Source organism: Coffea eugenioides, chromosome 4 (genome assembly GCF_003713205.1).
Source record: "Coffea eugenioides isolate CCC68of chromosome 4, Ceug_1.0, whole genome shotgun sequence".
Lineage (NCBI taxonomy): Eukaryota > Viridiplantae > Streptophyta > Magnoliopsida > Gentianales > Rubiaceae > Coffea > Coffea eugenioides.
In genome coordinates, this window is record NC_040038.1 from 37066656 (window position 1) to 37127603 (window position 60948).

The following is a 60948-nucleotide window of genomic DNA, read 5'->3' on the forward strand; positions in this document are numbered from 1 at the left end:
AAAAGTAAATCCCAAGGTTTTCTCCGAGTTTCGCTCCATGTCCATTCTTGTTAAGGAAAACAAATCTACGGGGTGAGCAATTGCTCGTGAGGCCAAGAAATACACATGCAAGTACATTGTCCAAATAACAATCCCAATTTACAAGAAAAAAGACAATAATCGAGTAACTAACAATTCAAGTGAAATATAAATAGAAATAATTCAAGGATATGGTAGCTCTCATGAGCTAAGTTCCACTCACTTTGCCAGATCTCAATCGTATACCTTCCCGTGGTGACTCTCCGTTAACCGGGTTGGTATTTCCAATCCGTAGACTCCACTTTACTTCACAAGTCCTTCCACCTTACAACCCCCCCACCGGGCCCGAACGTCGATAAAGGCTAGGGGTGTGCATCGAATTCGAATTCGGTAATTCGGAAGTTTGAATTCGGAATTTTTCGAAATTTTGGCTTCAATTTCACCGACCGAATTCGAATTCGAAATGGCTAATTCCGAATTCGAATTTGATACCGAATTGAATTCGGAATTCGGTGAATTCTGAATTCAAATCCCCTTTACCCAAGTTAGACTTTTCATCAAGGTCACTGATGTTCTCATGTAATGTTGTGGCTTCTTGCTGACATGGTTTTACCCCATAAGGAGCATGGCCGGTTGACTTCAACTCAATTGGATAGCAGAGATTTGTGTTGTTCCATGCCCCAAAACGCCTCCCCATTTTCCCATAAAACAGCTCAAAGAATTTAAGCTCTCCTGTCAGATAATTTCCGTTCAGGTAGATAGCACTAATGTTGGGTAATGCTCCGATTCTTGGTGGGATATCCCCAGAGACTACTGCAGGAATAATGCCTTAACTTCGGTGGGCTACTGTGTTTAGATTGATAGCAGCTGCTGTAAATGCCCTGTCAAGAAGAACATGCCTTTAGCTCCGCTGCAGCGCCGGCTCACTTTTATTCGACACCTTAAACAACACCTACCCGGTCACCTCCGTTTCCCCTCAACTCCAGCGTCTCACCATTCAACCCTCCCCCTTCCTCCGTTTCCCTTTATTTCACTTCCCCTATCCAGAACCTAATTCAGAAATGCTTGGAAGCTGTTTGATGAAATGCCTAAGAAAAATAAACTAGAAACATGGATGAAAGCTAAGTAAAATTACCGGCGTACCTCAATGAAGGCTGATGATGTCTGTCTCTGTTGGGCTTGAAGGTGAAACCGAGAGAGTGAGACAGTAAGCTGAGTCGGAGGCAGAGGAAGGAAGGTGACGAATAGGCGATGAGGAAGGAAGGAAGGCAGTGACGACTGACGAAGAGGAAGAGGGCGGCGGAAGAGTAAGGAGTAAGGTGTAAGGACCACGGTGAGTGAGTGAACAGATTAGGTTTTTGGCTTTTTGCAATATCACTTATTATTTCAATTTTAATTTCAATTATTAACTTATTATATTATATAATATATATTATATATGTATTGTTAAAACTATTATAGTATATTATTATATATAAATGTTAATATTCGAATTCGATATAGAATTTCCGAATTCGAATTCCTATTTCGAATTATCAATTCGAATTCGGTAATTCCGATTTCAAAAACTATATTTTCGAATTCGACTCGATTTCGATCAATTCGAAATCGGATTACCGAATTCAACTACCGAATTACCGAAATTCCGAATTCGAAATTCCGAATTCAATTCGAAATCGATTCCGAAATCGAAATTTTTCGACTTTGCACACCCCTAATAAAGGCGCTACTGCACGAGTAGGCCAAGCAAGATCTCTCCAATAGATCAAGCTTATCATTTTATTCTCATGGCTCACCGAGCTTCTCGACCAAGCCCATGCCGACTCGAATCCCAGGATCGGCCTGTGAGTTTGGACGTCCCCCATGTAACATTTGTGAGTCGAGGAGATTCACTCCAACGACGTACTTAGCCATAGCATACCATTTCATGTTATTCAAGCATTCGATACATTCAATCATTCATTTCATTTCAATCAATTCAATCATGAGTTATTCATTTCAAATGAGAACGAGTGCGGTAAAGTACACACTCGACTCCATTTTCAAAATCTCCAATCATTAATAACAGTTAAGCATGTATCAAGTTCGCATACACTTGACACTCACCAAGTAATTCAAGAAGTAAAGCACACTTGAGGGTTTAGGCGTCCACCGTGGAATCCTCTCGAAGGTCCTCTTGAGTACCTGAGCAATTAATAATAACTATTACACACTATTGCTTAAAACTCCTAATTATCGAAGAAAATTATACTAGTGTACAATCTAAGAAGATATCACAAAAAAGAGCCTTAATTACTCGTAAATCGAGACTCAAAAGTGGAGTTTTAAAACACAAGAGAAATCTGATTTTCATCTTTGAAATCAAGTGTAAAACGGTCAAGTGGTATCAAAGGAATATGAAGAATTCTAAAAGCACAATTTCCTTTAAGTTCGGAAATTTCAGATTTGACAAGCAATCTTTGAAAAATCACTCTCTGAAGGTCCAAAATTGGAAAACTTGGTACCGTTGGAAACTACTTCCAAAGCACTAAAAATTTCTAGAAGACACTTTTCCATGATTCAAAATGGATGACATTCAAAATCCGGCTCAAAGTTACTGTTTTGGAATATCAAGACAGTTTCGAGGTTGGTTTTTGGGCAAATTTGAAAATTTGGCAAAATTCATAGAATGCGAACTAGCCTCTGAAATTTGGAACTCAAATAGAGTTACAATCAAAGTTTAAAACACAATAAGCGGAACAAGAGTCGGAGTTTTGAGCGCCAAGATATAGCAGCTCAAAGTTGCTGAAAATTTCTCACTGTACAAGGGTTTTCCAGATTTAAAACATGAACTTTGAGACTTTGATTGGGCATCAAAATGGACTTGGAATGGCACTAAATTTGGTAGTGTTACCCTAACATATAAGGGCTATTCCTCTGTCAAATTTCATATAAAAATTTGCACGAAAAGTTAGTTAACAAAGCCACTAAAGTTCCAAGAATTTCCAAGGCAAATCTGCCTTGTACTTCGTTATCCCTTTTCTAACTTTTGGGTCAATGAAACCACCTCAAACATGGTTCATTTACGAATACAAGGTCTAATAAGCATCCAAGATACTTTTGATAGGTGGTTCACACCAAGAATTTCAAAATAACAAGTCTCAATCCAAATTAAGGCATTCAACTAGCCAAAAGAGGGTTTTCCATCACTGAGACAGTTTCGAAATTCAGCCACAACTCACTCAATTAAACTTGGAATTGAGCGTGGTTGGTGGAGTTAGAAACTACATTCATAAGGCTACAATTTCACAGAAGGAATCATTTTAAAATTCTGTCCATTACTAGCTCATTTTCAGGCAAAACATTGCAGCTCATAACAGGTTTTCTAGCACAGCCGAGAAATAGGGCAGGTAAATTTGAAAGGCTGGTACGGTTCACTCAAGTGGAATCAGGGGATACATTTTATACCATTGGAAAACTGGTAATATCTAGTTTCTAATGCCGCAAACGGCACTCGATTTCGACGTCGGAGCAAAGAGTTATGGTCGATTCAAAATCGCTGCCAGAGCAATTCTGGCAGTTTTCCAGCCATGAACTTAATTCGAAATTTCAACTTTTGGACAACCAAATCAAGTGATTTTTGGTGGAAAATTTCCACACAACCTATACAACATATCTACATCAAAATCAAGTCAATTGGACCACAAAAATTGGCACCAAGAGGCGCGGCAATGGACAGGGCACATCTGGCCCCTTCCTCCATTTTATTTCCTTTGAGTTTTCTTTCCACTTTTCAACTTATAATCACTAGTTTAACCACTAAATCAACATAAACAACACCAAACATCATCACATCAGTTCATCAAGTCCATTGCGGGATTTCATAGAGCCCACTCACAAGATTTCCAAAAATATAGAGGTACCCACATGAACCTACAAGCTTCTAAGTGCAATTTAACCTACAAAAGCTAAGATTTGAAGAGTGGATGATCATATACCTCCTTGGATGGTGAGACCAGAAATTTGCCACAAGAAGCTCAAGAAAACTGTGAGAATGAAGCTCTTCTCCTAGCCCAAGATGATCTCCAAGTTATTTGCAAGTTGTGGTATGATTTTGAAGTGATTTGGTGCAAGTTTGAGAGGTAAAATGATGAAGGTTTTTCTTCTTCTTCTCCTATGGAGTTTCGGCTGGTTGAGAGAGAAAGGAGAGAGTGTTTTGCTGATGGTAAAGCTTCCTTGAGAAGCTTATGAATTTGTGGCCAAAATTTCTCCAAAAAGTCAACTAAAAATAGTGCGCGTAAGCGCGCGTTTCGTGCTCGTTTCCTCTCGGGTTTGTTTCCCTTGTGCACTAAACCTCTAATGCACTTCCATTGATAATATTATTATTTACTCTTAATAGTCTAAAAATAAAGGTCTAAAGTTTGTCGATTAATCGCGCGCGCTAAAACGCGTACTTCCGATTTGTGCGCGATAGAACGAAATTTCTAAGGAATTCTTGTAACGGTAGTATTACTAACTAATACTTGAGTACTTAAACATAAAAATAACTATTGTAAAACTAATATATGAGTCCTCAATCTCCAAGCTCACTGTACCCTCAAATCGATTATTGCCTCCAAACGCGTATTCACTATTCTCACTAAATGGGTTTCCAAAATTAAATTTTAAAACAAGTCATTTTAAAAAAATATATGTAAGTCATAGTTCCATGTAATTGGGTCTGAAAAGATTGGAATAAAATATTCGGAGCAAACGGGCAATTAAATATTTAAATAAGCTAGTAGTAGGAATTTAAAATAAGAAATTTTTGCGAGTCCTCACATCCTCTCCCCCTTAAGAAAATTTCGTCCTCGAAATTATACCTTGATCTGTGAACAGGTCTGGATATTTCTCTTGAATTGCTTCTTCAACTTCCCAAGTTGCTTCCTCTAACTCATGGTTCCTCCAGAGAACTTTCACCAATAGAATCCGCTTGTTCCTCAATTCTTTCATTTTACGATATAGAAGCTTTACCAGTTTCTCCTCATAAGTTAGTGTCTCATCAATTTCTATACTTTTCGGTTGCAAGATATGAGAAGGGTCTGGATGAAACTTCTTAAGTATGGACACATGGAAAATATTATGAATCCGAAACAGACTCGGTGGCAGTTCCAACTTATACGCTACATTTCCCACGCGTTGGATAACTTTATAAGGTCCTACAAACCTCAGTTGTAATTTCTTTCATTTTCCAGATATTAAACTTGCTTTCAGAGGTGTAATCTTAAGAAATACTTGATCTCCAACCGCAAATTCTAAGTCCTTCCTTCGGTTATCTACATAACTCTTCTGACGACTTTGTGCGGTCTGAATCCTTTGGCGTACCAACTTTACTTTTTCATTAGCCTCCTCAATCCAAGGCATTGTAATCGGGTCTAAAATTTTGCGTTCACCTACTTCCTCCCAATAAATCGGAGATCTACACTTCCGACCATAAAGTGCTTCATATGGGACCATTTGAATAGAAGAGTGGAAACTATTGTTATAAACAAATTCCACCAATGTCAAATACTTACTCCATCTCTCCCCGAAATCCAAAACACAAGTTCTTAACATGTTCTCAAGAGTTTGAATTATCCTCTCAGACTGTCCATCGGTCTGGGGATGGTATGTAGTACTGAAATTCAATTTAGTCCCCAACACTTCTTGCATCTTTTGCCAAAATCTTGAAACAAATCTAGGGTCTCTATCAGACATAATGCTTACAGTTATCTCGTGTAACCTGATAATCTCATTCAAATACAACTTAGCCAATTTCTCCAATGGGTACTTCATATTAATTGGCAGAAAATGAGCTGATTTGGTCAACCTATCCACTATTATCCAAATGACATCATAACCTCTTTGTGTTCTCAGTAACCCTGATATGAAATCCATGGTAATATTTTCCCATTTCCGCTCGGGTATCTCTAAAGGTTGTAAAAGTCCTAATGGTTTCTGATGTTCAGCTTTAACCTGTTGACAAACTAAACAGGTCTGGACAAATTGGGCAATCTCCTTTTTCATACTCTCCCACCAATACAAACATTTCACGTCTTGGTACATTTTATTCCCTCCAGAGTGTACCGTAAATTTTGATCGGTGTGGCTCTTCCAAAATTTTCTTCTTAGGCCCTTCATCCTTTGGCACTACTATCCGATTCCGAAATCTCTGTATGCCATTCAATCTCAAGTTAAAATCCGACTTTTCTTCCTTTTTGACTTTCTCCACCCACTTTTACACTTCAGGGTCCTTTTCCTAAGCTTCTTTAATACGTTCCAATAAAGTGGAATTCACTACAATATTCCCAAGAATTACTTTCCTCGGGTCAAGTTTAGGATTCTAATAACTAAATTCTTTTAACAAGTATAATTCCTTAATCATCAATCCGGCCACTTGCACTCGATGACTTAAATCATCAGCCACTACATTGGCTTTCCCCGAATGGTACTTTATTATGCAATCATAATCTTCCAAAAATTCCATCCATCTACGTTGTCTCAAATTCAACTCCTTTTGAGAGAACAAATACTTAAAACTTTTGTGGTCAATAAAAATCTCAAATGTTACCCCATACAGGTAATGCTTCCATTTTTTTAAAGCGAACACTACAGCCACTAATTCCAAATCATGAGTCGGGTAATTTCTTTCATGCGGTTTCAACTTCCTTGATGCATATGCTATCACTTTGTCATTTTGCATTAAAACACATCTCAAGCCTTCCTTGGAAGCATCTGTGTAGACCACAAAACTATCCTTTCCATTTGGTAGAGCTAATACAGGCGCTCTTGTCAAACGTCTCTTTAATTCTTGGAAACTCTCTTCACACTTAGGACTTCATATAAACTTTTCACTTTTCTTGGTCAACTCAGTCATGGGTCCAGCAATTCTAAAAAAATTCTTAATGAATCTTCGGTAATACCCTGCTAATCCTATAAAATTTCGAACTTTGGTAGGATTTTCCGGTCGTTTCCACTTTTATCCCATCCTTAGAAATTATGTGACCCAAGAATTTCATTTCTTTCAACCAAAATTCACACTTGCTAAATTTAGCATACAATTGGTGTTCCCTCAGGGTTTGAAAAATAATTCCCAAATGCTTCTCGTGATTCTCCACATTCTTAGAGTACACCAAAATATTATCAATAAAGACCACCACAAATTGGTCCAAATAAGGCTTAAAAATCCTATGCATCAAATCCATAAAAGCAGCAGGTGCATTAGTCAGTCCAAATGGCATCACTGCAAAGTCAAAGTGTCCATATCTCGAGTTAAAAGCAGTTTTGGGTATATCTTTCTCCAAAATCCTCAATTGATAATAACCCTGTCTCAAATCTAACTTCGAGAATACTACCGCCCCTTGTAATTGGTCAAATAATTTATCAATGTGGAGCAATGGGTACTTATTCTTAATACTGACATCATTCAAGCCTCGGTAATCTATGCACAATCTTAAACTCTCATCTTTCTTCTTAACAAATAAGACCGGGGCTCCCCACGGTGAGTCACTTTCTTTTATAAAATTTCGTTCCAACAAGTCCTGCAATTGCAATTTAAATTCTTTTAGCTCAGCTGGAGCCATTCTATATGGCGTCTTAGAGATAGGTGCTAATCCCGGAATCACATCAATCTTAAAAGCTATTTCTCTTTTCGGGGGTAATAACTCCAACTCTTTAAGAAAAACATTTGAGTACTCTTTTACCACAGGTATGTCCTCCAATCTCATTTTATCACCTGGAGTATTAATAAGAAAAGCCAAATATTCCTAAACTCCCTTACTTAACATTTTTCTAGCTCGGATCCCTGAGATAAGTGCAGATAAAGCTAACCTATCCCTTACATTCAATTTCAAAGTCGCCTCTTTCGGAATGCATAATTCTACCATTTTCGTCTTACAATTCAGTTGGGCATTGTAACGGGCTAACCAGTCCATTTCTAGGATCACATCGTATCCCTTAATCGCTAAGCCTATCAAATCGGCCAGTAGTTTCCGTTCTCCAACCCAAACCTCACAATCTCTGTATACCAAGTTAGCGATTAGACTTTGATCTCCAGTAGGCGTCCTAACCTCCAAGTCATAAGGTAATTTAATTGGTTTCAAGTCTATTCCACTCATGAAATTAGGGTTTACAAAAGAATGCGTTGCACCCGGATCAATTAAAATCTTAGCTAAACGGTAAAAAACAGGAATCGTACTTTCAACCACCTCAGTCGCATCAGGTATCTGTTGATGATCCAGTGCATAAACCCTAACCGGTACCTTAGGTCGACTTCCCCCAGCAGTGGTCTGTTTAGAGGTTGACTTTTCGAGTTTTTGGGTGCTACCTCCCACCTTCAGCTTATTTGGACAAGTCGCGAGCTGGTGCTCGGTACTACCACAAACCAAACACTTCCCAGACTTTCTCCAATAGTCGTTCTCAAAGTGGTTGGGTTTACCACAGTACCCACAAGTAACTTGAGGGGTCACTGCCGAACCACTATAAGGCGCTCTCCTAACTTGAACCGATCCACTACGACCTCCCTTGGATAAAACTCCCCTTGAAGCCCCAACAGTCCTTATTCTCCTCATTCCTCTTCCCATTTTGGAAGGCTGTGTATTCTTACTAGCCTGTCCAGGAGTATGACTAGAGAAGTTCCTTTTTCTATTATGGAAGTCTCTAACTTGCACTCTCAACCCTTTGTGCCTTTTCTAGAGTCTTAGTAAATGTAGAGATTTGGGTTGCGGCCAAACCCTCCTGGATTTTCACATTAAGCCCTTGTACAAACCGTCTTATCTTTTTTCGTTCGTTAGTCACCAGTTCAGGAGCGTACTTAGAAAATTTAGTAAATTTTCCTTCATACTCCGTTACACTAAGGGTCCCTTGTTTTAATTTGATGAATTCATTCTTCCTCTTCTCTTGGATTAAGGGTGGAAGAAACTTTTCATGAAACTCCCTCGTGAAATTCTCCCAAGTCCAAGGGGTTTTGGCTCTCTCCCACTTTTCCCTTGTCATGTCCCACCAAGCACGAGCCACTCCCTCAAATTGGAAAACAGCAAAGTTCACTCGCCTATTTTCGGCATAATCTAAGGCGGCGAATATGTTATTCATCCTGTCTAACCAATTCTCCGCTACCTCAGGGTTAGGTTCACCAGTGAACTTAGACGGGTTAAATTTCAAGAACCTCTCCAAGGCTCTATCTTCCCTTCTATCCTGTCCCCCAATTTGATTAAGTGGTCCAGGACCCTGCCTTTCAACTAAACGTTCAAGGATATCAGTCATCCTATTAATGGCAGTAGCCACTTGATTTTTCTCTACATTTTCTTGTCCATGGTCGGTCCAGTTGCCGATCCCTGGTCATCCCCATGAGGTTGGGCTTGTCTAGTCCCTCGCCCACGGTTTCGACCACTCTTTCGTCCTTCCATTATCCTAGTTGTGCCTAGTGCAGAAAATAAATCAATTACACGGGAAAAAGTTAAAAGCAAGAACCAATCACCAAAAATATTAGAAATAAAATAATTTACATTCATTATCATGTCAAGATCCATACAATTAGCAAGTCATGGAGGAGTACAAAAATATAGCACACAGGTGCTACAAAAGTACTTTTAGTCACATACGACTAAAGTAAAATCAAGTGCCTCAAAAGTAGGCCACACAGTCATACAAAATACAATGGTCTCAACACTAGCATCACCCCAACCAATTCTAACTATACCAGTCAAAAGAGTCAAAAGGGTCAAAAGGGTCAATCACTCTGGGCCTAGTCCACAGTAGTGCTACCAGGTGGAATCTCCTCCTCAGGATCCTCCTCCTGATCTGGACTCTGTATAATGTCCATTACCTCATCGACCTACCTACCAGTGTCTGCTAGGATCCTAGAAATCCAATCTCGGACCTCCTCACCTAACCTAATAAGTCGAGCCCTAACCCTCTGGAGCTCCTCGGGAGTGATCTCAGCAGTAGCCACCTCACTAGCTAGTAGCTCCTCAAGTTCAGCGATCCTCTCATCCTGAGCACTAACCATCTGTCTCAACTCGTCCACCTCCTCCTGTAAATCTCGATTGAGATTCACCAACTGACGACGCTCGTCATCCAGAGCTAGTACAAGATGGTTCAGGTAGGCAAACGTCAACCTATACAAACATCGAGGATACCTATGAGGGCGAGTAGCGCACACGTGCTCCCCCACCTAGAGTTCGGTAGTAAATAGACCTAAGAGACTCTACATGCCCATTAGCATGGCCATTGTCATCAGCTGCAGGGGTCCCATCCTCATTCTCCATCCCTGCAAAACAATCACACTTTTCGGATTAGAAACTTAGTCACTAGCTCGCTCAGATATCACTTAAAGTATGACTAAGTCATCCTAACTCAAATCCTAAGGGTAAGGTTTCTAATAGATCTCTAACCTAGCGCTCTGATACCAACTGTGGCGCCCCCACTTCTCCCTAAGGCGAACCAAAGGGTATGTACGGGACACCTGCCCAACTCTCACCAGGATTCGGTACAAATCTCGTTCAAACTTAATACAATAATGGCTATCACGACAAGATAAAGTAAGAAAGATAAGTAGGATTCCATAAATAACATTCAAACTTACACCACGAGTTCCAAAATACATCAATTTTTCAAAATATACAACTGCCAAAAGTCTAGTCGATTACATTTAAACCCTAATACAAAAGTACATCTCAAGGTTTTCTCCGAGTTTCGCTCCATGTCCATTCCTGTTAAGGAAAACAAATCTACGGGGTGAGCAATTGCTCGTGAGGCCAAGAAACACACATGCAAGCACATTGTCCAAATAATAATCTCAATTTACAAGAAAAACGATAATAACAGAGTAACTAACAATTCAAGTGAAATATAAACAAAAATAATTCAAGGATATGCTAGCGCTCAGGAGCTAAGTTCCACTCACTTTGCTAGATCTCAATCGTATACTTTCTCGTAGTGACTCTCCATCAATCGGGTCGGTATTTCTAATCCATAGAATCCACTTTATTTTACAAGTCCTTCCACCTTACAACTCCCCACCGGGCTCGAACGTCGATAAGGGCGCTACTGCGCGAGTAGGCCAAGCAAGATCTCTCCAATAGATCAAGCTTATCATGTTATTCTCATGGCTCACTGAAGTTTCCGACCAACCCCATGCCAGCTCGAGTCCCAGAGTAGGCCTGTGAGTTTGGGCGTCCCCCATGTAACATTTGTGAGTCGAAGAGATTCACTCCAACAACATACTCAGTCATAGCATACCATTTCATGTCATTCAATCATTCATTTCATTTCAATCAATTCAATCATGAGTTATTCATTTCAAATGAGAACGAGTGCGGTAAAGTACACACTCGACTCCATTTTCAAAATCTCCAATCATTAATAATAGTTAAGCATGTATCAAGTTCGCATACACTTGACACTCACCAAGTAATTCAAGAAGTAAAGCACACTTGAGCGTTCAGGAGTCCACCGTGGGATCCTCTCAAAGGTCCTTTTGAGTGCCTGAACAATTAATAATAACTATTACACACTATCGCTTAAAATCCCTAATTATCGAAGAAGATTGTGCTAGTATACAATTTAAGAAGATATCACGAAAATGAACCTTAATTACTCGCAAATCGAGGGTCAAAAGTGAGGTTTTAAAACACAAGAGAAATCTGATTTTCATCTTTGAAATTAAGTGTAAAACGGTCAAGTGGTATCGAAGGAATATGAAGAGTTCTAAAAGCACAATTTCCTTTAAGTTTGAAAATTTTAGATTTGACAAGCAATCTTTGAAAAATCACATCTCACTCTTTGAAGTTCCAAAATTGGAAAACTTGGTACCGTTGGAAACTACTTCCAAAGCACTAAAAGTTCCTAGAAGACACTTTTCCATGATTCAAAATGGATGACATTTAAAATCTGGCTCAAAGTTGCTGTTTTGGAATATCAAGACAGTTTCGAGGTTGGTTTTTGGCCAACTTTGAAAATTCGGAAAAATTCATAGAATGCGAACTAGTCTCTGAAATTTGAAACTCAATTAGAGTTACAATCAAAGTTTAAAACACAACAAGCGGAATAAGAATCGGAGTTTTGAGCGCCAAGATATAGCAGCTCAAAGTTGCTGAAAATTTCTCACTGCACAAGGGTTTTCCAGATTTAAAACATGAACTTTGGTTGAGCCCCAAAATGGACTTGGAATGACACCAAATTTTGTAGTATTACCCTTCCATATAAGGGCTATTCCTATGTCAAATTTCATATAAAAATTCGTACGGAAAGTCAGTTAACAAAGCCACTAAAGTTCCAAGAATTTCCAAAGCAAATCTGCCTTGAACTGTGTTTTCCCTTTTCTAACTTTTGGGTCAATGAAACCACCTCAAATATGGTTCATTTATGAAGACAAGGTCTAATAAACATCCAAGATACTTTTGGTAGGTGGTTCACATCAAGAATTTCAAAATAACAAGTCCCAATCCAAATTAAGGCATTCAACTAGCCAAAAGAGGGTTTTCCATCACTGAAACAGTTTCGAAATTCGGCCACAATTCACTCAATTCAACTTGGAATTGAGCGTGGTTAGTGGAGTTGGAAACTACATTCATAAGGCTACAATTTCACAGAAGGAATAGTTTTAAAATTCTGTCCATAACTAGCTCATTTTCAGGCAAAACGTTGCAGCTCATAACAGGTTTTCTAACACAGCCGAGAAACAGGGCAGGTGACTTTGAAAGGCTGGTACGGTTCACTCAAACAGAATCAGGGGATGCATTTTATACCATTGGAAAACTGGTAGTGTCTAGTTTCTAATGCCACAAACAGCACTCGATTTTGACGTCGGAGCAAAGAGTTATGGTCGATTCAAAATCGCTGCCAGAGCAACTCTGGACAGTTTTCCAGCCATGAACTTAATTCGAAATTTCAACTTTTGGACAACCAAATGAAGTGATTTTTAGTGGAAACTTTCCACACAACCTATACAACATATATACATCAAAATCAAGTCAATTGGACCACAAAAGTTTGCACCAAGAGGCGCGGCAATGGACAGGGCAGATCTGGCCCCTTCCTCCATTTTGTTTCCTTTGAGTTTTCTTTCCACTTTTCAACTTATAATCACTAGTTTAACCACTAAATCAACATAAACAACACCAAACATCATCACATCAATTCATCAAGTCCATTGTGGGATTTCATAGAGTCCACTCACAAGATTTCCAATAATATAGAGGTACCCACATGAACCTACAAGCTTCTAAGTGCAATTTAACCTACAAAAGCTAAGATTTGAAGAGTGGATGATCATATACCTCCTTGGATGGTGAGACCAGAAATTTGCCACAAGAAGCTCAAGAAAACTGTGAGAATGAAGCTCTTCTCCTAGCCCAAGATGATCTCCAAGTTATTTGCAAGTTGTGGTATGATTTTGAAGTGATTTGGTGCAAGTTTGAGAGGTAAAATGATGAAGGTTTTTCTTCTTCTTCTCCTATGGAGTTTCGGCTGGTTGAGAGAGAAAGGAGAGAGTGTTTTGCTGATGGTAAAGCTTCCTTGAGAAGCTTATGAATTTGTGGCCAAAATTTCTCCAAAAAGTCAAGTAAGAATAGTGCGCGTACGCGCGCGTTTTGTGCTCGCTTTCTTTCGGGTTTGTTTCCCTTGTGCACTTAACCTCTAATGCACTTCCATTGATACTATTATTATTTACTCTTAATAGTCTAAAAATAAATGTCTAAAGTCCCTCGATTAATCGCGCGCGCGAAAATGCGTACTTCCAATTTGTGCGCGATACAGCGAAATTTCTAAGGAATTCTTGTAACGATAGTATTACTAACTAATACTTGAGTACTTAAACATAAAAATAACTATTTTAAGACTAATAGATGAGTCCTCAATCTCCAAGCTCACTGTACCCTCAAATCGATTATTGCCTCCAAACGCGTATTCACTATTCTCACTAAACAGGCTTCCAAAAATTAAAGTTTGAAACAAGTCATTTTAAAAAAATATATGTAAGTCATAGTTCCATGTAGTTGGGTCTAAAAAGGTTGGAATAAAATATTCGGAACAAACGGGCAATTAAATATTTAAATAAGCTAGTAATAGGATTTGAAAATAAGAAATTTTTGGGAGTCCTCACAGATTCAAGCTCAAACTCGTGCTCAAGTCGTTTGTCACAAATGAGCCGAGCATGCATGAGCTTGGGCTCGAGCTCGAGCTCGAAATTTCTATCAAACAATTTGAATGTCGATTTTAGGAAACAGACGCCACACCCTGTCCAAAAGTCAACAAAACTTGCTAAGAATCACAAACTCCAGCCATTCACAATCACAAAATAAAATGTCAAGAATACACAAACTCTAGCCAAATTCCATCTAAGACAACATATAAGACCATAACATCGATTAAACACAAACTCCAAGAATAAAAGTCAACAAATACACAAACTCCAGGAATAAAAGTCAACAAATATACAGACTCCAGCCAAATTCCATTCGACTATCCAAGACAACTATAAGAGTCATAAGAGCATAATAGGATTTGATTCAACTAAACAAATATACAAATTGCAGCCAAATAACTATATAAAACAATGCTAGATAATTAAAAATTTGTCCAGCTTCACAAGTTCAGCTTCACAAATCACAAGAAAGGTCCAGCTTTACTTCAGCAAACAAATTCAACAAGAAACAGCATGACATATTCCAGAAAATAGCCTTTAGATGTCTAGAAGATCAATTTCTTCAATTGTAAATGATTTGGGAACATCGAGTGGTTCCTACAAAATGAAAACAAGAAAGTTATAACTCCTAACAAGGTAAAATGAGGTACCAAAATAAACTAGTAGTAGAAGATATATTTTACTTACATGAGGCTTGTTTTTTAACCCATGAAGATTGCGGATCCAATCATTGGCACAAAGTTGCATTTGCACCATTTCAACCAACATATAAGCACATCGATCATCAATTATTCTACCACTAGCACTGAAAGTAGATTCGGAGGCCATGGTTGTAACTAGAATAGTGAGTATATCACTTTCCCCATGAGTGGCCTCGGTGATGAGTTAAGAACCTCAGTGATGAGTTAATAGCCTCGGTCAAGTCCCATACTCCCAAGTCCCACCACCTTGCTGGATGCTTTTGAGAAGGCTAGGTGTAAAGAGAATATGATTGAAGCATTAATCAATAAACTGAAAATTAGCTTCAAAAGGAGCCCTTAATTTCCCTCTATAGCACCTGCATTGCAACATTTTGCAGAGACAAGTAAGAAAACTTTTGCCACTACACAGAGCTCTATCAAGAACATTTCACCTGCTAAAATTTGATTAAGAAAAGCTAATAAACTATCTTTTAAATGTAGGGATAAGTATGGGGTTGGTAATGTTTGTAAGGAGAAAGAAGCACATCTATTAGTAGTAGATGATGAAGCTCAATTATGTAAGAAGAAGTGATTGAATATCAAGGTAAAAAAATGCAAAAAAGAGGTCGAGTTTTCACTGCATTCTATGATACGGGAAGTTATGCAATGCATTATAAGGTTATCTTGTGATGTTGCAGGGAAGGAGATTAGAATTTTAATAGGGGGATAATATCAAAAACCTCCCTTGAGATTTCTTCTAATATCACTTAACATTCCTGAGCTTTTAAAAATATTACTTACTTTCCCTAATAATTATAAAAAAACTATATTGACCCTCACTTGATACATAATTCACATATCAAATAAAAGAGCTCAATTTTTTTTTTAAAAAACAAAGGAAACAAAAGTCACTTTCTTCTCTTTTTCTTTTCTTCAACATTTTCTCTTACTTATTTTTTGGATGACTATGCAATATTTCATTTGTAAATTATAATAAATTGAATATTGTTTATCTTTTACTTTTTGTGATTATGATAGAATGGTGTATGATTTATTTACTTATTTTGAATTGATTTTCATAGTGATCAATATAATTTAAAGGTTTGGACAGGGGGTAAGAAGAAGTTGGAAGAAAATATAAAGTTCATAAGAAATTGGTTTTGAGCATATGGAGTTATATTGGTGCAAGTGTATTTCTTTGCAAATATCTTTTTATTTTTCAAATTTATATTTTTATAGGTTATAGTATTATGATGTGATAGTACTACTAGAGATTTTTTTAGGTAATGGTTTTCTTGAAATAAACAAAGTAGTTTAGGAATATTTTTATTTAGCAAGTAAAGGTAGTTTAGGATTTTTAAAACTTTTGTTTTACAAATAACAGAAAGAAGGGAGATAAGTAATATTTTCAAAACTTTAAAAGTGCTAGGTTATATTAAGAGAAACTTGAGAGGAGATTTTTGATATTATCTCTTTTAATAGATGGAGATAGCTCCCACAATTTCATCACAGTAGCCCAATTTGATCCCTTTAGTTGGACCAACTGGATCCTTTATTAGCTGTCAGAAGTTGACGAGTGAAATCTAGTTTGTCCCAAACTTCCCCAAAAACTAATGCTCACATGATCAAGTGAAATAAATCACTGAGTTTGGCTACCAAAAAAGGACTAAATCCCTCTTTAGGCTGTAGGTTAGGGGTTCAAACGCTACTTACAGTGAAAAAAATTTAAAGAATGTGCCAAAACACGCCTTTGATCTAGACAGATTCTTATACCTACTAACCCCCTCTTTAGACTCTCCTCCCTGTAGATTAGGATAGATTATATTATATAAATCTTATCATTGCTGTAAAAAATATCAAGTGAAATAACTTTTTATTAATATATTAGTTTTTCTAACATTTTCACCCCCTCCCAGCATACTTCCCACCTCCAATGTCTAGATCTGGAATTCGATCTCTGAATTTAGCATATTGAGAATTCTAAGAACCCTCACTTGAACACTGAGCCAATCTCAATAGGTACATGATTAAGTGACTTAAATATGCAAAACCTAAATATTAAGAGAATAGATTGAATAAAAATGTTAAATAAAAAGGATTAATGGCCAAACTGGAGTTATGTAGCATGCAAGGTATAAAAAAGGTGATTTAGTTATTTGAAAAGTCAAAATATTGGGGGAGAGGCCAGACTCATAACTATTCATCAATTGAGAGCCGTTTGTTTTAGCACAAAGAATAACAAATTATGCTTTTATCGCAACTGGCAAATATTGAAGTTTTGCCATGTTTTCTCTATTAATTAGGGTTGTCTTCAACTTGTTCTTTTCTTTTCTTTCTTTTTGGGTAAAGATAACGAAGGCCGTCCACAATTTCATCTGTAAAGCTCTACATGCAGTATTAAAACAAATTCAAACTCAATGACTATTACAAGCAATGCAATTTGCCTCAGTTAATATCGCATGCACATCACCATCCTAGAGGTATTCTCATCATTTCTAAAAAAAAAGTCCGAATACACTTATAAAAGTACAATCAGCGATTCAACAAAGAAAAATAAAAATTAAACAATTTACTAACTGATTTGGTTAATCAAACTTAGAACACATTCTCAACCATCAAGCAGCTTAATGGATATTCAATCAGCTATGAAACATCATTCTTTGAGGGCTACTTGATATATGCAATGCGACCCCAAAAAAAAAAAAAAAAAAAAAAAAAAAAAAAAAAAAAAAAAAAACCTCTCCAGTTGGGTTGTAGTTTGATTCATATTTAATCATCTACTTGTACTATTAATTTTTCTGTAATGTATATTTTTTTTATTAGGCTGCTTTAATGTATGGCATCATCAGTAAACAAAGAACTATTAACGGATATCAATAAAATGTAATAACCTTTCCCCTTTAAATTTGGATTCTTCTCAAATCCTACGGAAATTTTTACTTCTGTTGCTTTTGAACATGGTAAATATTGAAATCTCATATCTATATGTGTATGCGTGTGTGTCCGTTGAAACCACAAGTTTGAATTAGTGAATTAGTGGATTAGATTTCGTATTTCAGTAATGTCCTCAACATGTTAATTTAATATGTAATTTAATTTATGATAATTGAGGCTATTTATGTAAATTCAATATTAATGTTGTTTCCTTGATTTTCTTCAAGAATAAGTTTGTATAAGAAAGCAATTACTAGGGAGGGAGTTTAGACTTTCAATGGCTAAACTTTTGGTACCACAATAAGAATCATAGCAATAGTGTGGAAAGAATAAAAGAAATTGTTTGGAAAAGAAGTTTTAGAAATTAATGTGGTAACATGTTTGGAAACTAAAAAAGAATATCATATGAATTTATTATTCAACATGATTGCATAGAAAACTTCAGAAAGAGTTTAAAGTTAAACATTACATGAAAACTAACCTTGAGATTATATTTATTATCGAATATCGTTGAGATAAATTTCCTTATTGGAGAAATATGTCGGTTTTTGGAGAACTTTTAGGAGTTATTATAAAAATAGCATTTCATTGAATTAATTTTCCTTGAGGAAGAGCTCAAACTGGAAATTTCTTAAGGCCAATTATCTAAAATTATGCTAGAGCTTATATATACTATATTAAAAGCACAAGTTTGAATTAATGGAATAGTGCATTAGATTTTGTTGTCCAATAATGCTCTCAATATGTAATTTAATATGTAAATTCAGTTTATGATAAGCGAGGCTATATATGAAATGTCAATGTTAAAGTTGTTACCTTAATTTTCTTGAAGAATAAAACTTCGTATTCGAAAGCATTTCCTAGGGAGGGAATTCAAAGTTTTCATGGCTATACTTTTGGTGTCACAATAAGAACCAGAGCAATTGTGTGGAAAGAATAAAAAAAAAATTAGAGATCCCAGGTATTAGAAGTCATATGTTCCAATCCCCCTACCTCTATTCCGATCCTCTTACCTCCTCCCTATTCTCCTGCTAGGGACAAAAAGTGGAAAGAATAAAAGAAATTGTTTGGAAAAGAAGTTTAGAAATTTACGTGGCAGTATGTTTGGAAAACTAAAAGGAATACCATTTCAATTTCTTATTCAACATGATTGTAGGAATCTTGGGAAAGAGTTTAAAGTTAAACATCACATTTAGATATGTCGTACCTATTGATTTTAGATCTATATGTATCTGTCTCGTGTCTATTTGATAAATTTTTTTGTTATTAGTGTTGATTTACTAAATAAGATAATCTTTTGGAAAAATTGCCAATTTGGTCCCTTAACTTTTTCACTTAAACCAATTTCATCCTTCATGATTTTTTTTTTCGCCAATTTAGTTCTCAAACAATTTTATCGGGTTTACTGTATGACTTAATGGGCAGCGCCACCATATTTTATGTATTTCGCTCGATAGGCTAGGGGTATAATTGGAATGACAAGCTCCATTGTCTAATTATAGGGATTATAAGAGAGACTTTTAGACGGTTAAGGACAAAAACCTCTGAAAATTGAAAGGGGTCAGCAGTAGATAGCACTTTTGCAATGTCCTCTTATTCTGTTCGCAATTCTTTGAATTGCTGTTCCTCTTATTCTGCACGCACCTTGCCCGATTGATCTTCGTCATGGTCCGCAAATTGCATCCTATAACAGCGCTTGCCCATTATTCCGTCCTAATATCCTCCTCAGTCCTCACTGCCTTATTTGAAGGAAATGCATCCACTAAAACTTAGAACCATGCTCTCCACTACATTAAAATGCACATTTTGGTCAAACACTTTCCCAACACACAACCCTTTTAATCCAAGAAAGCCTTTTTCTTCTTCTGCTGTAAAATATCCCAAACAAGAAGAAACCCCTGCACAAAAGCCAGCACAAATAGTACACTGGTCCGGCCTTGACAACTGGAGAAGTAGCCTCTTAATCACAACCGTTTCTGGGGACCCAATAGCCCATAAACACCCCGATACAACAATCATTCTCAAATTCTAGAGAAACCGGCGAGAATGGTTCAATTTCATGTTCAATTATTGATTGGGGCAGTTGCTCTTCTTTAGCAGAGATGGGGGCTGTGGTGCTATTTATTGCTGACCCTCTTCAAAAATCAAAGGTTTTTGTCCTCTTCAATTTTCAGAGTATTTTTCCTTAATCGTTTAAAAGTCTCTGTTGTAATCCCTATAATTAGACAATCGAACTTGTCATTCCAATTATACCCCTGGCCTGCCATGCGAAATACATAAAATGTGGTGGCGCCACCCAATAAGTCCTACATTGAACTCGATAAAATTGTTTGAGAACTAAATTGATGAAAAAAAACTATAAAGGGCGAAATTGGTTTAAGTGAAAAAGTTAAGGGACCAAATTGACAATTTTCCCTAATCTTTTCTATAAACAAAAAAAGTATGTCCATGTCATGATAACTAATTTCATATAGAATTTAAGGATTACAAGATTTTTATTCAATTGTCTGAATTTGACTTTTTCTCTTAATCTAATCTATTATTCTGTCAACTTGTTGAGCTTCTTAAAGTAGTCTGAAATAGACTATTAATCTTTGAAAATATTTCCTTCCTCATTATTATAGATTTTTAGCAATATCTTTACTATACTAAAAAGTGAGAGTTCGGATTGCTACAGTGAAAATGGGCCAGTTGTACCGTGATTTGTGTGAGCTTGAAGGGCGTTTTGGTCTTTTGATGATGGGTGGCGGTGGCTTTTCTGGAATTTTCATGAACTCTATGGGGTGTTTGTTGGTTGTTTGATATTTGGGCAGCTTGGGGACACGTTGATGCAGACAAGGCTCGGTGAATCGGTGGACACTCCTTGCATTGCCTTCTCTCTCTCTCTCTCTCTTCCTTGCTCTCATTTTCAATCATTGCTCTCTTCTAATTATCCCTCTCTCCCCTTCTCTTCCAAATACCGGACCAACTTCTCCCTTTCACTTGCTTACACCTTGCGGCACAAATCAGGAATCAAGGTAAATCTCTCTCATCCCCTAGACACCATCCCTCCTTCCTCCAGGCTCCAGCCCACCGCCCTTGCAGCCCCTTACTATGTGTATTACCAGCTTTTGTTTCGTGAGATTGGGTTGGACTTGGTTTTTGGAGCTTAATCCCCTCCCATTCCTCTTCCTCTTCTTTGCTTACATAAAATTGTGTCTTTTTTTTTTACAATCAAATTGTTTATGTTTTTTTGTGGATTTTATTTCAGTAGGTTTCCGTTAATCAATTTGTACCTTTTTTTTTTTTTGCAAACAGTAAATTCTCGACAAGTTGAAACATGCTAACGAAAGGAAAATGGAAGGAAGGGACTCACTTTGGTATCTCTGAACAGGTTTATATCAATCAGTTTGCGTTACAATTGTCAAAGGTTAAAGGAATTTAGCTTCTTAGATTCCAGTTAAGAAGAAAGACTTTGGGTAGTGGACGTCGATGTTAGTGCTGAACCACTATAAATTTTCTTTTTAATTTTACTGCATCTTATTTATAGTTTGTTTCTATTAACTTATCTACTTTTAGCTTTATAATTGTTTGGTTGAGTTGGGACAGGTTAATCTGTCCAAAGAATTACTAATTTACTATCATTGGCATATCAATCTATTTCCCTTTAGGTTGGCCTATGTGGGAGAACAATACACACACAAACAATTTATTTCTTTTTTTTTTTGGGTGTCACTCAAACCCCTGAGGGACAAAAGTATCCTGTAATATGCTAACAATTTATATACTCTTTTGGGCAAAAATATTCCATACCAATGAACCACTGAAATGGTGTCACTCAAGCAATGAAAGTGGGAAGAAAGGAAAGATGAACTGGAATTGTTCGTTCTGCAACTTCGGTTCAAATAATCCAATATGTGGCGACTGCAGAGAGAGTGCAAGAAGAATGATTGTCTTAACCAATAAACTTCAGAATGAGAAAAGATTGGACTTTGCCGAGAAGTAACGTGACTAATAAGCAAGGCTACACATTACATGTATGTATAGCCATATGGCTTTTAGTTGTACCTAATTTTAGGCATTACTTACTAATTAATGCTACATTAAGAATATTAGATAATCATGCCTTTTAGTTCTGCCTAATTTTAGGCATTACTTACCGATTAATGTTATATTAAGAATGTTAGATGACTTGATTTCAAGATCATGTTTATCTGTGCAATTAGGAAAAAAACACACACTCACCCACGTGCCTACTATATCTAACAAAGAAAAAAAAACACGCAAATATAACAGAAGAATAACGAGTCTCAGCTACCTGACGCATGGCGTCAGGGCTGAAAAACTAGTAATTATCAAATTTGTCTAGTATGCTTTTGGATAGTGTTTCAAGTTGTTGGGCATGATCATTTAGGCTAGTTTGACTAACAAGGAGTGTAAGTGGTGTGTTAAACATAATTATGGAGTGCCAAATTCATTCCCTAATAAAAATGTAAAAAGATGAATACTGGTGTCTCATGTGAAGATTGATACATTCTCTCAGCAAATTTCTAATCAAAAAATTTTACAAAGTCTAATTGAAATTCAAAGTAATTCCTATCATTTCAATATAATTAACACCTAATTTTATTTTCCTAAAAATAAATAGTAACTTTGAAGAATAGCTAATCAAGGTAATACCTTTTGGAATATTTTTCTCCTTAATAATCTTGAGAGTAAATAATTTCATGCATTTAGCACTAAAGAAACGATATCTGGAGCACAGTATTTACATATTTTTTTACTTAATGGCAAAAGAATCACGGTATTGCAAGTCCAAAACTAACTCTTCGAAGAATAAAGAACTCTATCCCAAATCAAATAAATGAGAAACTAATATTTATTTAAGAAAAGCAAATGGAAGAGAAAAAAATTGAGGACTTTGGTTTAAGTTTGCCATTTTTATGTGTTCTCATTAGCTAATTGATTTAGAAATCTATAATTTGACTACAACATTTGCTACTTATTAGGATCCCCATATAATTTGGCTTATTTTAGGTGAAAATCTAAGGAAGTTTCACCTATAGTAGATGTTGTGCTTTCAATGAATATGAGTTCATAACTAAAAGGTACTAAATTTATTTGGAGAACAATTGTTGCATCATTAACCACTAGCATATACAACACTTGTAAAGGAAATATATCTATTCCATAGCAAATTAGTGAAAACTTCTCACTTCAAGTTAAAGATTTTCCTCACGGTTCGGATGCTATCAGCAGCTCCATCAACTCCTAGCTTGTTCCCCTTGTTGGTCTCTTTCCTTGTTTGATTCTTTCCTTGTTTGATTCTATGCACATAATTCTCGTGATTGAAACCTGAAACTAACATGCAACTCCTTAATCCTCGCTACTTGATATCTTACTACTAATTTCATTCGTTTTGTAGCGACAAAATTGCAGCAGTAGCAGTACGGCAGTACAAAAATAAACCAGCGTAACTCAAGCTATATTTGTCCAAAAACTATAAATTGGTGCCATTATAAACGAGACTCAGAGTACTACAAATCTCCAAAAGACATCATTTTGCGACTCGGACCACAACTTGTCTAAATTCAGTCACAATTCTTGGGGGGGGAGGGGTTGGGTTTGGGTTTATAAGTCCCTGGGAGGACCTCAAAAGTTGCCGGCTTTTGAGGTTTCTTTTGGGATCTAAGTTTATAAAAGCCGAATTTCTAACTTCTGTTAGAAAAGGTCAAGAGGCAAATTCCTGCAAGGGTAGCATACTGGGTGTTGTGGGGGGTCTTTACTTCTTAGCAGCAGCGGGCCTACTGGCTTGCCCTTGTGGGGTTGCCATCCCACATCGGTTCTGGGGAGGGATGGGTTTGGGTTTATAAGTCCCTGGGAGGACCTCAAAAGTTGCCGGCTTTTGAGGTTTCTTCTGGGATCTAGGTTTATAAAAGTCGAATTTCTAACTTCTGTTAGAAAAGGTCAAGAGTCACAATTCAATACAGTTTCCAGACATAACCTGCAGAGAGTTCGATTTTCAGCCAATTTTTCGGATTTTCTGGCATTTATAGAAGACGAATAAGAGCTGGAATTTTATGCACATTGGGAAGGTTGTTGAGTCTAGTCTTAAATGCAATTGACTTTATTTGATTTTGACTTTTCTATAGTAAGCTATCATCAGCTTTCCGTAGCTGCTCAGAGCTGCCTGTTGGTTTGAAATGGCCAAGTTTTCTCGGCTGCGAATTAACTAGAATTCACTTAATTTTCATCCCAAATCCTTGGTTGTAAGTTTAAGAGCAGGAAATACATGAGATCCTTCTAATTAGGCTAGTTTCCACTTTCCAAGCAAGTGTAATCAACTTCACTATGTTCATGAAGAAACACCAAGCACCTCTTTTCTAAACCTCAAAATTAAGATAATAGAAGCTTAAACAATCCTTTCCTTACCTTAATTCAGCTAAGAGTTAATAAATCAAGACTTGAAATTTATATGTGGCAATGATTAGGTCCTGAAAGCACAATATTATCACCCATTAGCCTAACGAGCAACTCTTAATAATTTAGTTGCAATTGAATAACTATACTATATATAGATTATATATGAAATAAAAAATAGTAGAAAAGAGGCGAATTCTACTTTTAACATAACTTTATTCTAATTATTATTACATAAAACTTGTAATACTTGTGGATATAGGTCTCAAATGGTTGTACCAAGAAAGTATGATGATCAGCGAAGGCAAGCTCTGATAGGACATGCTTTTGAGGATTTATGAAAAAATCTCCTCTTGTTTTTCTTTTTTCTATTTTTTATACCCTTTCTATTAAAACCAATGTTTAAATGACAATGTTTTCAAAGTAATTCATTCAATGTTCATTACATTGATAACTTATATAATAATTCAAATAATTTAATAAAATACCCATTTTAGTTGGATGTTAGTTGATAACAAATTGAAATTCTAAAGAAAAAAGAAAGAAGAAATCATTGGATTATAAACCTAATTTACATATACTTATTTATTGCCCACAGTTTGAAAGCATATTTTAATATAAGTGAAAAAATGATTTTGTTCATGATCAATTAAATATTCATAGTGAAAAAATAAATAGATATACTGTGTCGAGTTTGAGACTGGCTATAAAATGCAAAATTGAAAAAAAGTATGATAAAATAGTGGCATGAACAAATGCAGTAAAAAATAAAAAAAAATAAGAAAGGAGTTTAATATAATCTCTAGTACACATCTAAAGCCACTTTGATTTAATTCGTATCCCATTTCATTCTAAACCCCTCAATGTCATTATTTGAAATTTAAATGACTACAATGATCCAAACTCCAAATAATAGAGGCATAAAAGGTAAAGTCAAAATTGTTGAGTAATGGCAAATTGATTTTAACTATTATGATTATTGAACTTTCGTCATTTGTCGTAAATTGACATAAATTTTGAGGACTAAATTTGTTTTAGTCAAAATATTAAGGACCAGTTGTCACTTTAGCCCAAACTTAGGGTCCAAATCTACAATTATGCCGGTGGAATTTTTGGAATTCTAAACGGAGCTATTGCTGCATTTAGAGTGTTACACTCCTATCGTTGGATGTTTTACAAAGGCTAGCCGGGGAAGAAAGAGGTACTCCTACCTTGTTCAGTAACTGTTTTATCAACATTGATTAATCAGCCGTGCAACATCTTGCAGCACAAATTAACCTAACAACTTTTTTGACTTTATCGTGCATGATGCGTATCATATATTGCAGTTTTCGTAACACAACATTACGTTAACAATATGTATGATTTGTCTAATTCTACGAAAAAGTATGTTGCAATACGACGAAAACTGCAGTGCAATTAGTAATGAAACAAGTTTTTGTACCTAATTAGCGTGCAATATGACGGGTTTTTTTTATATACAAGTACAAGTTTAAATCCAATTTATATCCATTTTGACTGCAAAAATACAGGTCAACTAGTAGTTTAGAGCATATATCGGGTCGATCCCACGAAAAAGATTGGACAATTACCGACACTACTAAATCTTCTCTATTATTTAAACGATCAATGAATTAAAAGAAATAAAACTATGCTAAACTTATGCAAGATAATAACAAATGAAAGCTCCTTAGGTTATGGTATTCCTAGCAACTCATGCAAATGTTATTTTTGAATAATTGATTACTACTATCTTGGCTAATTATGGCATAATTTCCTTATGCATGTGAAAGCTACTCTCGTAGTGAATCAACTATACTTATAATTAATCCATACATATTCTCGTGGTTATGAAATTAGCTACAAGTTAGTTACCTCTATGAAATTATATAAAATGAATCACTAAAGTCACAAAGGTACACCTCTACTTTCGTGAGTATACTCCCTAGCTTTAGCACTTCTTGAACTAGTGTTAAATCTCAATTTTCATTGAAGAAGCAACACCTTTAGATAATCACCAAGTTAATCATGATTTAAAGAGTTAAAGTGCTAAATAACTTACTCAAAATAATAGCATCAAATAGCCAAATAACAAACACTAACAATCAAAGAAAGTTCAACCAAACCCAAGGCAAAAACTTTAGAAACACATAATAATATATAAATCCATAACTTGTATATTAACTAAACTTAGAATCAAGTACAAAAGATAAAGAGTTAAGAAGGAAATGTAACCCTTGTCATATGAGTTCATCTCCTCCATCTTCATCGCCTTCTTCATCTTTGCCTAGCTAATAAACAAGAAAGATGAACTACTAGTTAAACTATTGTATACTATACTAACCTAACACTAAGAAAATATAAGAAATACATTTTTGTGGTATTTCTTGCACTCTCCAAGACTCTCTTGATCCTTGCAAGTCCAAGGCTATATATAGATGAGTTTAGTCAAGAAATGAGGTTTCAAACATCACTTTTATAGCTGCAAAGTTGTTGTCACACGTCCATCAATAGCTTTGAATTATTGAAGGAGGAAACAAGTTGTGCAAGTGGAGAGCAGCCATTTCTGACCAGAATCCGGCCGGATTGATCCTCTGCCTTTCTTTGCAATTTCAGTTCAGTCTTCAATGTTGCTCCAATTTGCCTCAACTTCAACTGAATGTTTATTGATGATAGATGCTGAATTAACTCTTGACCAAAATATAAAACTTGTAGCCCTTTGAGTTAGCTTTCCAATGCATCAAGAATCACCTCATTTGGATTTGTGTAGGCTGATAAATGACTGAAATACCCTTCACTGCTCAATGCCTTGTTTCAGCTTCGACCAATAGAAATTGGCTACAATAATTCGGCTTTTTGACCTGGAAAACCTTCAAACTGGATTTTGATATCTTCACAAGATTTGTAGATCTATCTCTTATCTTCAAAATGGTTTAAGAATCATTTCAATCCGATCATTGTAACTCAAGTTATAGCCGAAATACAAAAATGTGTCAAAACTGTCAACTTTCCTTTTCATCCAAATGAAGTCTATTTCCAACTCCTATACAAAGTATGGATAAAATGCAAGTAAAAAGTGACAAAAAACATCATTTAATCACTTAAAAGCATTTTACACCAATTATAGCCAAAATGATCTATTTTCTTCCTACAATATTGCTAAAATGACTAAAAATAACATAAAATATCATTCAAATATAACGTAAATTAGTCACTTATCAATTCCCCCGCACTTGAGTCATTGCTTGTTCTCAAGCAATTCACACATAATCAACTACAATGACTCAAATGAAGAAAACATTATATGCACTTTTTCAAATTTAATTTCTCATGTCTTGGCAAACAATTATTATGCAATTGTTCAGTTTACACTAAATACTCATAATATCAACTAAAGAAAGATAATTATGCACTAAATTCAACAAGTTAAATTTAATCTCTCACCCTAACTTAATTTCACAAGTAAGCAAATCACATAGTCAATTTATAGCTATCCTCTGTCCAAGATCATCTCTTCCTCAATTCTCACGACTAAGAGGGATTTATTCATACTTGATTTTTTTACTCAAATAATGAAAATGCCTTTTGACGCGAAAATTGACACTTTTAGGTGAAGATCCCCGATTACTCAACATTTCACGTATTTAATTTGCTATGCATACTGTTAATTCAAGCACCTTTTTACACGAATGTCGATATTTGTAGATGCCAACCCCCGGTTACTTGGTACAAGAATCATTAGAGTAGACCAAAAACTCTTATTCTTCTTTTTTTCTTTTTCATTTTTCCTTTTTCTTCTTTTTTTTCTTCTTTTTCAAAAGTAAAAGACAATAAATAGATATTCCCTCTTAACAAATACACAAGAATAATCAAAGGAAGAGTATAGCATTTATTGACTATATCAATCAATTACTTGCAAAATTAAGTAAAGAGGAGAAATCTCATTAAACATGCAAAATTATAGGCATAATTTTTCCTACTTCACTGGATATATTTTCTAAAATGCAAAAAATCCCAATTGTATAATAACCATTTCCAAGTCAAATGAAGACTAAATGTTCCAAAATACATATAAAGTTTCAACAAGTGGAAGAATTAGACACTTAAAGTTGGCACAATTTTGCCCTTTGTAAATAAAAGTGCAAAAATTTGAAGAATTTTTCGGCCATAGTGAAATATTGAAAAAGATTTTAGGCAAATTTTGACATAGTTTCCCCTTGTAACTGGACGAAACTCCTTGCCAACAAACCCAATTTCAAGAAAATTATCCACATGGCAATATTTTCAAGCACAATTCCAACATTTTTAATGCATTTAAATTCTCAAAATACCATCACATGGCACTAGAATGCAAGTTCAAATATTTTCCTCCCCCAAACTTAAACTTCACATTGTCCTCAACGTGAGAAAGGAAAAATAACAAAAGTAAGAGAAAGTAGTACTCCCCTATTGAACTTGTGCTATCTAAAGCCATGACCAAGTGATGAATTTCCAATTTTAAGAAGTCTTGAAACATTAAAACCACAACATAAATGAAGACCACTTGGATGAGTTCACACAAAAGAAATAAGAAAAACCACTAAAAAGTAAACATTAAAAGCACTAAGGAAAACCAATAAAACAAAAGAAAAACTAGCAGCAATGCTAAAGTAAACATGCAAGGTTGGGAACATGAACGGTGATGATGGTGACGAGCACTCCCTCAAGTAGCCGTTTGGTCCGGGGAAGAAGGTGGAGTTTCAATGCCATGTTTAGCCTCAATGTGACGAAGACGCTCCGAATTCCGTTTGTGCTCTTTTCTACTCTTCTTCACTTCGGCTTCGATACAAAACAGCTTATCCATCATCTTTTTGAAAAAAGATCGAGTGTCTTGATGTGAGGATGGACGACATGAGGAGGACAGATCAGTTGAGACAGGGTGGGCTGTTGTCTCAACCCCTTAAGCTTCTTCAATACATGCAATTTCAACTTCTTCCTCTTGCCGAATGTCACCTTGAGCATCTCCTTGAGTTGAAGGATCACCCACGTCTTTGATCTTCAAAAAAAACTTGCAAAAATCCAATGTGAAGATGTCCTTCTTCTTGAGGCATGTAGGGATAGTATTAGAGAAATCAACTCCAACCCTTTGAAACACCAATGTCAAAAAGCGAGCGTAAGGGATTGCATGTTTGACATCATTACTTCGAATCACTGCCCACATGTGATTTGTGATAATGCTTCCCAATGGAATACTTTGGATGTTGCCTAAACCATGCTTCATTTTGTCCAAGAAATAGATGTCACTTGTGCGCGCCTCATTACTACCACTTGCACTTGGAATTATATTGGAGGCAAACAAGTAGATGAGATATCGATGACACTCCGGAAAGGAGGAAGTCAACACGGAATATCGCCCAATTTTACGAGTAGACATGTACTCAACTCCCAAGCATACAAGTGCCTCTAGCATGTTCCATGAGTTCAAATCGCGAGATTTAAATGCTTTCTTCAAACCAACCTTATATCCAACCTCAGAAACTTGAAGAAAGTTTTGCAAATGAGCACTATAGATTTGGACTTTGGTACCTCGCACTGTACTTGTAATTACTTCCATGTCAAAGTGAAAAGATTGCTTGCCCTTCACATTTGCATAAATTTCACGGACAAACTCTTCATAATAAATGTTTGGGAGGTTGAAGAAATTGTCCCATCCCAGTTTAGTAAAGTAGGTCTTGAGATGGTAGATCTCTTCAACATCAGGAGCGACATCCTTTTCCACCAACACCTTAGGTCCCATTCGAGAATTATACCAAGCTTCATTTTCGGCGGAGGTGAAGCGCGACCTATCATATGGGATTTGCTCCTCATGTTCCTCTTGTTCTTCTTCTTATTCTACTTGTTGTTGAGTCTCCTCTTCGGATGATGGCTCATCTTCAACCACAAGTTGTCTACTTGCTTTTCTTTTCATACGCGGTGGTCTAGAAGTAGATGTAGAGATTTCTCCTTTTCTTTTGGCGGGTGGAGATTTCACCCCGACTTTCTTAGTGCGAGCCATTGTACATAAATAAAATTATTAAACATCAACTTCATTTAATAGATACATTGTTAAATAAGGATAACGAACTCTCGTTCACGTTTACCTTTACCTTTAAAGAGACAAACTCATTAACTTACTTACATAATAAGTAGCAATCAACACTATAAGTAAGTATCAAAATTGATTATCTACAACAAGTGCTCTTATAATTTCCTCAAATGAAACATTTAACCGTATAATGTCCAAATATTTAGAGGAAGCAATTAAGCAAACACACAACTCACTCTCATCTTAATGATCTAAATAAGCATAATTAAATGCTACATAGCACCTTAACCATGAGTTTTAGATTTTAAAAAGTCATTAATTCACCTTTCACCAAAAATTCTAAAATAAACATGCCAAAAATCAAGAGATATGCAAATTAAACCCAAACATAGCATGTAAATATTCTAGAGCAATCCATCTATCTCATAAAATTTTCTTCAATCCAATTAACTCAAGAAATTAGCTAATAATTATTAAGTCACATTAATCCTCAAAATTAGCTAAAATTTACTAAATTCACCAAATAATTACAAACCCATGAGTTAAACATCACCAATAATCATCAATTACCTCAATAAGTACAATGGAAAGCACCAAAATTTACAAACTTAAGAAATTCAAAATTGCCCAAAAATTAGAAAAGAGTGAAAAATGGCAAAATTAAAATGACAAAACTTGGTAAAGATTTGTTACCTCAAACTTGTTGGTTGATGATTTTTGATGCAAATGGTGAAGAAACCCCCAAAAATGTCACTCTAATTCGGTCTCAAATGGAGAGTTCAAAATTTTGAAACCCTTGTTCTTGCCAAACTCAAATCCGAATTAAAGCTTGTTTTTTAAGAAGTTTAAACTATGAAATCATTTCTAGAGGTAAAGGGAAGTGTTTTGGTGAAGTTGGTTTGAAGATTGGATGGTGAAAAGAGTGATTTTAGTGAGTAGTGTGTGTTTTAGGTGTGAGTGTGTGTGTGTAGGTTGAAAGAGAAAGGAAGAAAAGAAGTGAGGAATCCGCTCCCTTGTGCTTGATACTAGCCAGAAAAGAATTTTGTATGCTCCCCTGTTAATTCGGCCATGAATCCGGCCGAATAGTGGCCGGATTTGCTGTAGAAACTTTGATTTCTGCAGTTTTTTCCTCTAGTTTCCTGCTTGATCAAGTTTCCGCACTCAGCCGGTTTAAGACTGTTTCCATGTTCTTTAAGAAAAATTCACTTTCAACCATAAAAATGTGCTTTTCTCAACCAAATGCACTTAGAAACATGAAATCATGCATCAATATAATTTTAGCATAAAGCACTTTAAATGCATCAAATGAACATGAAAACTCCCTTTTTGCTTCCTTTTACGCTCTTTTCCACTTGAAACAATTTGCATGAACCTTTGCCATTGCCACCTATAAAACACATAAAAACACTAGGTAAACAACTAAAACCTACTAAAAACAAGAAATCGTTGGGTTGCCTCCCAACAAGCGCTTCTTTACAGTCATTAGCTTGACTATATAACCTCATTATCAAGGAGGTTTAGTTAACGAATAATCCACCATTTTAGATCGTGGTGGATCATTAAAAGGTGGCTTAACAACTAGAGCCACGTGTTCTAATGATATGAGAGGTGGAAGTAGCTTACCTAACTAAAGTGAGTTGTAGATATTACCTTGCATGCATGTCATTTTCGTATTCACCAAAGGAATGTCCGAATGACCTTTTTGGGCTATAATGACTTTGGAACCTACAATCTTAACACAATTCTCAAGAGGGATAATATATGAATCATTTATGCTTGCGTCTTGAGGTCGAAGAATCATTTGAGATCGAAGGTCGCATTAGCTAGTTTCTGTATGGTTAAATCAAATTGATTAGAAGAATTTTCTATAGCTAATAGTCAAATTTTTCTTTTTTCTTTTTCCTTTTTTTCCTTTTTTTCTTCTTTTTCAAAAGTAAAAGACAATAAATAGATATTCCCTCTTAACAAATACACAAGAATAATCAAAGGAAGAGTATAGCATTTATTGACTATATCAATGACTTACTTGCAAAATTAAGTAAAATGGAGAAATTTCATTAAACGTGCAAAATTATAGGCATAATTTTTCCTACTTTACTGGATATATTTTCTAAAATACAAAAAATCCTAATTGCATAATAATCATTTTCAAGTCAAATGAGGACTAAATGTTCCAAAATACATATAAAGTTTCAATAAGTGGAAGAATTAGACACTTAAAGTTGGAACAATTTGGCCCTTTTTAAATAAAACTGCAAAAATTAGAATAATTTTTGGGCCATAGTGAAATATTGGAAAAGATTTTAGAAAAATTTTGACATAGTTTCCCCTTGTAACTGGACGAAATTCCCTGCCAACAAACCCAATTTCAAGAAAATTATCCACATGGCAATATTTCCAAGCACAATTCCAACATTTTTAATGCATTTAAATCCTCAAAATATCATCACATGGCACTAGAATGCAAGTTCAAATATTTCCATCCCCCACACTTAAACTTCACGTTGTCCTCAACGTGAAGTAGGAAAAATAACAAAAGTAAGAGAAAGTAGTACTCTCCTATTGAACTTACGTTATCCAAAACCATGACCAAGTGATGAATTTCCAACTTTAAGAAGTCGTGAAACGCTAAAATCACAACATAAATGAAGATCACTTGGATGAATTCATACAAAAGAAATAAGAAAAATCACTAAAAAGTAAACATTAACAGCACTAAGGAAAACCACTAAAATAAAAGAAAAACTAGCGGGAATGCTAAAATAAACATGCAAGGTTGGGAAAATGAACGGTGGTGATGGTGACGAGCACTCCCTCAAGTAGCCGCTTGGTCCGGGGAAGAAGGTGGAGTTGGTGGAGCTTCAATGCCAAGTTTAGCCTCAATGCGACGAATACGCTCGGAATTCCGTTTGTGCCCTTTTCTACTCTTCTTCACTTTGGCTTCGATACAAAGCAGCTTATCCATCATCTTTTTGAAAAAAGATCGAATGTCTTGAGGTAAGGATGGACGACGTGAGGAGGACGGATCAGTTGAGACTGGGTGGGCAGTTGTCTCAACCCCTTGAGCTTCTTCAATACGTGCAATTTCAGTTTCTTCCTCTTGCCAAATGTCACCCTGAGCATCTCCTTGAGTTGAAGGACCACCCACGTCTTTAATCTTCAAAAGAAACTTGCAAAAATCCAATGTGTGGATGTCCTTCTTCTTGAGGCATGTAGGGATAGCATTAGAGAAATCAACTCCAACCCTTCAAAACACCAAGGTCAAAAAGCGAGTGTAAGGGAATGCATGTTTGACATTATTATTTCGAACCACAGACCACATGTGGTTTGTGATAATGCTTCCCAATGGAATGCTTTGGATGTTGCCTAAACCATGCTACATTTTGTCCAAGAAATAGATGTCACTTGTGTGCGCCTCATTAGTACCACTTGCTCTTGGAATTATATTAGAGGCAAACAAGTAGATGAGAAGACGATGAGACTCCGAAAAGGAGGAAGTCAACACTGAATATTGCCTAGTTTTACGAGTAGACTTGTACTCAACTCCCACGCATACAAGTGCCTCTAGCATATTCCACGAATCCAAATTGCGAGGTTCAAATGCTTTCTTCAAATCAATCTTATATCCAACATCAGAAACTTGAAGAAGGCTTTACAAATGAGTTTTATGGATTCAGACTTTGGTTCCTCGCACCGTACTTGTAATTACTTCCATGTCAAAGTGAAAAGATTGCTTGCCCTCCACATTTGCATAAAATTCACAGACAAACTCTTTATAATAAATATTTTGGAGGTTGAAGAAATTCTCCCATCCTAATTTAGCAAAGTAGGCCTTGAGATGGTAGACCTCTTCAACATCTGGAGTGACATCCTTCTCCACCAACATCTTAGCTCCCTTTCGAGAATTATACCAAGTTTCATTTTCGACGGAGGTGAAGCGCAACTTATCATATGGGATTTACTCCTAATGTTCCTCCTGTTCTTCTTCTTCTTCTACTTGTTGTTGAGTCTCTTCTACGGATGATGGATCATCTTCAAGCACAAGTCATCTACTTGCTTTTCTTTTTATACGCGGTGGTCTAGAAGTAGACGTAGAGATTTCTCCTTTTCTCTTGGGAGGTGGAGATTTCCCATCGGGTTTCTTAGTGCGAGCCATTGTACCTAAATAAAATTATTAAACATTAACTTGATTTAATAGGTACATTGTTAAATAAGGATAACTAACTCTCGTTCACGTTTACCTTTACCTTTAAAGAGACAAACTCATTAACTTACTTACATAATAAGTAGCAATCAACACTATAAGTAAGTATCCAAATCGATTATCCACAACAAATGCTCCTATAATTTTCCCAAATGAAACATTTAAGCATATAATGTCTAAATAATTAGAGGAAGCAATTAAGTAAACACACAACTCACTCCCATAAGCAAACACACAACTCACTCCCATCTTAATGACCTGAATAAGCAGAATTAAATGCTAAATTGCACCTTAACCATGAGTTTTAGGTTTTAAAAAGTCATTAATTCACCTTTCACCAAAAATTCTAAAATAAACATGCCAAAAATCAAGAGATAAGCAAATTAAACACGAATTTAGCATGTAAATATTCTAGAGCAATCCATCTATCTCATAAAATTTTCTTCAATCCAATTAACTCAAGAAATTAGTTAATAATTATTAAGTCACATTAATTCTCAAAATTAGCTAAAAATTGATAAATTCACCAAATAATCACAAATTCATGAGTTAAACATCACCAATAATCATCAATTACCTCAATAAGTACAATGGACAGCACCAAAATTCACAAACTTAAGAAATTCGAAATTGCCCAAAAATTAGAAAAAAGTGAAAAATGGCAAAATTCAAATGACAAAACTTGGTGAAGATTTGTTACCTCAAACTTGTTGGTTGATGATTATTGATGCAAATGGTGAAGAAATCCCCAAAAATGTCACTCTAATTCGGTCTCAAATGGAGAGTTAAAAATTTTGAAACCCTTGTTCTTGCCAAACTCAAATCCAAATTAAAGCTTGTTTTTTAAGAAGTTTAAACTATGAAATCTTTTCTAGAGGTAAAGGGTAGTGTTTTGGTGAAGTTGGTTTGAAGATTGGATGGTGAGAAGAGTGATTTTAGTGAGTAGTGTGTGTTTTAGATGTGAGTGTGTGTGTAGGTTGAAAGAGAAAGGAAGAAAAGAAGTGAGGAATCCGCTCCCTTGTGCTCGATACTGGCCAGAAAAGATTTTTTTATGCTCCCCTGTTAATTCGGCCGTGAATCCGGCCGAATAGTGGCCAGATTTGCTGCAGAAATCTCTGATTTCTGCAGTTTTTTCCTCTAGTTTCCTGCTTGATCAAGTTTCCGCACTCAGCCGGTTTTCGACTGTTTTCATGTTCTTTAAGAAAAATTCACTTTAAACCATAAAAATGTGCTTTTCTCAACCAAATACACTTAGAAACATAAATCATGCATCAATATAATTTTAGCATAAAGCACTTTAAATGCATCAAATGCATCAAATGAACATGAAAACTCCCTTTTTGCTTCCTTTTACGCTCTTTTCCACTTGAAACAATTTGCATGAACCTTTGCCATTGCCACCTATAAAACACATAAAAACACTAGGTAAACAACTAAAACCTACTAAAAACAAGAAATCGTTGGGTTGCCTCCCAACAAGCGCTTCTTTACAGTAATTAGCTTGACTATATAACCTCATTATCAAGGAAGTTTAGTTAACGAATAATTCACCATTTTAGATCGTGGTGGATCATTAAAAGGTGGCTTAACAACTAGAGCCACGTGTTCTAATGATATGAGAGGTGGAAGTAGCTTACCTAACTTAAGTGAGTCGTAGATATTACCTTGCATGCATGTCACTTTAGTACTCACCAAAGGAATGTCCGAATGACCTTCTTGGGCTATAATGACTTTGGAACCTACAATCTTAACACAATTCTCAAGAGGGATTATATATGAATCATTTATGCTTGCATCTTGAGGTTCAAACTTCATTCCAAACTCATTATCATATGAAATGGATATTTCTTCATTAAAACACACATTAGATGATCACTTTGATCAAAATATAATCCATTGTCACATACAACATTCGCACCATTCATAATAGGGTCATTTTGCATATTATTAGAAGAAATAACTATAGACAATACATGTAATTGTTCTTGTATTCTACAAAAGTGAGAGGTTAATTTATCTAATCTTTCCTCAACCCTATCAAAACGATCGAAGGCCTATCAAAACGATCGAAGGTCGCATTAGCTAGTTTCTGTATGGTTAAATCAAATTGATTAGAAGAATTTTCTACAGCTAATAGTCAAATTTTTCTTTTTTCTTTTTCCTTTTTTTCATTTTTTTCTTCTTTTTCAAAAGTAAAAGACAATAAATAGATATTCCCTCTTAACAAATACACAAGAATAATCAAAGGAAGAGTATAGCATTTATTGACTATATCAATGACTTGCAAAATTAAGTAAAATGGAGAAATTTCATTAAACGTGCAAAATTATAGGCATAATTTTTCCTACTTTACTGGATATATTTTCTAAAATACAAAAAATCCTAATTGCATAATAATCATTTCCAAGTCAAATGAGGACTAAATGTTCCAAAATACATATAAAGTTTCAACAAGTGGAAGAATTAGACACTTAAAGTTGGAACAATTTGGCCCTTTTTAAATAAAACTGCAAAAATTTGAATAATTTTTGGGCCATAGTGAAATATTGGAAAAGATTTTAGAAAAATTTTGACATAGTTTCCCCTTGTAACTGGACGAAATTCCCTGCCAACAAACCCAATTTCAAGAAAATTATCCACATGGCAATATTTCCAAGCACAATTCCAACATTTTTAATGCATTTAAATCCTCAAAATATCATCACATGGCACTAGAATGCAAGTTCAAATATTTCCATCCCCCACACTTAAACTTCACGTTGTCCTCAACGTGAAGTAGGAAAAATAACAAAAGTAAGAGAAAGTAGTACTCTCCTATTGAACTTACGTTATCCAAAACCATGACCAAGTGATGAATTTCCAACTTTAAGAAGTCGTGAAACGCTAAAATCACAACATAAATGAAGATCACTTGGATGAATTCATACAAAAGAAATAAGAAAAATCACTAAAAAGTAAACATTAACAGCACTAAGGAAAACCACTAAAATAAAAGAAAAACTAGCGGGAATGCTAAAATAAACATGCAAGGTTGGGAAAATGAACGGTGGTGATGGTGACGAGCACTCCCTCAAGTAGCCGCTTGGTCCGGGGAAGAAGGTGGAGTTGGTGGAGCTTCAATGCCAAGTTTAGCCTCAATGCGACGAATACGCTCGGAATTCCGTTTGTGCCCTTTTCTACTCTTCTTCACTTTGGCTTCGATACAAAGCAGCTTATCCATCATCTTTTTGAAAAAAGATCGAATGTCTTGAGGTAAGGATGGACGACGTGAGGAGGACGGATCAGTTGAGACTGGGTGGGCAGTTGTCTCAACCCCTTGAGCTTCTTCAATACGTGCAATTTCAGTTTCTTCCTCTTGCCAAATGTCACCCTGAGCATCTCCTTGAGTTGAAGGACCACCCACGTCTTTAATCTTCAAAAGAAACTTGCAAAAATCCAATGTGTGGATGTCCTTCTTCTTGAGGCATGTAGGGATAGCATTAGAGAAATCAACTCCAACCCTTCAAAACACCAAGGTCAAAAAGCGAGTGTAAGGGAATGCATGTTTGACATTATTATTTCGAACCACAGACCACATGTGGTTTGTGATAATGCTTCCCAATGGAATGCTTTGGATGTTGCCTAAACCATGCTACATTTTGTCCAAGAAATAGATGTCACTTGTGTGCGCCTCATTAGTACCACTTGCTCTTGGAATTATATTAGAGGCAAACAAGTAGATGAGAAGACGATGAGACTCCGAAAAGGAGGAAGTCAACACTGAATATTGCCTAGTTTTACGAGTAGACTTGTACTCAACTCCCACGCATACAAGTGCCTCTAGCATATTCCACGAATCCAAATTGCGAGGTTCAAATGCTTTCTTCAAATCAATCTTATATCCAACATCAGAAACTTGAAGAAGGCTTTACAAATGAGTTTTATGGATTCAGACTTTGGTTCCTCGCACCGTACTTGTAATTACTTCCATGTCAAAGTGAAAAGATTGCTTGCCCTCCACATTTGCATAAAATTCACAGACAAACTCTTTATAATAAATATTTTGGAGGTTGAAGAAATTCTCCCATCCTAATTTAGCAAAGTAGGCCTTGAGATGGTAGACCTCTTCAACATCTGGAGTGACATCCTTCTCCACCAACATCTTAGCTCCCTTTCGAGAATTATACCAAGTTTCATTTTCGACGGAGGTGAAGCGCAACTTATCATATGGGATTTACTCCTAATGTTCCTCCTGTTCTTCTTCTTCTTCTACTTGTTGTTGAGTCTCTTCTACGGATGATGGATCATCTTCAAGCACAAGTCATCTACTTGCTTTTCTTTTTATATGCGGTGGTCTAGAAGTGGACGTAGAGATTTCTCCTTTTCTCTTGGGAGGTGGAGATTTCACCTCGGGTTTCTTAGTACGAGCCATTGTACCTAAATAAAATTATTAAACATTAACTTGATTTAATAGGTACAATGTTAAATAAGGATACCGAACTCTCATTCACGTTTACCTTTACCTTTAAAGAGACAAACTCATTAACTTACTTACATAATAAGTAGCAATCAACACTATAAGTAAGTATCAAAATCAATTATCCACAACAAGTGCTCTTATAATTTTTCCAAATCAAACATTTAAGCATATAATGTCTAAATAATTAGAGGAAGCAATTAAGTAAACACACAACTCACTCCCATAAGCAAACACACAACTCACTCCCATCTTAATGACCTGAATAAGCAGAATTAAATGCTAAATAGCACCTTAACCATGAGTTTTAGATTTTAAAAAGTCATTAATTCACCTTTCACCAAAAATTCTAAAATAAACATGCCAAAAATCAAGAGATAAGCAAATTAAGCCCATATTTAGCATGTAAATATTCTAGAGCAATCCATCTATCTCATAAAATTTTCTTCAATCCAATTAACTCAAGAAATTAGTTAATAATTATTAAGTCACATTAATTCTCAAAATTAGCTAAAAATTGCTAAATTCACCAAATAATCACAAATTCATGAGTTAAACATCACCAATAATCATCAATTACCTCAATAAGTACAATGGAAAGCACCAAAATTCACAAACTTAAGAAATTCGAACTTGCCCAAAAATTAGAAAAAAAGTGAAAAATGGCAAAATTCAAATGACAAAATTTGGTGAAGATTTGTTACCTCAAACTTGTTGGCTGATGATTATGGATGCAAATGGTGAAGAAATTCCCAAAAATGTCACTCTAATTCGGTCTCAAATGGAGAGTTCAAAATTTTGAAACCCTTGTTCATGCCAAACTCAAATCCAAATTAAAGCTTGTTTTTGAAGAAGTTTAAGCTATGAAATCATTTCTAGAGGTAAAGGGAAGTGTTTTGGTGAAGTTGGTTTGAAGATTGGATGGTGAAAAGAGTGATTTTAGTGAGTAGTGTTTGTTTTAGATGTGAGTGTGCGTGAAGGTTGAAGGAGAAAGGAAGAAAAGAAATGAGGAATCTGTGAGCGGATTCCTCCCTTGTGCTCGACACTAGCCAGAAAAGATTTTTGTATGCTCCCCTGTTAATCCGGCCGTGAATTCGTCCGAATAGTGGCCAGATTTGCTGCAGAAATCTCTGATTTCTGTGGTTTTTTGCTCCAGTTTCCTGCTTGATCAAGTTTCTGCACTCACCCGATTTTCGACTGTTTTCATGTTCTTTAAGAAAAATTCACTTTAAACCATAAAAATGTGCTTTTCTCAACCAAATGCACTTAGAAACATGAAATCGTGCATCAATATAATTTTACCATAAAGCACTTTAAATGCATCGTATACATTAAATGCATCAAATGCATTAAATGAACATGAAAACTCCCTTTTTGCTTCATTCTACGCTCTTTTGCACTTGAAACAATTTGCATGAATCCTTGCCAATGCCACCTATAAAACACACAAAAACACTAGTTAAACAACTAAAACCTACTAAAAATAAGAAATCGTTGGGTTGCCTCCCAACGAGCGCTTCTTTATAGTCATTAGTTTGACTATATAACCTCATTATCAAGAAAGTGTAGTTAACAAATAATCCACCATTTTAGGTCGTGGTGAATCATTAAAAGGTGGCTTAACAACTAGAGCCACGTGTTCTAATGATATGAGAGGTGGAAGTAGCTTGCCTAACTTAAGTGAGTCGTAGATATTACCTTGCATGCATGTCACTTTAGTACTCACCAAAAGAATGTCCGTATGACTTTCTTGGGCTATAATGACTTTGGAACCTACAATCTTAACACAATTCTCAAGAGGGATTATATATGAATCATTTATGCTTGCGTCTTGAGGTTCAAACTTCATTCCAAACTCATTATCATATGAAATGGATATTTCTTCATTAAAACACCATTAGATGCATCACTTTGATCAAAATATAATCCATTGTCACATACAATATTCCCACCATTCATAATAGGATCATTTTACATATTATTAAAAGAAATAACTTCACACAATACATGTAATTGTTCCTGTATTCTACAAAAGTGAGAGGTTAATTCATCTAATCTTTTTTCAACCCTATCAAAACAATCGGAAGTCGCATTAGCTAGTTTTTGTATGGCTAAATCAAATTGATTAGAAGAATTTTCTACAGCTAGCTCCCAAGATGCATTAGAATCATTAGCTAATGGCTCACTTTCTAATTCCCAAGGTAGAGGTGCATTAGCTAACCTTTCTATTGCCAATTCCCAAGATAGTTTAGATTCATAGTGGACACATTCGGATTGGTAATCATATAAACAAGGAGAAGCACTATTAGCACATTGATTATCCCAACCATAAGTACAAGAATTTCCCCAATTAGGACCATATTGATCAAGATAAGGAGTGCAATGCCCAAATTCATCATAAAAATCCACATTTTGTGTTTGTCTACATGTATGAGTAGTATGATAACCTCCACACAAGTCAGAAATCATATGATTAGAATTAAAAACATTAACATTCTTCTTTTGTTCAATCTCATGCTTAATGGTGTCCCATTGAACTTGTAACATTATAACATCAAATTTAGCCTTTAAGCACCTTAAACCATCTTCAAATGACATACCTTCTATAATTTTTTGGTTACCTCTATCAAAGAAGCTTTGCACGTAGTAACCATCCATTGCCGATCTTCCTTCTCTCATGCATTGTCTCCTTATATTTTCTACTCTCATTGGGTCCCTAAACATGCTTTTAAAGTAATTCAAAAACAAGTTTAGTTAAGAAGAATAAATGACTCTAAACATACCAAAAACATAAACAAAAACTCAAAAAGACACTAAAAACAACAATTAGGACACTAGATACAACAAAAACAACAAAAACCAAGTAAAATTGTTTAAATTAATAAAGTTACTCTTAGCACTGATATTGACAAATCCTCCCCGGCAACAACGCCAATAACTTGACGGGTTTTTTTATATATAAGTACAAGTTTAAATCCAATTTATGCGCATTTTGACTGCAAGTATACAATCTATTGAGACGATCAATGAATTAAAAGAAATAAAACTATGCTAAATTTATGCAAAATAATAACAAATGAAAGCTCCTTAGGTTATGGTATTCCTAACTACTCATGCAAATGTTATTTTTGGATCATAGATTACTATTATCTTGGCTAGTTATGGCGTAATTTCCTTATACATATGAAACCTACTCCGTAGTGAATCAACTATACTTATAACTAATCCATACCTACTCTCATGGTTGTGAAATTAGTTACAAGTTAATTACCTCTATGAAATTACATGAAATGAATCACTAAAGCCACAAAGGTGCACCTCTACTCTCGTGAGTATACTCCCTAGGTTTAGCACTTCTTGAACTAGTGTTAAATCTCAATTTTCATTGAAGAAGCAACACCTTTAGATAATCACAATTAATAGTACCGAGTTAATCATGATTTAAAGAGCTAAAGTGCTAAATAACTTCCTCCAAATGATAGCATCAAATAGCCAAATAACAAACACTAACAATCATAGAAAGTTCAACCAAACCCAAGGCATAAACTTTAGAAACACATAATAATATATAAATCCATAACTTGTATATTAACTAAACTTAGAATCGAGTACAAAAGATAAAGAGTTAGGAAGGAAATGTAACCCTTGTCGCATGAGTTCATCTCCTCCATCTTCATCGCCTTCTTCATCTTTGCCTAGCTAATAAATAAGAAGGATGAATTACTAGTTAAACTATTCTATACTATACTAACCTAACACTAAGAGAATGTAAGAACTACATTTTTGTGGTATTTCTTGCACTCTCCAAGACTCTCTTGATCCTTGCAAGTCCATGGCTATATATAGATGAGTTTAGTCAAGAAATGAGGCTTCAAACATCACTTTTATATCTGCAAAGTTGTTGTCACACATCCATCAATAGCTGTGAATTATTGGAGGAGGAAACAAGTTGTGCAAGTGGAGAGTAGCCATTTCTGACCCGAATCCGGCCATAATCCGGCCGGATTGATCCTTTGCCTTTCTTTGCAATTTCTGTTCAGTCTTCAATGTTGCTCTAATTTGCCTCAAATTCAACTAAACTTTTCTTGGTAATAGAAGCTGAATTAGCTCTTGACCAAAACATAAAACTTGTAGCCCTTTGAGTTAGCTTTTCATTGCATCAAGAATCACCTCATTTGGATTTGTGTAGGCTAAGAAATGATTGAAATACCCTTCATTGCTCAATGCCTTATTTCAGTTTCGACCAATAGAAATTGGCTACTGTAATTCGGTTTTTTGACCTGGAAAACCTTCATACTAGATTTCGATATCTTCACAAGAATTTTAGATCTACCTCTTATCCGCAAAATGTTTAAGAATCATCTGAATCCGATCATTGTATCTCAAGTTATATCCGAAATACAAAAATATGTCAAAATTGTCAACTTTCCTTTGCATCCAAATGAAGTCTATTTCCAACTTCTATAGAAATTATGGACAAAATGCAAGTAAAAAGTGACAAAAACCTCATTTAATCACTTAAGAGTATTTTACACCAATTATAGCCAAAATGATCTATTTTCTTCCTACAATATTGCCAAAGTGACTAAAAATAACATAAAATATCATTCAAATATAACGTAAATTAGTCACTTATCACAATAAAACAAAGTAGAAGCGCAACACGATGCAATAAGTTTTTGTACCAAAGAATATTCAACTGAAAAATGGATCTTAAAATTTTAATATTCCTAATGCTGACTTGAAATATAGCTTTATGTGGACATGGCAAGCATTTTGGCCGTGGAAATTAGGCATTGTATGTAATGGTGAACCAATAAATTATGCATCTCATGACTGATGGCAGTACAACAATACCAAATTTGGTCATAGCTCATGAACCAGTATTAGATTAAGAACAATTAAGTCTCACTCATTACTAGGTTTGCCCCCCTTCCTAGTTTTTATTTCTTATTATGTCTTTTATTAATAGGACATACAGTCATTCTTGTTAAACAAAAAAAAAAACCTCAAAAAAACTGTCTCAACATGATGAAAAGACGGTGGTACAAAAGGTTCGATGCAACTGTTGGAGGAAAATTATGCTTTGAGAGACGAAGACATGAATAATTGCTTTGCCTACAAAATCAGGTGGTTTTGGGAAGAGAGTTGGATTGGATGGTAAGGTAGGAGGAACTGTAAGTAAGAAATTCTGAATTCATAACCTTCCATTTGAAACAAAATGTAGTTTTGAAAGAAGTTAACTATTAGTATTGCTAAGCGTTCAGCCAAAAATTTCTGCACATAATATCCTTTTTATATGTTCTTCATGGCTTGATGCTGTTTTGGCTGTTCTATGGCCTTTTTCTAATTAAAATAAAAGTGATACTAACGTGCAATATAGGAGTTATCCTACATACAAATTGCAAGTAACGCTTGATTTGATTTGTTTTTCTTTTTGTTGTTTTACTTCTTAATCAAGGATAACAATTGAACAACCAATCAGGGGCTCTTAATATTCATTTTGTCTATTTTGATTGGTTTTATACTGTTCCCTGTAGTTGTTGACTACACCTTAGATTTTTTTTTTTTACACCTAGGAAATGATTTATTAATTCCCTAGTCTTGCTATGGTTATTTCTCTCCAATTTGTTTTGGGTTCCGAAGTGCTACTGGTTCTTGTTATTGTACTGACACTGAAATGACTTTTCTACATCTCTTTAACGGCTAGGTCTCCAAATGCTAAAATAGGTTGTTTCTGATGTTAAAGAGGCGACTGATTACCTTATTCACAAAACCAGCAGTCGAATTTGGTATTTTACTCGTCTCAAGACAAGATTGTACTTGCGCCATGAACTAAAGGCTCTGTGGAAGTGGAATGTAATAAAGATGAGCAATTAGCTAGGAAGAAAGATATGCCAAGAAAGATATATCAAGCACGGTAAAATTTGAAGTGATTCTATAATCCCTTTTCGATGTCATACTCTCATTGTTGGGTGATAAAATCAGTATTTTTGACCTTAGATTGTAATGATTTCAAATACTTAAGAGATAAACCATTATCATCACCAAAGGATACAAATTAAGGGATGATTCTATATAAGTATTTTTAACCCTAGATTATAACAATTTCAAATACTTAAGAGATGAACCATGATCATCACCAAAGGATACAAATTAAGGGAATTGTATTGTTGAGTGATAAAACAAGTATATTTGACCCTAAATTATAACAATTTCAAATATTTAAGAGATAAACCATTATCATCACCAAAGGATACAAATTGAGGGAATTGTATTGTTGGGTGACGGAACAAGTATTTTTTACCCTAGATTATAACAACTTCAAATACTTAAGAGATAAACCGTTATCATCACCAAATGATACAAATTAAGAGGATTGTATCCTAAAGATACCAAAGAATTTTCCTAAAATTTGCTTCCACCATCCAAGGCTCAAGTTTTGTTTCCTAGACTAGAAGGTCTTTCGCAATTTTTAGAGATACTTGATCTAAATGCTGCCACTGAGATAAAAGTGAATAGAGAAGTAGATCGGCATGAAATCCTTGGTGTGCATGATGAGACAGTAAAGAAAAACTATATGAAATTGGCTTTTTCTCACCACCCTGAAAAGAACAAGGGTGTTGGACGAAATTAAAAAAGAAAAAATATAAAAGATTTGAGGACTAGTAGTTTTTGACAAACAGAGATATTCACCCAAGTATAATACAGGAAGTCGAATGAGAAGACTAAGCTACTGACAGGCCTAGCACTAGTAAAGTTTTCTTTTTCTTTTTTTGGTTGAGAAAATTGTAAATGCAAAGTTAAGTTCAGAAAAGGTTTCATATGTACTAGTCAACTAAAAGACAGCTCCAAAATTTTTTTCATAATCTGCAAGCAAAGACATATTGTTTTAACAGTCAAAAATTAAAACATAAATATATAATTGCACATACTGAAAACCAAAAAATTGTTAAAAACATTAGGCTAACCAAACACCTAAAGATTTTGAAAATGATATTATTTTCCAAAAAAATGAATTTCTTGGAAAATATTTTCCTAGGAAAACTTTTTGGGTCGAAACAAATAGATCTAAAGCATGAAAATTTACAAATTGTATCATGTTCATTAAAAAAAATGTACAAGTTCTAACTGTAGCAACTAGATTAGTATATTTCCAGTGATAATACTCTCCCTTAATGATTTCACTAGGACCCAAGTATTGAAATTAAAGAGGTTCAACTACAAGCCAATTGCACTTGGGACTTCCATAATTTCTTATAATTTGAATCAAAACTTGGTGTACGAGTCCAGTAAGAATAGCTAAATGCATAAACAACGAGACCTGCAGGTTTATTTAACGAAATTGAAAATTTTTTGCACGTAACGAAGTTGAAAACTTGAGTATTTTGTTCTAAGTACTACTAGTTCTTTGTGTGTTCAAAATGTTTCCTCAAATCTTCTAATTAGTAATACCAATGCGGTAAATGATTCTGGTTAATTTAAAGCAAAAAAAAAAAAAACATAAAGAAATGCTCTAATGTTTTGTAAAACGAAAATTGCACGTTCCAATGTGAATTGTACTAGCTAGAATTTGTCAATGAAAAGTTCTCTAACTTAATTTGAAGTAAATCTATTAATGTCCAAAATGGCCGTTATTTTAATATTAATATAATTATTTGTGCTTCGACTTTTCTTTGTTACTTTCTTAACCAACAATACCACTTGGACATGCAGTTAGCAGGGCTTTTAATTTTTCTGTTGATTATTAGTTGTTCCCTCAGTGCTTATAATAAATGAGAAACCCTTGATTTTTTTTTTCGGTTGAATTGGCTGACATTTGGATGAGCAAATTGTGAGAACCCGAAAATTTTCTTATTTTATCGAATATTACCAATTTACTTAAATATTTATTTACTCATTTTCTCTGAATTATTTATTGCGATCATTTAAAATCCATTTATATGGAACGATGCCTCTTTTATACTTTTAAAGCGTTTTGTCGGAAAAAAAAAAATTCACTTTTCAAAAAATTCGTTTAGTTCGGAACAACGAGTACACGTTTTTCGAGGCTATACTTGAATAGGGAGTGTATTAATAGTGGAGAGTTAAGAATGATCAATGGTAGATTAAGAAAGGTTAATTGAGGAGTTAATACTCGACTCAGGTGAGGACTCACAAATTTTCTCATTTTAAATTCCTATTTCTAGCTTATTTAATTATTTACTTGGTCATTTACTCCAAATATTATTTTCTAACCTCTTTGGACCTAATTACATGAGTCTATAGCTTAATTATATTTTTAATGTGACTTGTTTCAAAATTTAATTTTTGAAAACTCGTTAAGTGAGAATAGTGAACGCGCGTTTAGAGACAGTAACCGATTTGAGGGTACAATAAGCTTGAAAATTGGGATACTTATATAATGGTCTTCAAATTAGGTATTTTGATGTTTAAGTACTCAAGTGATAGTTAGTAGTACTATCGTTATAAGAATTTATTGAAGGTTTCACTCTATCGCGCTTAAATTGGGAACACGCGTTTTCACACGCGCGATTTAATTGAGGGACTTTAGACCCTTATTTTGGGACAATTAAGATTGGATAATATTAATATGAATACAAGTGCATTAGAGGTTTAGTGCACTAGTGAAATAAACTCGAGAGGAATCGAGCACACAACGCGTGTGAGTGCGCGCAAGGGAGAGTTGACTTTTGCTTAATCTTGGGCCACACATTGTAGCTTCTCTTGGAAGCCTCATTTGGATCAAACTCTCTCTCTCCCCTCCAAGAACAGCCGTCCACCCTCAAGCAAGGAAGAACACCAAGTTCTTCAATTTTTCTCTTCATTTCCTTCACCAAATCTTCTCCATTTCACTTCAAAATTTAACCACACTTCACTATACACTTGGTGATCATCTTAGGCTACAAAAGGGGGCTGCTTTCCACGGTTTTTGTGGACTCTAAGAGGACCAAAATTTCTGCTTAAGCCGTCAACTAAGGTAATCAATGATCAACCTTGAAATTCTTGGTTTATGGAAGTAATATAGCACTTATAAGTTCATTCATGCATGTGGGTAGCCTTGGTTATGTTGGAAATTGTTGTGTGGGCTCTATAAACTCCCACTTTGGTTGGATGGACTGATTTGATGAATGATGATGCTATTAATGTTGGTTTAGTGCTTAAATTAGTGGAATAATGCTATGTTGTTGGTAGAAACTCAAAGGAGGTGCAATGGGAAAAAGTGACCGTTTTACCCCTGCCATATTCGTGCACTTTTGTGCAAGTTCTAATGACTTAATTATGATGTATACATGTTATATGGATGGTGTAGAAAGTTTCATTGAAAAATAACATGATTTGGTTGGTCTAATGTAGTGATTTCTAAGGTTTAGAAAAACTGGAAAATTTTCCCGGATTGCCCAGGCAGTCATTTTGTTTCGGCCATAAATTGTTGCTACAATGTCGAAATCAAGTGCCGTTTGTGACAATGGAAACTACACATTCCCAGCTTTCCAACGGTATAAAATGGACAACTTGATTCCACCTGAGTGAACCACACCATCCGTTTGAACTTGGCTGTTCTGTTTCGTTAGTTCACTGAAGCTCTGTTTTGAGCAGCAAGTTGATGCTCAAATGTGGGCTAGTTGTGGACAGATTTTGAAAATAGTTTCTTCTGAAAAATTGTAGCTCTATGAATTTTTTTTCCAACGCCACCAACCACGCTCAATTCCAAGTTGAATTGAGTGAGTTGTGGCCAAAGATTTGAAACTGACTCAGTGGTGGAATTCTTCATTTTGGACTGATTCTTAACTAATCTTGGTTTGGGACTTGTATTCGACATTCCTGGTGTAAATCACCTACCAAATATGTCTTGAATCCTTCCTGGATTGGTCATCATAAATGAGACATGTTTTAGGCATTTTCCTTGGTCAAAAGTTTCGAAAAGGAAACTTTCACACATAAGGCAGCTTTGCCTAGAGATTTTGGAAATTTGAGTGATTTCGTTAAGTGGCTTCCCATGCTTATTTATCTATGAAATTTGGTAGAAGAATAGCCCTTATATGGTAGTATAATCACACCAAATTTGGTGCTATTCTGAGTCCGTTTCACTGTTCAACTAAATTTCCAAGGTTCATGATTTGAGTTTGGAAAACCCTTGTTTAACAAGGGAATTTTGGTAACTTTGAACCACCATATCTTGGTGCTCAAAGCTTCAATCCTCATTCCGCTTGTTTCATTTTAAACTTGGATTGTAACTCTAGAGGAGTACCAAATTTCAAAGGCTAGTTCAAATTGAGTGAATTTAGCCGAATTTTCAAAGTTGGCCAAAAACCAACCTAAATCTGTTTTGATAACTCAGGTTATCAACTTTGAGTCAATTTTTGAATATCGTCCACTTGGATTCATGGAAAGGTGTCTTCTAAGAACTTGTAGTACTCGGAATATAGTTTCCAGCGGTACACAGTTTTCCAATTTTGGACATTCAGGGAGTGAGTTATGATTTTTCAAAAAATACCCAAAAATTGAAAATCTTGACCTTTTGAAAAGAAATCTGCGCGGGAAACTATTCACCAGAATCCGGCCAGTTCTTGGCTGGATAGTTGGCCAGATTGGTGTTGGAATTTAAAAAAAAAGGGGGGGGGGAGGGCTTGGTCACTGCCTCCAATCCGACCAGGAATTCGGCCGGATATCCGGCCAGAATCCGGCTGGATTGTGACGTGGCCTGCCCTGTTTCGATTTCGGTTGTTCGTTTTGAAATCTATTCACACGTACTTGTTCCCATCCAATGATTTTAAGGATAATGATCCATTTTTACTCGAGTTTTGAAACCCTTTTGAAGCATCGATATTCAAGGGAAATCTAGGCTTAATTTTTGAGAAATTTTCTAGATCATACTAGTGAACGACTTTCCTCATTATTAGGAGATTATCATTAATAGTCCATTATTAATTGCCAGGCTCGCACGAGGACCTTCAAGAGGATTCCACGGTGAACGCTTGAGCCTTGGGTGATATTTCTTCTTGCTACTTGATGAGTGTCAAGGGCATATTTACTTGAACTCCTGTGAACTTGATACATGCTTACCTGGTATCAATGCTTTGAGATTTTAAAAATGGAGTCGAGTGTGTATTTTATCGCACTCGTTCTCATTTGAAAACAGTAACTCATGCTTCAAATGCTTGAATATATCAAATGCTGGAATATATCAAATGCTTGAATGACATGAAATACTATGCTATGGCTGCATACGTCGCTGGAGTGAATCTCCTCGACACACACATGTACATGGGGGATGCCCAAACTCATAGGCCGACCATGGGACTCGAGCCAGCACGGGCTTGGTCGGGAACCTCGGTGAGTCATGAGATTCACATGATAAGCTTGATCTATTGGAGAGATCTTGCTTGGCATACTCGTGGAGTATCGCCTTATAAATGTCTTGCGGGTCCGGAGCGGTATGTAAGGTGAATGGACATGAGAAGTAAGTGGAGATCTACGGATTTGAAATACCGACCCGGTTGACGGAAAGTCATCACGGGAAGGTATACGATTGACCTTGGCAAAGCAAGTGGAACTTAGCTTCTGATAGCTACCATATCCTTGAATTGTTTCTGTTTACATTTTCTTGAAATTGTTAATTACTTCCACTTTACCAATTGACCTGTTATTTGGGCTTGTTACTTGGACTATGTGCTTGCATGTGTGTTCTTGGCCTCACGAGCGTTTTGCTCACCCTGTAGATTTGTTTTCTTTAACAGGAATGGGCTTGGAATGAGACTCGAAGGAACTCCCTTTTGATGTACTTTTGTATTAGGGTTTCTAATGTATTTTGGACTAGACCTCTTATTGGTTGTACTTTTGGGAACCTAGTGTATGATTTGGATATTTGATGTATTTGGAGGTAGTACATTTTGGATTTTGATGTACTTTTGGAAATCCGAGGCAAGGACTGGATAATTGTTATGTAATGTTAAGTTTGAAGTTTTCCGCACTTTCTTACTTTATCTGGTGTTGTTGAATAGTATTACGTTAAGCTTGAACGGAGATTGCCTTGAGTCCTAGCGAGAGCTGGGCAGGCGTCCCGCGGATACCCTTTGGTTCGCCTTAGGAAGAAGTGGGGGCATTACACAAATTATGATCAATATACTATCATATGTTCGCTACATAATGTTAAGAAAATAGTCAGACTTTTTTGGGCATATTGCTTAATTGAGTCAAAGTTTTTGTTTACCTCCTCCCATTTTCATGTTGAAGAAAATTAGGGGGAAAAAAGGATAGCTTCCAAATGATTAAAATAATAGCTTTCAGAATGGCCATTAGTTTAATATTAATATACTTTTCGTGGTTCCATATTCATAACATATTCTCATAACATAGTTCATTTGTGCAATTTTTGCTTTGATAAACATATAAATTTTGTAATAATGGTAAAAAAGATATAGTGTTTCGTTTATTGAAAATGAAAGTTAACGGAATAAATTGATCAAAGAAGAGGAAATTACATACAAACGGTCAATGCTTTAATTTTTTTTTAAAAAAAATATGAAGCTATAAAGCATGAGCAAAGGAGGGAAAATCATGAACAAGGACCATAGAAAACATTTCAAAGACAAAATCATGCACGCAAATTACACATTCATACACATTTTATTGGCACCTCTTTCAATAAAAAAAAAAAAAAGAAAGAATATGATCCCACATATTCTTATGGAGAACAATGCGTGTTTGTTATATAATCCAATAAAACACAATGGAAATGCATAGAGAAAATTTACAACTTTATGTAACAAATAGGATTAAAAACCATTAATATATGGCTATCATTGAGTGCAACTAGTAATGCTTCTTTTTTTTTTTTTTACTCAAAATCAATTTTTATTAGACAGAAAAAGAAGTACAAGCATGTGATGTATTACATGTTGGGAACAGCACCTGTGACCCTAAACCTGCGAAAGGAAGGAAACCTAAGCTTATCCAAATGGTATTCACCCCTAGCCATTTTGGGCAATTCCACAATACTTTCATATACACAAACCCCATGCTGAGGATGTGCAGAACCAGCATTTGCCAACGCATCGGTGACCTTGTTTGCTTCCCTGTAACAGTGTGTGATTTTACAGCCCCCCAGCCAATAGCTTAGCCTTCACCACCTCCGCACTGATGGACCATGGACACTGGTGACGCTTCAGGATAGTACGTTGTAACACCAAAGAACCTGTCTCCACCAGCAAACTACCAAGGAAACCCCGTTGTGCACATAACCGCAGCCCGAATAATAATGCTTTGGCTTCCGCTTGCAAGCTAATACAGCTCTCAAAATAACTCGAGAATGCAAACACCAGATAGCCCGCAGAGTTCCTAAGGATCCCCCCTCCTCCACTCACCCCTGGGTTGCCTTTTGAGCACCCATCAATATTGAGCTTGACCCCATCAGGCCACGGAGCTAACCACCGAATCTGACGCACGAGAAATGCATCCGGCTGACATTCCACCAATTCCAAGAACGTAGGCCAATCAACTACCCGATGTATCTCCCCAAATTTGAGCCAAAAACCATCCTTTAACTCCCGAAAGATGGCTTGACATACTTGAGTAGGACACTGCACAGCCCTTGGAACATCGCTGTGTTCCTAGCCTTCCAAATATTCCAACAGATGAGACTAGATAAAATACGGAACACAAACCTAAGCCTCTCCGACTTCACCGGCTTTAGCCACCAACCACTCAAACACACCCGGACGTGGCTAGCATGCAGAGGCAGACCACATATCGAGCCAAAAAACTGCCACACCGCAGTTGCAAGATCCCCTTCCAAGAACAAGTGTTGAAGAGATTCAATGTTCGAAACCTGACAACATGAACACTTGGATGGAAGGTGAAACCCACGTTTCGCCAACACGCCATCCAAGGGAAGGCAATTAGACAGCAAACGAAGCATAAAGAATGACACCTTCAGGGGGACACTCGCATGCCATATGTGGCGAAAAAGGAAAGACGTCGGCTTCATGTCACGCACCTCTCTATACGCAGTCGATAGCGAAACCTGTCCTAAACTCGACGCTAACCATATCATTCTATCAGGGAAGTTCCCATCCGGTCCTGCCACCGCCAATACCTGCTGTACCATGTCGCCAAGTAAAACTTCCGCAAGCATCCCCATGACCCATTCCCCGTCCTTCATGCAGGATAGAAAAGAGACGTCCTCCCGCACCCCTACCCTCAAATAGAAAGCCCCGTGGCCAGTCCAATTGTCATACCAGAAGCTGCACCGGCCCTCTTGCAGGCTCCATCCAACAAATAACTCTGCCAACCCACGAATATTTAACATTCTATTCCAGGTTGCCGAGCCTACGGGAGTCAAGGGCACTTGACAAGGGTGAATCCCCGCGCAATACTTAGCACTCAGGAACCTCGCCCACAAGGAGAGTCCACATCAAAAATTCCACCATAATTTATAAGAAAAGGCTTTATACATGTCAGTGAGTGATCGAAATCCCGCTCCACCTTCTTCTGTGGGAAAGCACAAGTCCCGCCATCGGATCCATTGGAATTTCTTCCTCTCGTCTCCAGCTTCCCACAGAAAATCAGCACACACCCTCTCAATCAGTCGGAAAGTACCCTTTGGTATGACACCCACTGCCAATAAGTGAATCGGGATGCTGGATAGAACATGCCTAATCAAAATGAGTTTTCCCCCAGATGATAGGAGACGGGATTTCCAAGAGAGCACCTTATCCAGAACCTTCTGGCACAAGTCCGAGTAATACGCCTCCTTGGCTCTGCCAATAAACAACGGAGCCCCCGGATACCGAACCGGGAGCTCTCTCTTATGAAAGTGAGTAACCCGCTCAATTACCCTTTTACGGGCTACTATGATTCGATGGTGCACCAAGTACCCACTCTTCTGTACGTTCACCAGCTGACCAGAGTCACTCTGGTAGCATTCCAAAATCTGCATGACTCTCTTTAACGAATCCGCACCCCCGTTGGCAAAAACAATCACGTCGTCTGCAAACACCAAATGAGACACCAAGGGGCAATACCTTAGCACCTTATATCCCACGACACGCGAGTGTGAGACAAGAGCATTTAATGCCCAGGAAAGAAACTCTGAGCCAATAATAAACAGTGCAGGCGATAGAGGATCTCCTTGTCGCGACCCTCAAGAAGATTTGAAAAAATCATAAGGCACCCCATTCACAAGCATAGAAAACCAAACATTGGAAATCAACCACCACACCATGTCAATAAACCTTTCACCGAAGCCAAACCTTCGCAAAACTGCAATAAGGAACGGCCAAGAAACCCTATCATAGGCTTTAGCCATGTCTAACTTGAGAGCCAGATTTTCCTCTCTGCACTTCCTTCCTATCTCTGACATCAGCTCCTGAGCCAGCAAAAAATTATTTGCCATCGACCGCCCTTTAACAAAGCCACTCTGTTGAGGAGAAATGATTCGGGGCAAAACCCCTGCCAATCTCTCCACCAGAATTCGAGAAATAACTTTATTCAAAAAATTGCTCACACTAATCGGACGAAATTAAGTAAAATCCTTAGGATTCATGACCTTGGGAAGAAGTACAATTGACGTAGCCATAATGAAACGAGGGACTTCAGCACCACAGAAAAAACTTAAAATTGCCCTGTAGACATCGTGAGCCACCACCTCCCAGGCCGTCATAAAAAATTACCCTGTAAAATCGTCTGACCCAAGCATACTGTCTCCATCCATATTAAAGATCACCTGCTTCACCTCCTCCAAAGTGGGAACCTCCACCAGTCTCATGTTATCGATGTCGTCTCCGAGGTTAGGAATAACATTCAATAGCTAAAGTTCAGTCACAGGTTCAGTCGAGAACAAGTTACTAAATACCTTACAGCTTCCCACCCGATCCCTTCATCATCCATCACCCAGTCTCCCATAGAGTCTTGAATCTTGTGAATTCTGTTCTGAAACCGGCGTTGCTTGACCACCGAGTGAAAGTAGCTTGAATTATGATCACCGTGTTGAAGTCATTTGACCCTGGTCTTCTGACTCCAAAACTGCTCCTCAACTGCTAACAACCTCTTCAAGCTAGCCTAAGCATGCTGGAGCTCCAAGTGGGCCTCAACAGATAGATCAGACTGTGCACGCAACTCTGCTGCCGCCACGACCTCTTCCCCTTTCTTAACATTTTCAAAGACATCTCCAAAAACATGCTTGTTCCAGAAGTGAAGAGCTCTAGAGACATTCCTCAACTTTCCCCACACCACATAAAACGGGGATCCAGACACCTCCATTTGCCAAGCTATCTTGACCACGTCCAAGAACCCGTCCTTGGAAGGCTAAACGTTCAAAAACCGAAACATCGGACTCCTACAGACCACTCTAGACGCGAACGAAATGAGAAGCGGGGCATGATCAGACGGAACACGCACTAAATGAGATACCGATACTGACAGAGAGAAATTCAGGCACTCCATATTAAGTAACACTCTATCCAACCGTTTCCAAATGCACCCCTGCCCGACACGGTTATTACACAAGGTGAAACTACTACCAGAGAAACTTGCATCGAACACCCCCGTATTGCTCATAAAATGGAAGAGTTCAAGACCCTCCGCTGGTCAGAACTGCCTCCCTTCTTTTTTCTCACCACTTGAGACAACAAGATTAAAATCCCCCATAACATACCATGGACCCTGCCTAAACTTATCCTGTAACAAACCCTCCCAGAGTTGCTGTCGCTCAACCAACTGACACTTGGCATGAACAAAAGAGACTAATATAGGGGTAGGAAACTGGGAATGCCCCCATCGAATAGAGAGATGCTGATCCGAGTCCCCATCCACTTGGCTAACAAAAGGAGAACTGAAAAAGACCCACAAATCCTCAGACGAATTACACATCACAGAGTCAAAATTTAACCGTATTCGAATCGAGTCAGCGGCTAACTCTGTGCCAGTAGCCGCGGTAACACAGAGGATGCAAGCGTTATCCGGAATGATTGTGCGTAAAGCGTCTGTAGGTGGCTTTTTAAGTCCGCCATCAAATCCCAGGGCTCAACCCTGGACAGGTGATGGAAACTACCAAGCTGGAGTACGGTAGGGGCAGAGGGAATTTTCGGTGGAGCGGTGAAATGCGTAGAGATCGGAAAGAACACCAATGGCGAAAGCACTCTGCTGGGCCGACATTGACATGCCTGGATAACTTAGGCTCACAAATACCCACTACTGCTAGCTTATGCATACGAACAAAATTCTTAAGTCTTTTAATGTTTGAGGGCTTAGAAATCCCCCGAATATTGTAGACATGCATTAATCATGGGATAAAATAAAGAAAGAATTTTGAGATTTCTTGGACTCTGACCTCAGTTCTCTGTCTGACGGGGCAGCGGCCCGTATCCCCCGCCCTTTCGCTTTTCTGTCGCCTTGTTCAAGGACGGCAACCTAGTCTAAGTGCAATGTCAAAGCAATACTACGTGCTGCCTCCCCCTCACCACTCTGCCCATTGACACCCCGCGGCGAAAGGCAGCCGGCACTAGTCGCCAACTCCTTAATCGCCTCATCCTCACCAAGCACAGCATAGTCTTCAACCCCAGGTAGCACGTCCCTCCCTTCACCTTCCACGGACTCCGCTTCATTCGACACCCACTCCGCAAGATCAATAATAATCCTGTCCGCAGTCACAACAACTGTGTGCTCCACCAACTCGGCAGCTGCCTCCATGTCGTCCTACCCTTGGCCAGCCGTCACCTCTACCTCCAGAATCCCATCCTCCTCAGTCAAGGCCACGTCAAGTCTCTTCTCAGTTCGTCGCCCACCTACATCCCCAGTATCTTGCACAGTCACGGCCACTACAAGCTCCTCCTCAACATGCTGCCCACCTGTTTCCATCACTTCCCCAGCGCCACATGTTTTAACAGCTGTGTCATCGTCAAGCCCCATCAAGGTGCCGCCTCCTGGTGGATTGTTATGTTTCCTTAGCAGTACCTTCTGCCCCGGCGGACTAATCTTCTCCTCTGGCAGACTGTTAATATCCCTGGCAGTAACTTCTTCTCCAAAGTCGGCCGCAACTCAGGATTTTTAATGTGATAATCCGATTGACTATGCCCTTGTCGATAGCAATGGGCGCAATATTTCGGCATGGACTCCGGCTAGAGTGATTGCCAGAAACCGTGATCCTCTCCCAGTTGGAGCCAAACACGAGAGGGTAGTTCCTTCAGCAAGTCAATTTTCACACAAATCCGAGCCACACTCAGTCGAGATAGCACAGCCGTCGCAGCATCAATGAACAAAGGTCTTCCCAAACAAGACACAATCTGGAACAAACACTGTTTGTCAAACAGATGCACATGTAGCTTAGGAAGGCTAAACCACACAGGAGCCAGTAACGACTCCTTGTCAACATGAAATGAAGGCGTCCACTTGAACACCCGCATGGGACTGCCGGTGACATACCAGACAGCTCTTGTCCAAACCTGAAGAAAATCCGCTTCGTTGTGAAGCCTGATTAACACATGTCGGTTGTCCAGCAATCCAATGGAAAAGAAACCCTTCAAGTCAAGCGTAAGGAAGAACTTCCTGATGTCCTCCATGCAAGGCCTGTTGCGAGAGAACTTACCTACCAGAGTAAAGCAGAATGGCTGCGCGACAAATTCAATCACATCACGTGCAAAGGAGACCGCTGGTTCACCTCTATGAGTCGACACCGCCGCTGCCATAGGAGTTCGCTGCTGGGACAATGAAAATAACGCAGAGAAGGACTTCACCTGAAAGGTGGGAGACACGGATAGTTGCCCACCTTCATGAGAAGGTTGGGCAGCCATGGAAAGGATAGCAACGGCAACCCAATCAACAAACCCAGTTTCTTAATGTAAGTTGTATTTTGTGGTTTTATATAGGAGAATGCAAACTAGAGAATGTGCAGGCCTTTGTGTTGCTCGTAACTAGTAATGCTTCAATCTCATGAATGAGGATAGTATATGATACGAATTTAGAGGATGACTTTTGAACACTATTAGATTCAAAACAACCCTCTCAACCTGACAAAAAGATATTCGTAAGGAAACAATCAGTTTTTGGAAGAAACTATGGATTTTTAGGACAAAACAATACTTGGTGTTGCAAGCTTTCAAGAAAAAAAAAATTTGTTTGTGTACTAATTTTTTGGTCTTGTTCATGGCTTAAGGGGGTATTGAGTAGTCTTTTTTTTTTTTTATTCCTCTACGAAATTTTTGTACAAGCAAAATGAAAGTTTTAAATTGCATATAAAAATATTTCGTAGTACTATAATTGGATATGCCTAGTCGAATATAACGCTTACACTTCCCTCCTCCTTCCCAACCAAGCTTTTTGTTTTTTCCATCACGTGACCCCAAAAAAGACTAAAATGCCTTTTTTTTTAGTTAAATTTCACTTTGAACCCCTACACAAAAACGAATTTCTTAAATTTCATTTTTAACACTATACCTATTAAAGTATGAAATTCATCAACTTTAATCTTTAAACTTTATTTTTTTGAAAGCTTTACCCCCTAAAATAAGGAATTCATCCAGTGGAATAAAGAAAGAAAATTAATATATATATATCTTGTACTATAAATTGTTGGTTTAACTTCCTTTGTTACCTTCTTAACCAAGGATACCACTTGGACAAACAGCTAGCAAGGCTTTTGGTTTATATGCCAACTACATTAAATAGAAATTCAAGGTCCAGCTTTCCTTTTTTATTTTTGCCAAAGATGCCATTATGTTTTTTTTCTTTTTCTTTTTGGTGATATCAAGAGTAATAGTTTTCTAAAGAGAATGTTCTCAATATTAAATAAATAAATTATCTGCTAACAAGAAAATACTTCGTTGATGCAAATATTGGTGCTATGCACGAAAATGAAGTCTAATATGTCAATCTTATAACCAAAATCCTTTTCATTTATGCTTTATCTTGAAAACAATAATGAAGACATTTACATGAAAATGTAGAAAGTCAAGAAAGTACTATTTAGTGATATCTAACACTTATAGTCTGATATCTGCAATTCGCCGAAGATTATTGTATCCTTTCAGATGTTGACAAGACCTAAATCCATCTTTTAATTCGGACATCTAAATCAGCTCGTCAATTTATACAGATATTTATTAGCTTAAAAGCTGACGTGAATTGAAGGTTTATTTCTTCTTAATAAAACTAATGTTGTTCTAGTAACTGTTGTTTGAAGAAAATTCTACACTAAAGCAGTTTGCTAAAGTGGGAGCAATAAAACTAGATTACTTTCAACGTGTTTACTGTGATAAAACTGATTTGTCCAAATTACTTAGCTTGGAATACCCATTGAGTTTATTAATAATGTCTATTCGAATAAATTGGAAACTTTCCCAAGATCAGTGTATTATACCTATATAACCATTTCTAAACACAAATTGGTGGCAAAAAAAAAACAGTGAATTAGAACTTAGAAGAGTACGGGAAACACTTGAACTGAACAAAATCTTTGTCAAGCTTAGACTTGTGTATTTAACCAGGCATCAAGTTTTTCCATCGTTTAACCAATAAGATCCGACTAGGATAAATGGCCATTTCAGTCTTCCAACTTTTCTTAAATCCAAATTTGTCCCTCAATTTTTTATTTTAGTCAATTTAGTACTCAAATTTGAATTTTGAATCCAATTTGATCCTTTCACCTATGTTTTCAGAACCGGACCGAATAGCGACTCGGCCGAGGTCAGGGGTCAGGGGTCAATGAGTTCAACCGGGGGTCGATAGGGGTCGAACCGGATGACATCATAAATAAAAATTATTTAAAAATTAAAAAATTATATATATAATATCTAATACTATATTGATATTAATAAAGGTATATTCATATATATTTGATGTTTCAAATATATTTAACAAGAAAATATAAAGAAATTAGAACAATCAAGTAGCAATTTATATTATTTAATAAATATTAACAAGTGTAGAATTAAAATTATGAATTTAATTGAAAAATAACATCAAATTTTAGGACAATATTTATAAAGTATCAAATATTTGAGGTATATCAATAAGTTTTAACAATTTAGGGGTCAAAACATAATATTAAAAAGTTTGAATTTATTTTAAAAAAATTACTGTTGAACCGGAAAAACCGGTTTTTTCCCGGTCAAACCCGGTTTTTTACCGGCTTTGACCGGGTTTTAAATTTTCGGTTTTTTAATATGACTCGGACCGGCTACCTGGCCGGTTCCCGGTTCGACCGGCTGGTCCGGTCCAAGTTTTAAAACAGAGCCTTTCACAAAGGTACCACCAATTCAAAAACATTTCAGCACAAAAAGCACTAACAAGTTAAGTGATATTGGAATTACAAATCAAATTTAAACACAGAATTGGGCAGAGTAAAAAACAAAGGACAAAAATTGGTTTTAGTTAAAAAGCTAAATGACTAAAATGGCTAATCGGCCATCCCCCTGTCATGGATTTTATTTAAGGTCCTCAATTCCTTAAAGGATGGATTTATCGAATCTTGGTGTGTCTGCATCCTTGATCATTCTGATTGATAAAACAATCAAACTTTGCTTAAAAAAAATAAAAATAAAAGAATCAAACTTGGTTGACCTAGCTATAGGACAAGCGTTTGACTTCATTGTAAAGGGTCGAGGACCTAGTTGGCCAAATATATCAAAGTCAACTTTTCACATGTTTAATTAGTTTTAGTAACTAAAATTTCAACATTTTCTATCAAAACGTTGAGTAGAAAAAAAAATCAATTAATATCGTTTGAAATCTATTAATTTTAGCTAAAATTTCAGTAACCTCAACTAAAGTTTTTGACTATTTCACTTAGTTCTCTTGAAGTTTTAAAAATTACATTTATCTCCCTTAATTGGACACTTTGGTAACTAAACCTTATAATAAGGTAAAAATTTAATGAATAGCCTAAAATATCCTTATCTTATAAAGTTCAATTCCTTTTTCTAAACAATTGTAAAGTAATCTGACACAATTATAAAAAAAAGAAAAAGAAAAAGGAGTCTCAAGTTTTTCATGCCAATATTTGTTATTTAATAATCAACTATAGCAACAAATCTTTTGCTATGATAAGCTATTTTTT

The 60948-nt window shown here is 36.4% G+C and overlaps 1 protein-coding gene and 1 long non-coding RNA gene across 2 annotated transcripts; one reads left to right on the forward strand and one right to left on the reverse strand.

Moving 5' to 3' along the window:
• The first annotated feature begins 20610 nt into the window (after positions 1–20610).
• On the forward strand, positions 20611–21388 carry LOC113768607. Its single transcript, XR_003468092.1, has 2 exons — positions 20611–20788; positions 21069–21388. It is a non-coding gene; the product is annotated as an uncharacterized LOC113768607 (long non-coding RNA).
• Positions 21389–53310: 31922 nt separating this feature from the next.
• LOC113769296 lies at positions 53311–54800 on the reverse strand. Its single transcript, XM_027313758.1, has 3 exons — positions 54756–54800; positions 54597–54705; positions 53311–53885 (listed from the first exon to the last, which is right to left on the reverse strand). Exons 1-3 carry the CDS (start codon positions 54798–54800, stop codon positions 53311–53313), a joined length of 729 nt encoding a protein of 242 aa, XP_027169559.1.
• Between the last annotated feature and the right edge of the window lie 6148 nt (positions 54801–60948).

Coding starts and splice junctions, on each gene's coding strand:
- LOC113769296 (XM_027313758.1), bottom strand. CDS start 54,800: ATGGGAGACTGGGTGATGGATGATGAAGGGATCGGGTGGGAAGCT. Junction 54,706..54,755: donor AAGGGATCGGGTGGGAAGCT/GTAAGGTATTTA, acceptor ACTGAACTTTAG/CTATTGAATGTTATTCCTAA. Junction 53,886..54,596: donor CTTTAATATGGATGGAGACA/GTATGCTTGGGT, acceptor TGGTGTTTGCAG/ACGACGTGATTGTTTTTGCC.